This window comes from Pseudophryne corroboree, chromosome 9 (genome assembly GCF_028390025.1).
Source record: "Pseudophryne corroboree isolate aPseCor3 chromosome 9, aPseCor3.hap2, whole genome shotgun sequence".
NCBI lineage: Eukaryota > Metazoa > Chordata > Amphibia > Anura > Myobatrachidae > Pseudophryne > Pseudophryne corroboree.
The window spans coordinates 323,173,196-323,245,284 of record NC_086452.1 but is presented as its reverse complement, the minus strand read 5'-3'; the positions used below and the strand labels follow the sequence as shown (position 1 = coordinate 323,245,284).

The following is a 72,089-nucleotide window of genomic DNA, read 5'->3' as shown; positions in this document are numbered from 1 at the left end:
GTAGTGCTCCCCAGTCTCCCCCACAATTATAAGCTGTGTGAGCTGAGCAGTCAGAGAGATATATAATATATATAGATGATGCAGCACACTGGCCTGAGCCTGAGCAGTGCACACAGATATGGTATGTGACTGACTGAGTCACTGTGTGTATCGCTTTTTTCAGGCAGAGAACGGATATATTAAATAAACTGCACTGTGTGTCTGGTGGTCACTCACTATATAATATATTATGTACTCCTGGCTCCTGCTATAACCTATAACTGGCACTGCAGTAGTGCTCCCCAGTCTCCCCCACAATTATAAGCTGTGTGAGCTGAGCAGTCAGACAGATAATAAGAATTTACTTACCGATAATTCTATTTCTCGGAGTCCGTAGTGGATGCTGGGGTTCCTGAAAGGACCATGGGGAATAGCGGCTCCGCAGGAGACAGGGCACAAAAAAGTAAAGCTTTACTAGGTCAGGTGGTGTGCACTGGCTCCTCCCCCTATGACCCTCCTCCAGACTCCAGTTAGGTACTGTGCCCGGACGAGCATACACAATAAGGGAGGCATTTTGAATCCCGGGTAAGACTCATACCAGCCACACCAATCACACCGTACAACTTGTGATCTAAACCCAGTTAACAGTATGACAACAGAAAGGGCCTCTTAAAGATGGCTCCTTAACAATAACCCGAATTAGTTAACAATAACTATGTACAAGTATTGCAGATAATCCGCACTTGGGATGGGCGCCCAGCATCCACTACGGACTCCGAGAAATAGAATTATCGGTAAGTAAATTCTTATTTTCTCTATCGTCCTAAGTGGATGCTGGGGTTCCTGAAAGGACCATGGGGATTATACCAAAGCTCCCAAACGGGCGGGAGAGTGCGGATGACTCTGCAGCACCGAATGAGAGAACTCCAGGTCCTCCTTTGCCAGGGTATCAAATTTGTAAAATTTTACAAACGTGTTCTCCCCCGACCACGTAGCTGCTCGGCAGAGTTGTAATGCCGAGACCCCTCGGGCAGCCGCCCAAGATGAGCCCACCTTCCTTGTGGAGTGGGCTTTTACAGTTTTAGGCTGTGGCAGGCCTGCCACAGAATGTGCAAGTTGAATTGTGTTACAAATCCAACGAGCAATCGACTGCTTAGAAGCAGGTGCGCCCAACTTGTTGGGTGCATACAATATAAACAGCGAGTCAGATTTTCTGACTCCAGCCGTCCTTGCAATGTATATTTTTAAGGCTCTGACAACGTCCAACAACTTGGAGTCCTCCAAGTCGCTAGTGGCCGCAGGCACCACAATAGGTTGGTTCAGATGAAATGCTGATACCACTTTAGGGAGAAAATGCGGACGAGTCCGCAGTTCTGCCCTATCCGAATGGAAGATTAGATAAGGACTTTTATAAGATAAAGCCGCCAATTCAGATACTCTCCTGGCAGAGGCCAGGGCTAGTAACATAGTCACTTTCAATGTGAGATATTTCAAATCCACCTTTTTCAATGGTTCAAACCAATGGGATTTGAGGAAATCTAAAACTACATTTAGATCCCACGGTGCCACCGGAGGCACCACAGGAGGCTGTATATGCAGTACTCCCTTGACAAAAGTCTGGACCTCAGGGACAGAGGCCAATTCTTTTTGGAAGAATATTGACAGGGCCGAAATTTGAACCTTAATGGATCCCAATTTGAGACCCATAGATAATCCTGATTGCAGGAAATGTAGGAAACGACCCAGTTGGAATTCCTCCGTCGGAACCCTCCGATCCTCGCACCACGCTACATATTTTCGCCAAATGCGGTGATAATGTTTCACGGTGACTTCCTTCCGTGCCTTAATCAAGGTAGGAATGACTTCTTCTGGAATGCCTTTCCCTTTTAGGATCTGGCGTTCAACCGCCATGCCGTCAAACGCAGCCGCGGTAAGTCTTGAAAAAGACAGGGACCCTGCTGTAGCAGGTCCCTTCTCAGAGGTAGAGGCCACGGTTCGTCCGTGAGCATCTCTTGAAGTTCCGGATACCAAGTCCTTCTCGGCCAATCCGGAACCACTAGTATTGTTCTTACTCTTCTTTGCCGTATGATCTTCAATACCTTTGGTATGAGCGGCAGAGGAGGAAACACATACACTGACTGGTACACCCAAGGAGTTACCAGTGCGTCCACAGCTATTGCCTGTGGATCTCTTGACCTGGCGCAATATTTGTCCAGTTTCTTGTTGAGGCGAGACGCCATCATGTCTACAATTGGTCTTTCCCAACGGTCTATTAACATGTTAAAGACTTCTGGATGTAGACCCCACTCTCCCGGATGAAGATCGTGTCTGCTGAGGAAGTCTGCTTCCCAGTTGTCCACGCCCGGGATGAACACTGCTGACAGTGCTATCACGTGATTCTCCGCCCAGCGAAGAATCTTGGCAGCTTCTGCCATTGCACTCCTGCTTCTTGTGCCGCCCTGCCTGTTTACATGGGCGACCGCCGTGATGTTGTCCGACTGAATCAACACCGGCTTTCCTTGCAGGAGAAGTTCCGCCTGGCTTAGAGCATTGTAGATTGCTCTTAGTTCCAGAATGTTTATGTGAAGAGACTTTTCCAGACTCGTCCATACTCCCTGGAAGTTTCTTCCTTGTGTGACTGCTCCCCAGCCTCTCAGGCTGGCGTCCGTGGTCACCAGGATCCAATCCTGAATGCCGAATCTGCGGCCTTCTAATAGGTGAGCCTTCTGCAACCACCACAGAAGTGACACCCTTGTCTTTGGTGACAGGGTTATTCGCAGGTGCATCTGCAGATGCGACCCTGACCATTTGTCCAACAGATCCCTTTGGAATATTCTTGCATGGAATCTGCCGAATGGAATTGCTTCGTAAGAAGCCACCATTTTTCCCAGGACTCTTGTGCATTGATGTACTGACACTTTTCCTGGTTTTAGGAGGTTCCTGACCAGATCGGATAACTCCTTGGCTTTTTCCTCTGGAAGGAAAACCTTTTTCTGAACCGTGTCCAGAATCATTCCTAGGAACAGCAGACGAGTTGTCGGGATTAAATGGGATTTTGGAATATTCAGAATCCACCCGTGTTGTCTTAGCACCTCTTGAGATAGTGCTAAAGCTGTCTCCAGCTGTTCTCTGGACCTTGCCCTTATTAGGAGATCGTCCAAGTATGGGATAACTAATACGCCTTTTCTTCAAAGAAGAATCATCATCTCGGCCATTACCTTGGTAAAGACCCGAGGCGCCGTGGACAATCCGAACGGCAGCGTCTGAAACTGATAGTGACAGTTTTGAACAATGAACCTGAGGTACCCCTGGTGTGCGGGGTAAATCGGAACGTGTAGATACGCATCCTTGATGTCCAAGGATACCATAAAGTCCCCTTCTTCCAGGTTCGCTATCACTGCTCTGAGTGACTCCATCTTGAACTTGAACTTTTTTATGTAGAGGTTCAAGGACTTCAGATTTAGAATAGGCCTTACCGAGCCATCCGGCTTCGGTACCACAAATAGAGTGGAATAATACCCCTTTCCTTGTTGTAATAGGGGTACTTTGACTATCACCTGCTGAGCGTACAGCTTGTGAATGGCTTCCAACACCCTCTCCCTTTCGGAAGAGACGGTTGGTAAGGCAGACTTCAGGAAACGATGAGGAGGATCCGTCTCTAATTCCAACCTGTACCCCTGAGATATTATCTGCAGGATCCAGGGGTCTACCTGCGAGTGAGCCCACTGCGCGCTGTAATTTTTGAGACGGCCCCCCACTGTCCCCGAGTCCGCTTGAGAGGCCCCAGCGTCATGCTGAGGTTTTTGCAGGAGCCGGGGAGGGCTTCTGTTCCTGGGAAGGAGCTGCCTGTTGGTGTCTCCTCCCTCTTCCTCTGCCTCGTGGCAGGTACGACAAGCCCTTTGCTCTCTTATTTTTGTAGGAGCGAAAAGGCTGCGGTTGAAAGGTCGGTGCCTTTCTCTGTTGGGGAGTGACTTGAGGTAAAAAAGTGGATTTCCCGGCAGTAGCCGTGGCCACCAAGTCTGATAGACCAACTCCAAATAACTCCTCCCCTTTATACGGCAAAACCTCCATGTGACGTTTTGAATCCGCATCGCCTGTCCACTGTCGTGTCCATAAGGCTCTTCTGGCTGAAATGGACATAGCACTCACCCGAGATGCCAGTGTGCAAATATCCCTCTGTGCATCACGCATATAGATAAATGCATCCTTTATTTGTTCTAACGACAGTAAAACATTGTCCCTATCTAGGGTATCAATATTTTCAATCAGGGATTCTGACCAAACTACTCCAGCACTGCACATCCAGGCAGTTGCTATAGCTGGTCGTAGTATAACACCTGCATGTGTGTATATATTCTTTTGAATAACTTCCATCTTTCTATCTGATGGATCCTTAAGTGCGGCCGTCTCAGGAGAGGGTAACGCCACTTGTTTGGATAAGCGTGTGAGCGCCTTGTCCACCTTAGGGGGTGTTTCCCAGCGCGCCCTAACCTCTGGCGGGAAAGGGTATAATGCCAATAACTTTTTTGAAATTATCAACTTTTTATCAGGAGCAACCCACGCTTCATCACACACGTCATTTAATTCTTCTGATTCAGGAAAAACTGTTTGTAGTTTTTTCACACCATACATAATACCCTGTTTTACGGTATCTGTAGTATCAGCTAAATGTAACGTCTCCTTCATTGCCAAAATCATATAACGTGTGGCCCTACTGGAAAATACGTTTGAATTTCTACCGTCGTCACTGGAATCAGTGCCCGTGTCTGGGTCTGTGTCGACCGACTGAGGCAAAGGGCGTTTTACAGCCCCTGACGGTGTTTGAGGCGCCTGGACAGGCATTAATTGATTGTCCGGCCGCCTCATGTCCTCAACTGACTGTTTAAGGGAAGATAAACCATCACGTAATTCCACAAATAAAGGCATCCATTCTGGTGTCGACCCCCTGGGGGGTGACATCTGCATATTTGGCAATTGCTCCGCCTCCACACCAATATCGTCCTCATACATGTCGACACCACGTACCGACACACACCGCAAACTCACAGGGAATGCTCTAATGAAGACAGGACCCACTAGCCCTTTTGGGGAGACAGAGGGAGAGTCTGCCAGCACACACCACAAAGCGCTATATATACAAGGGATATCCTTATATTAAGTGCTCCCTTATAGCTGCTTTAATATATATATATATATATAGCCATTAATGTGCCCCCCCTCTCTGTTTTACCCTGTTTCTGTAGTGCAGTGCAGGGGAGAGACCTGGGAGCCGTTCTGACCAGCGGAGCTGTGACAGAAAATGGCGCCGTGTGCTGAGGAGATAGGCCCCGCCCCTTTTTCGGCGGGTTCTTCTCCCGCTATTTTTCCAGTCAGGCAGGGGTTAAATATCTCCATATAGCCCCTATGGGCTATATGTGAGGTATTTTTAGCCTTGTATAAGGTTTATATTTGCCTCTCAGAGCGCCCCCCCCCAGCGCTCTGCACCCTCAGTGACTGCCCAGTGAAGTGTGCTGAGAGGAAAATGGCGCACAGCTGCAGTGCTGTGCGCTACCTTATGAAGACTGAGGAGTCTTCAGCCGCCGGTTTCCGGACCTCTTCACGCTTCAGCATCTGCAAGGGGGTCGGCGGCGCGGCTCCGGGACCGGACTCCACGGCTGGGCCTGTGTTCGATCCCTCTGGAGCTAATGGTGTCCAGTAGCCAAGCAGCAAATCCACTCTGCATGCAGGTGAGTTTACTACTTTCCCCCTAAGTCCCACGTTGCAGTGATCCTGTTGCCAGCAGGACTCACTGTAAAGAAAAAAACCTAAACTAAACTTTCTCTAAGCAGCTCTTTAGGAGAGCCACCTAGATTGCACCCTTCTCGTTCGGGCACAAAATCTAACTGGAGTCTGGAGGAGGGTCATAGGGGGAGGAGCCAGTGCACACCACCTGACCTAGTAAAGCTTTACTTTTTTGTGCCCTGTCTCCTGCGGAGCCGCTATTCCCCATGGTCCTTTCAGGAACCCCAGCATCCACTTAGGACGATAGAGAAATATATAATATTATATATAGATAATAGATGATGCAGCACACTGGCCTGAGCCTGAGCAGTGCACACAGATATGGTATGTGACTGACTGAGTCACTGTGTGTATCGCTTTTTTCAGGCAGAGAACGGATATATTAAATAAACTGCACTGTGTGTCTGGTGGTCACTCACTATATAATATATTATGTACTCCTGGCTCCTGCTATAACCTATAACTGGCACTGCAGTAGTGCTCCCCAGTCTCCCCCACAATTATAAGCTGTGTGAGCTGAGCAGTCAGACAGATATATATAATATTATATATAGATAATAGATGATGCAGCACACTGGCCTGAGCCTGAGCAGTGCACACAGATATGGTATGTGACTGACTGAGTCACTGTGTGTATCGCTTTTTTCAGGCAGAGAACGGATATATTAAATAAACTGCACTGTGTGTCTGGTGGTCACTCACTATATAATATATTATGTACTCCTGGCTCCTGCTATAACCTATAACTGGCACTGCAGTAGTGCTCCCCAGTCTCCCCCACAATTATAAGCTGTGTGAGCTGAGCAGTCAGACAGATATATATAATATTATATATAGATAATAGATGATGCAGCACACTGGCCTGAGCCTGAGCAGTGCACACAGATATGGTATGTGACTGACTGAGTCACTGTGTGTATCGCTTTTTTCAGGCAGAGAACGGATATATTAAATAAACTGCACTGTGTGTCTGGTGGTCACTCACTATATAATATATTATGTACTCCTGGCTCCTGCTATAACCTATAACTGGCACTGCAGTAGTGCTCCCCAGTCTCCCCCACAATTATAAGCTGTGTGAGCTGAGCAGTCAGACAGATATATATAATATTATATATAGATAATAGATGATGCAGCACACTGGCCTGAGCCTGAGCAGTGCACACAGATATGGTATGTGACTGACTGAGTCACTGTGTGTATCGCTTTTTTCAGGCAGAGAACGGATATATTAAATAAACTGCACTGTGTGTCTGGTGGTCACTCACTATATAATATATTATGTACTCCTGGCTCCTGCTATAACCTATAACTGGCACTGCAGTAGTGCTCCCCAGTCTCCCCCACAATTATAAGCTGTGTGAGCTGAGCAGTCAGACAGATATATATAATATTATATATAGATAATAGATGATGCAGCACACTGGCCTGAGCCTGAGCAGTGCACACAGATATGGTATGTGACTGAGTCACTGTGTGCTGTGTATCGCTTTTTTCAGGCAGAGAACGGATTATAAAGTAAACTGCACTGTCCTCACTAGTAAACTCTCTCCACTCAGTCTCTACACTTCTACAGTAACAGTACTCCTCCTAGTCAGCTCCAGTAAATCTCTCTCAGTCTCTTATAATCTAAATGGAGAGGACGCCAGCCACGTCCTCTCCCTATCAATCTCAATGCACGTGTGAAAATGGCGGCGACGCGCGGCTCCTTATATAGAATCCGAGTCTCGCGATAGAATCCGAGCCTCGCGAGAATCCGACAGCGTCATGATGACGTTCGGGCGCGCTCGGGTTAACCGAGCAAGGCGGGAAGATCCGAGTCGCTCGGACCCGTGAAAAAAAACATGAAGTTCTGGCGGGTTCGGATTCAGAGAAACCGAACCCGCTCATCTCTAGCACCGACACCTGTTTTGGTTTTAGGAGGTCTCTGACTAGAGATGACAACTCCTAGGCCTTCTCCTCCGGGAGAAACACTTTTTTCTGTTCTGTGTCGAGAACCATCCCCAGGAACAGTAGACGCGTTGTAGGAACCAGCTGCGACTTCGGAATGTTCAGGATCCAGCCGTGCTGTTGTAGCACTGCCCGAGCTAGTGCTACTCCGATCAGCAACTGTTCCCTGGATCTCGCCTTTATAAGGAGATCGTCCAAGTACGGGATAATTATAACTCCCTTTTTTCGAAGGAGTATCATCATCTCTGCCATTACCTTAGTAAATACCCTCGGTGCCGTGGACAGACCAAACGGCAACGTCTGGAATTGGTAATGACAGTCCTGTACCACAAATCTGAGGTACTCCTGGTGAGGGGGTAAATGGGGACATGCAGGTAAGCATCCTTGATGTCCAGTGATACCATGAAATCCCCTTCGTCCAGGCTTGCAATAACCGCCCTGAGCGATTTCATTTTGAACTTGAACCTTCGTATATAAGTGTTCAAGGATTTCAAATTTAAGATGGGTCTCACCGAACCGTCCGGTTTCGGTACCACAAACATTGTGGAATAGTAACCCCGTCCCTGTTGAAGGAGGGGTACCTTGACTATTACCTGCTGCGAATACAGCTTGTGAATTGCCTCCAGCACTGCCTCCCTGTCCGAGGGAGCCGTCGGCAAGGCAGATTTGAGGAAACGGCGAGGGGGAGACGTCTCGAATTCCAGCTTGTACCCCTGAGATACTACCTGTAGAATCCAGGGATCCACCCGTGAGCGAGCCCACTGGTCGCTGAAGTTCTTGAGACGGGCCCCCACCGTACCTGGCTCCGCCTGTGGAGCCCCAGCGTCATGCGGTGGACTTAGAGGAAGCGGGGGAGGACTTTTGTTCCTGGGAACTGGCTGTATGCTGCAGCTTTTTCCCCCTACCTCTGCCTCTGGGCAGAAAGGACGCGCCTTTAACCCGCTTACCATTCTGGGGCCGAAAGGACTATACCTGATAATACGGTGCTTTCTTTGGCTTTGAGGGAACATGGGGTAAAAATGCTGATTTCCCAGCTGTAGCTGTGGAAACGAGGTCCGAGAGACCATCCCCAAACAACTCCTCACCCTAGTAAGGCAAAACTTCCATGTGCCTTTTAGAATCAGCATCACCTGTCCACTGCCGAGTCCGCAAATATCCCTCTGTGCATCTCTCATGTATAAGACTGCGTCTTTAATGTGCTCTACGGTTAGCAATATAGTGTCCCTGTCTAAGGTATCAATGTTTTCTGACAGGGAATCTGACCACGCAGCTGCAGCACTACACATCCATGCTGAAGCAATAGCTGGTCTCAGTAGAATGCCTGAGTGTGTATATACAGACTTCAGGATAGCCTCCTGCTTTCTATCTGCAGGTTCCTTTAAGGCGGCCGTGTCCGGAGACGGTAGTGCCACCTTCTTTCACAGACGTGTGAGCGCTTTATCCACCCTAGGGGATGTCTCCCAACGTGACCTGTCCTCTGGCGGGAAAGGGTACGCCATTAGTAACTTTTTAGAAATTACCAGTTTCTTATCGGGGGAAGCCCACGCTTCTTCACACACTTCATTTAATTCATCAGAAGGGGGAAAAACCACTGGTAGTTTTTTCTCCCCAAACATAATACCCTTTTTTGTGGTACCTGGGGTAATATCAGAAATATGCAACACATTTTTCATTGCCGTAATCATGTAACGGGTGGCTCTATTGGAATGTACACTAGTCTCATCATCGTCGACACTGGAGTCAGTATCCGTGTCGACATCTGTGTCTGCCATCTGAGGTAGTGGGCGTTTTAGAGCCCCTGATGGCTTTTGAGACGTCTGGGCAGGCACGGGCTGAGAAGCCGGCTGTCCCACATCTGCTATGTCGTCAAACCTTTTATGTAAGGAGTTGACACTGTCGCGTAATTCCTTCCACATATCCATCCACTCAGGTGTCGACCCCGCAGGGGGTGACATCACATTTATCGGCACCTGCTCCGCCTCCACATAAGCCTCCTCATCAAACATGTCGACACAGCCGTACCGACACACCGCACACACACAGGGAATGCTCTAATTGAGGACAGGACCCCACAAAGTCCTTTGGGGAGACAGAGAGAGAGTATGCCAGCACACACCAGAGCGCTATATATAATGTAGGGATTCACACTATACATACAGAGATTTTTCCCTTATAGCTGCTATTAATATACAGATACTGCGCCTAAATTTAGTGCCCCCCCTCTCTTTTTTACTCTATGAAGTCTGGAAACTGCAGGGGAGAGCCTTGGGAGCGTCCTTCCAGCGGAGCTGTGAGAGGAAATGGCGCCAGTGTGCTGAGGGAGATAGCCCCGCCCCTTTCTCGGCGGGCTTCTCCCGCTTTTTTATGGAATATATGGCAGGGGATTTTACACATATATAGTCTTAATGACTATATTATGCGTTATTTTGCCAGTAAGGTACTCTTATTGCAGCCCCAGGGCGCCCCCCCCCAGCGCCCTGCACCCATCAGTGACCGGAGTGTGTGGTGTGCATGGGGAGCAATGGCGCACAGCTGCAGTGCTGTGCGCTACCTTAATGAAGACCGAAGTCTTCTGCCGCCGATTTTCAGGAACATCTTCTTGCTTCTGGCTTTGCAAGGGGGACGGCGGCACGGCTCCGGGACCGGACGACCGAGGCTGGGCCTGTGTTCGATCCCTCTGGAGCTAATGGTGTCCAGTAGCCTAAGAAGCCCAAGCTAGCTGCAAGCAGGTAGGTCCGCTTCTCTCCCCTAAGTCCCTCGTAGCAGTAAGTCTGTTGCCAGCAGATCTCACTGAAAATAAAAAACCTAAATATAACTTTCTTTTCTAAGAGCTCAGGAGAGCCCCTAGTGTGCATCCAGCTCGGCCGGGCACAAAATTCTAACTGAGGTCTGGAGGAGGGTCATAGAGGGAGGAGCCAGTGCACACCAGTTAGTCCTAAAGCTTTCTTTAGTTGTGCCCAGTCTCCTGCGGAGCCGCTATTCCCCATGGTCCTTACAGAGTTCCCAGCATCCACTAGGACGTCAGAGAAAAGAATAACAAGACAAGATAATAACAAGGGATCAGGGCCGTCTTAACAGCAATGTAGGCCCCTGGGCAAAGCAATGCACAGGGGCCCCTACCCATCCACCAGCAGTAGGGATGGGGTGTTATCAGTGACAGCTTTGATGTTCTGCGGGCGATAGGGGGTGTTCTATCTTCCGCTCAGCATTTAGGACCTAGAGCAGTAATTTCTGCTAATTGCTCCTTTACTGCACGGATGGCGGGAGATGGGGCGGGAGGGAGAACACTAAACTGTAGAAGGGGTATTGGGCTGAATGATGGGGCCCCGGCACATGACTTCCAGGGTGGCAGGGGTGTTTAATACACAGGGGAGGGGTGGATAGTGGCAGGGCCGGTGCAAGGTTTCCCAGCACCCTAGGCAAATCATCAGCAACCCCCCCCCCCCCAAAAAAAATAATAATAATAATAATAATAATTATATATATATATCAGAGGCGTAATTAGGGATTTTGGAGCCCAGGGCAATATCATTAATGCCCCCCCCCCCCCCAAAAGAAGCAAAGGTTAAAATCATGCGCGCGCGCTCCGGAAGAGGGGCCGTGGCCACTAAACAGGGGGCATGTCCCTCGGTGTAGTAATACCCCTTATACTCTCTAGTACTGGTGCCCCTTTCACCTTGTAACACACTGAATGAGCAGACATTCACCTTGTAGCACACTGAATGAGCCGACATTCACCTTGTAGCACACTGAATGAGCCAAAATTCACATTGTAGCACACTGAATGAGCCGAAATTCACCTTGTAGCACACTGAATGAGCCAAAATTCACATTGTAGCACACTGAATGAGCCGAAATTCACATTGTAGCACACTGAATGAGCCGAAATTCACATTGTAGCACACTGAATGAGCCGAAATTCACATTGTAGCACACTGACTGAGCCAAAATTCACCTTGTAGCACACTGAATGAGCCGACATTCACATTGTAGCACACTGAATGAGCCGACATTCACATTATAGCACACTGAATGAGCCGAAATTCACATTGTAGCACACTGAATGAGCCGACATTCACATTGTAGCACACTGAATGAACCGAAATTCACCTTGTAGCACACTGAATGAGCCAAAATTCACCTTGTAGCACACTGAATGAGCCGACATTCACATTGTAGCACACTAAATGAGCCGAAATTCACCTTGTAGCACACTGAATGAGCCGACATTCACATTGTAGCACACTGAATGAGCCGACATTCACATTATAGCACACTGAATGAAGCGAAATTCACCTTGTAGCACACTGAATGAGCCAAAATTCACATTGTAGCACACTGAATGAGCCGAAATTCACCTTGTAGCACACTGAATGAGCCGACATTCACATTATAGCACACTGAATGAGCCGACATTCACATTATAGCACACTGAATGAGCCGAAATTCACATTGTAGCACACTGAATGAGCCGAAATTCACATTGTAGCACACTGACTGAGCCAAAATTCACCTTGTAGCACACTGAATGAGCCGACATTCACATTGTAGCACACTGAATGAGCCGACATTCACATTATAGCACACTGAATGAGCCGACATTCACATTATAGCACACTGAATGAGCCGAAATTCACATTGTAGCACACTGAATGAGCCGAAATTCACATTGTAGCACACTGACTGAGCCAAAATTCTCCTTGTAGCACACTGAATGTGCCGACATTCACATTGTAGCACACTGAATGAGCCGACATTCACATTATAGCACACTGAATGAGCCGACATTCACATTGTAGCACACTGAATGAGCCGACATTCACGTTGTAGCACACTGAATGAGCCGACATTCACATTATAGCACACTGAATGAGCCGAAATTCACATTGTAGCACACTGAATGAGCCGAAATTCACCTTGTAGCACACTGAATGAGCCGACATTCACATTGTAGCACACTGAATGAGCCGACATTCACATTATAGAACACTGAATGAGCCGAAATTCACATTGTAGCACACTGAATGAGCCGACATTCACATTATAGAACACTGAATGAGCCGAAATTCACCTTGTAGCACACTGAATGAGCCGAAATTCACATTGTAGCACACTGAATGAGCCGACATTCACATTGTAGCACACTGAATGAGCCGACATTCACATTATAGCACACTGAATGAGCCGACATTCACATTATAGCACACTGAATGAGCCGACATTCACATTATAGCACACTGAATGAGCCGACATTCACATTATAGCACACTGAATGAGCCGACATTCACATTATAGCACACTGAATGAGCCGAAATTCACATTATAGCACACTGAATGAGCCGACATTCACATTGTAGCACACTGAATGAGCCGACATTCACATTATAGAACACTGAATGAGCCGAAATTCACCTTGTAGCACACTGAATGAGCCGAAATTCACATTATAGCACACTGAATGAGCCGACATTCACATTGTAGCACACTGAATGAGCCGACATTCACATTATAGCACACTGAATGAGCCGACATTCACATTATAGCACACTGAATGAGCCGAAATTCACCTTGTAGGACACAGTGTGAACTGAAATTCACATTCTAGGCCTGAAGAGAGATGGGGCATTAAGAGGGAGAGAGGAGGGGGGCTTGGCATGAGGAGAAAGAGGCATATGGGGGGAGAGAGCGCAAGGGAGAGAGGCAATGGGGAGAGATTTCAGCAGAGGAGAGGTGCTCTGGACAGCAGTTACACATCCAGACTGTACCTTCAGGTGGGGAGGCAGCTCTGTGGTGTCACATGCTGGGCGATCCGGTATTTGCAGTGCTCAAATGCTTCTGGACCCCGCAGCCCAGCAAAACATTATGCGGCCATGGGGGGGGGGGATATAAAATAAGCGGGAGGAGACGCAGAAGGCAGGAGGCAATGCGGGAGATTAACGGGGATAGGCAGAGTTGCGCAGCGGCTGATCCAGGAGTCCAGGACAGACTCTTCAGACTTATACTGTCCTGGACTCCTGGATCAGCCGCTGTGCAACTCTGCCTATCCCCGTGAAGTGAAGAGGAGCCGAGCCCGCTTGCCTGTGTACAGCTCCGGGAGCGTGACGCTGTCACTGCGGTCACGCTCCCGGCTCCCAGCACCAGCACACACATGACGGAGGCAGCATAGTGCGCCAGCGCGGTGCGGCGCTATAGTAACGGGCGGCAATAGCGGGGGCGGGCGGTGTCGGATGTGCCTTTCCTCCCTGGGTGAATGTGCCGCCCCCGGACATCGGGGCGGGTATGATAAGGGAGGGGGAGTTAGCGACGCAGGCGCATCAGTGAAGGAGCAAGAGGAAAGACACTGGTGAGCCGGGACGCGGTGGCTTTACATTTTTTTTTTTTTAACTCAGCACCGCCCTTAAAGTGCCGGCGCCCATAGGCAGCTGCCTAAAGCTGCCTAGTGGTAGCGCCGGCCCTGGATAGTGGAGTGGGCTTAATAGTAATAATTTTTCGGTGGGAGAGCAGCTTGCTCGACTGCAGATATCTTGAGTTCCTGTAAATAGATTTCTTAACTTTCAATGGGATTAAAAAAAACTAGAGATTCTGACCTTTCAGGTACAGGGCACTTGGGGATCAGGTTCAGGAGCCAGAGAAATCCACCACCAAAAATATAAAATTGGCTACCAGGTGTGTGGAGCTGGAGCAGGGTTCAGCTGCTGGAAGGCTAATTTCTCTGGTTCTGGGCAGAGTAGAGACAAGCTCAGGGCCGGTTCTTGCCCTTTCGGCGCCCCGGGCAAAATTTAGGAGCGTGGCTTAACATGGGGGCGTGGTCAGTCACGCCCCCCATTTGTAGCGCCGCTGGGGGAAAAAAGAATATAAAAAAAAAAAAAGTATACTTACTGTACCCCGCTCCTGTTTCCAGACCCTGCAGACCGGCGCCGCTCTTCTCCTCGGATCTATGGGAGAGACGTCAGTCATGACGTCTCTCCCATAGCACAGCATAAGCGCTAGAGGTCAATTATGACCCCTAGCGTCTATGCCACAATGCTGTGCGGTGCGCGATGACGTCATCGCGCACCGCACACCAAAGGTCCTCTCCATGAAGGGAAACTAGACGCTTAGCGTCTGATTCCCTTCAGAGCGGGGGAGGACCAGCGCCACGAAGGGAAACCAGACGCTTAGCGTCTGGTTCCCTTCTCACAGCGGGAGGGGGGGCACAGCGGGGGCGCACACTGACAGTGGAGGATCTTGCCATGGTGCGGCACCCTCCGGATGGCGCCGGCGCCCTCCGGAAGGCGGCGCCCCGGGCAAAAGTCCTGCTTGCCCGTGGCAAGATCCGCCACTGGACAAGCTGCCAGTGTCCACTGAAAGGGGAGAGTCCTAGCTTTTGGAATATACAATCTAAAACTCTATGTCAGACAAAACTCAAGATACCTGGGCCAAAATTTACTAATATTCGTGTTTGTGTCGGTTTGTGTAGTGTTTAAACTCGTCTTGTATCGGGTGCATTTTCATGCAACTTTTTGAAACTATGGCCCTCATTCCGAGTTGTTCGCTCGCAAGGCGATTTTAGCAGAGTTACACACGCTAAGCCGCCGCCTACTGGGAGTGAATCTTAGCTTCTTAAAATTGCGAACGATGTATTCGCAATATTGCGATTACAAACTACTTAGCAGTTTCAGAGTAGCTTCAGACTTACTCGGCATCTGCGATCAGTTCACTGCTTGTCGTTCCTGGTTTGACGTCATAAACACACCCAGCGTTCGCCCAGACACTCCTCCGTTTTCTCCAGCCACTCCCGCGTTTTTTCCGGAAACGGTAGCGTTTTTATCCACACGCCCATAAAACGCCGTGTTTCCGCCCAGTAACACCCATTTCCTGTCAATCACACTACGATCGCCGGAGCGAACAAAAAGCCGTGAGTAAAAAAACTATCTTCATAGCAAAATTACTTGGCGCAGTCGCAGTGCGAACATTGCGCATGCGTACTAAGCAGAAAAACGCTGCGATGCGAAGAAAATTACCCAGCGAATGACTCGGAATGAGGGCCTATATACGCCAAGTTACTAAGCATTCGAGTTTATTGTTTTCGTGTTTTCCGATGTCGATGCCAGTCGTTTTTTTTTTGGCACATTTACGGCCGTCATTGTCGTTTGCGTACGTGTTTGTGTTGTTTTTGCTGGGTTTTTTTCTAAGTTAAACGCACAGGTTGTTTTTTTCCCGCTGCCGCATTTTCACTTTTAGTTTCGGTTTTCTCCCCGTTCGTGATTGGTTGTGTTTCATGTCACAACTGAGGGCCTGAGCTGACGGGAGGCAGCCTCAGTTGTAGGGGCTGAGATGTACCGGAACCTGGGAGGTTGTATCAGACCCCTGGACATGTAAGTAACATAAATAATAACTGCCCGAAGGCGTGACCACGACAACTTGGATAAAAGTCAATGATGTTTATTATGACAACTCCGCAACACAGCAGCAGTAAAAGAAAACGTAAAAGTCAGCAAAGAATAAATACAGTTCCTGGGTACTACAGGATGGCAGGAGCCACAGGGCACTGGTAGTGTGAGATAGTTCTTATGATCTTCTAGATGGAAAGTCCTTACCAGGCCCGACTGTAGCAATGGAGATAACCCAGGATTGTGCCAGCTGGTGTTCCAGGAAAAGCTGGGTTGCTGAAGATAAAACAGCTGCTGTGGATACTGGCTGGAACCAGACTGTTGTTAGCACGGAGTGGATACTGGCTGGAACCAGTTAAATAATAAATGAACTTGGGAGCGATGAAATATGAACTGAAATGTAGAACTTGAGAGTGGAGAAATAATAATACCGGTGGAGAGTGGTAAAGTGTAGAAAGGACACCGGCCCTTTAAGGGAAGCTGTACTCTGCTGGAAGCTGAGCTGGAAGCAGGTAATGTTGTAGCTGGAAACAGATGAATCCACAATGGATTGGAGAGTCAGGCTACACCGCAGGTGGAATGCTGGTGCGGGTCTCTATGGTGGAAGTCTTGAGACAGGAGCTGGAACCTGGAAGACAATCACAGGAGAGAGACAAACAGGAACTAGGTTTGACAACCAAAGCACTGACGCCTTCCTTGCTCAGGCACAACCTATTTATACCTGCAGCAAGGAAGGCATTGGCTAGGCAATTATGCAATTTAATAATACTGACAACGGATTGGTAGGAATGATCAGCTGACAGAATCCAAGATGGCTGCGCCCATGCAGACACTTGGAGGGAAGTTTGGATTGTAATCCATGTGGTCTGGAAAACAGTAATGGCGGCGCCGGCCACCGGAGACAGGAGACGCCAGGCTGACAGATGCACATCCGACCACGCGGACACAGCGGAGGCCGCGGCTGACGTAATCGCCACTCTGAATGCAGAAGCTCAGGGACGGCGGCGGAGGCCGCGGGAGACGCCATGCCAGATGTATAAGGCGTTACTGTGACTGCGTCCAGAGAGACAGGAGAGGATGCGGGAATGTGCACATCAGGATAACAGATGGGATCCGGTCCTGGAGCGCTGAGCCAGCCTTAGGAGGCATCTGATAGGTAAGAAATGGCGTCCAGATACCCGGATCGTGACAGCACCCCCCCCTTTAGGAGTGGCCCCAGGACACTTCTTTGGCTTTTGAGGAAACTTGGAATGGAATCTCCGGACCAAGGCAGGAGCATGGACATCAGAAGCATTGGTCCATGAACGTTCCTCAGGGCCATAACCCTTCCAGTCAATAAGATACTGAAGTTGACCGTAACGGTGACGTGAATCCAGGATCTTGGCTACTTCATACTCAACGCCTCGTTGAGTTTGGACTTTCGGAGTTGGAGGAAGTGAGGAATGAAACCGATTCAAGATTAGCGGTTTCAACAGGGAAACATGGAATGTCCTGGGTATCTTTAAGAAGGGAGGCAACTGGAGTCTGTAAGCAACAGGATTGATGACTTGATCAATTTTAAAAGGACCGATGTAGCGAGGTGCAAACTTCATACTGGGAACTCTTAACCTCAAATTCTTCGTGGATAACCATACCCGATCACCCACCTTGAGAGCAGGAACTGCTCGACGCTTCTTATCCGCAAACTTCTTGTACCTGAACGATGCCTTGAGCAGAGCTGATCGTACGCTCTTCCAGATATTGGCAAACTGATGCAAGGTGATATCCACTGCGGGAACAGAAGTTGCTGGAAGCGGTTGGAACTCAGGGACTTTAGGGTGGAATCCAAAGTTGGTGAAGAATGGTGTTGAAGAAGATGAAGAATGATACTGGTTGTTATGACAGAACTCGGCCCAGGGAAGTAATTGAACCCAGTCATCTTGAGAGGAGGACACATAGATGCGGAGGAAGGCCTCCAAGTCCTGATTCACCCTCTCGGTTTGACCATTGGTCTGAGGATGGTAAGCCGTGGAAAACTTTAGCTTGACTTGGAGGACTTGACATAAACTTCGCCAGAATTTGGCTGTGAATTGAACTCCTCGATCAGAGATAATTTCTTCAGGAAGACCGTGGAGTCGGAAGATCTCTTGTATGAATACTTGAGCCAACTTGGAAGCTGACGGAAGACCGTTGAGAGGAATGAAGTGTGCCATCTTGGTGAACCGGTCAACTACCACCCAGATGGTATTGAACTTGTTGCACATGGGTAAGTCTGTAATGAAATCCATCGACAAGTGGGTCCATGGTCGACGGGGAACGGACAGTGGAACCAGTTGCCCCGCAGGCGACTGGCGGGATACTTTATGTTGGGCACACTTTGGGCAAGATGCAATAAACTCCAAGACGTCCTTTTTCAGAGTTGGCCACCAATAGGACCTAGAGATAAACTCCAGGGTTTTTTGGATACCTGTATGTCCGGCAAAACGGGAAGCATGGGCCCAATGCATGAGCTTCTTCCTTAGCATCGGCTTCACAAAACTTTTCCCTGATGGGGGCGTAGAGTCCATCCCTACCGTGGAGAATGCCAACGGACTTATAATAGGATGCTTGTCTGAAGACTCTGACTCATTTTCTTGCTCCCATGAGCGGGAAAGGGCATCGGCCTTGCGATTCTGAGAGCCCGGACAGAACTGGAGTTTAAAGTCGAACCTGGAAAAGAAAAGTGCCCATCTGGCCTGACGAGGGTTGAGACATTGTGCGCCTTTCAAATATAGAAGGTTCTTGTGGTCTGTAAGGATGGTGATTGAATGAGAAGCTCCCTCCAACAGATATCTCCACTCCTCTAGAGCGAGCTTGATGGCTAGCAACTCCTGGTCGCCAATGGCATAGTTGCGCTCCGCTGGGGAGAACTTCCGTGAGAAGAAACTGCAAGGATGTAAATGGCCATCTTTAGCCCTCTGAGATAACACCGCTCCTACTCCAACGGAGGAGGCATCCACCTCTAGGATGAAAGGAGAGTCGATGTCAGGCTGTTTCAGGACAGGCGCAGAGATGAACCTCTGTTTTAAAAGATGAAAAGCTTGCATGGCTTCTTCAGACCACTTGGACGGGTTAGCACCCTTCTTGGTGAAAGCAGTAATAGGCGCCACAATGGTGGAAAAGTCTCGTATAAACTTTCGGTAATAATTGGCGAACCCTAAGAACCTCTGGACCCCTTTGAGGGTTAAGGGTACCGGCCAATTCTGAATTGCTTGTAGTTTCTCAGGATCCATCTCTAGTCCGGAACCGGACACAATGTACCCTAGAAACGGAATGGACTTGACTTCAAAGACGCATTTCTCTAATTTGCAATAGAGATGATTGACACGGAGACGGGACAGAACCTCCTTTACCCAAAAACGATGTTCCTCTAAATTGTTGGCAAAAATGAGGATATCATCTAGATAGACCACGACATGACGGTATAGAATGTCTCTGAAGATCTCATTGACGAAATGCTGGAAGACAGCTGGAGCATTGCTCAATCCGAAGGGCATGACGAGGTACTCATAATGTCCGTCACGGGTGTTAAATGCGGTCTTCCACTCGTCACCCTCACGGATCCGGATGAGATTGTATGCACCTCGCAAGTCCAGCTTTGTAAAGATGGTAGCTCCGCTAACTCTGTCAAAGAGCTCAGTAATCAGGGGTAAAGGATAACGGTTCTTGATGGTAATGTCGTTCAAACCTCTGTAGTCGATGCACGGCCGCAGACCACCATCTTTCTTTTTTACAAAAAAGAAGCCTGCGCCGGCTGGAGAAGAAGAAGGTCGAATGAACCCCTTTGCTAGGTTCTCTTTAATATATTCCTCCATAGAATGCGTCTCAGGCAGAGACAACGGATAAGTTCGGCCTCGAGGTGGAACCTTCCCTGGAACGAGATCAATCGGACAGTCCCATTCTCTATGAGGAGGAAGGATATCAGCAGAAGCTTTACTGAACACATCCGTGAAATCTTGATATGGAGGAGGTGGAACATCAGACGACCTGGGGGAGGAAGAACAGACAGGCAATACTTTAAACAAACATGTCTCAGCACAGGAGGAACCCCATGCCAGGATTTGCGTAGTCGTCCAATCAATTGTAGGATTGTGAAGACGGAGCCATGGAAGGCCCAGGACCACAGGATGTGTGGCTCTTGGAATCACTAAAAAAGAAATAAGTTCGGAATGAAGAACTCCCACTCTCAGACGAACTGGTAGAGTCCTTAAAGAAATAACTGCATCAAAAATTTTGCTGCCATCCACGGCAGTTAAAGAAATGGACGAAGGAAGTCTCTCGGTGGGTAGGGACCACCGTTTAACATAGGCTTCGGTAATAAAGTTCCCAGCTGCTCCGGAATCAAGGAGGGCAATGACGTTCCGATAACGTTGAGCAACTTGAAGCGAGACTGGGAGATTACAATCTTGAGAAGATGGAGAGGAGATCATTACTCCTAGCCGGCCCTCTCCTTGGCGAGCTAGGATTTGGAGTTTCCCGGACGTTTGGGACAGGCATTAATGGTGTGAGACGGAGCTGCACAATAGAGACAGAGAAACTCGGAGAGACGTCTTCGGCGCTCAGCAGGAGTTAAACGGGAACGGCCAAGTTGCATGGGCTCATCTTTAGATGGTGACAGTTGACGAGGAGGAGGAGCAGAAGATTTTGGAGCAGATGATCTTCCACGCTCAGTTGCTCTCTCTCTGAAACGTAAATCAACTTTCGTGCAGAGTGAGATTAGCTCATCTAACTTAGAAGGTAAGTCTCTGGTAGCTAACTCATCTTTAATATGCTCAGATAAGCCATGCCAGAATGCAGCATACAGGGCCTCGTCGTTCCATGCCAGTTCGGACGCCAGGATCTGGAACTGTATCAGATATTGTCCTACAGTACGTGACCCCTGGCGTAAACGGAGAATCTCGGATGAAGCTGAGGTTACCCGGCCTGGCTCGTCGAAGATGCGCCTGAATGTTGACACGAAGGCAGTGTAGGAAGATAGCAGGGTGTCGGACCTCTCCCATAACGGTGATGCCCAATCAAGGGCTGAGCCACTAAGAAGAGAAATAATGTAGGCAATTTTTGTACGGTCACTGGGAAAATTGCCAGGTTGTAGCTCAAACTGAATCTCACACTGGTTGAGAAATCCCCTGCAGAATCTTGGAGATCCGTCAAATTTTGCTGGCGTTGGAAAATGAAGACGTGGAGCAGAAATGGGTAAGGTGGGTGGGGTTATAGCTGGAGTCACTGTGGTTGACGCACCAGACGCGCCTGATCCACGGAGAGTTGTCTGAATCCCATCCAGCCGAGTAGAGAGATCCTGGAGACAGCGGATGATGTGGCCCTGTGCAGCCTCCTGATGTTCTAGTCGGGCTGCCAGTTCTTGCATCGGCCTGGCCGCTTGATCCTGGTCTCCGGCTGGATTCATTAGGTCAGTGCTTACTGTCACAACTGAGGGCCTGAGCTGACGGGAGGCAGCCTCAGTTGTAGGGGCTGAGATGTACCGGAACCTGGGAGGTTGTATCAGACCCCTGGACATGTAAGTAACATAAATAATAACTGCCCGAAGGCGTGACCACGACAACTTGGATAAAAGTCAATGATGTTTATTATGACAACTCCGCAACACAGCAGCAGTAAAAGAAAACGTAAAAGTCAGCAAAGAATAAATACAGTTCCTGGGTACTACAGGATGGCAGGAGCCACAGGGCACTGGTAGTGTGAGATAGTTCTTATGATCTTCTAGATGGAAAGTCCTTACCAGGCCCGACTGTAGCAATGGAGATAACCCAGGATTGTGCCAGCTGGTGTTCCAGGAAAAGCTGGGTTGCTGAAGATAAAACAGCTGCTGTGGATACTGGCTGGAACCAGACTGTTGTTAGCACGGAGTGGATACTGGCTGGAACCAGTTAAATAATAAATGAACTTGGGAGCGATGAAATATGAACTGAAATGTAGAACTTGAGAGCGGAGAAATAATAATACCGGTGGAGAGTGGTAAAGTGTAGAAAGGACACCGGCCCTTTAAGGGAAGCTGTACTCTGCTGGAAGCTGAGCTGGAAGCAGGTAATGTTGTAGCTGGAAACAGATGAATCCACAATGGATTGGAGAGTCAGGCTACACCGCAGGTGGAATGCTGGTGCGGGTCTCTATGGTGGAAGTCTTGAGACAGGAGCTGGAACCTGGAAGACAATCACAGGAGAGAGACAAACAGGAACTAGGTTTGACAACCAAAGCACTGACGCCTTCCTTGCTCAGGCACAACCTATTTATACCTGCAGCAAGGAAGGCATTGGCTAGGCAATTATGCAATTTAATAATACTGACAACGGATTGGTAGGAATGATCAGCTGACAGAATCCAAGATGGCTGCGCCCATGCAGACACTTGGAGGGAAGTTTGAATTGTAATCCATGTGGTCTGGAAAACAGTAATGGCGGCGCCGGCCACCGGAGACAGGAGACGCCAGGCTGACAGATGCACATCCGACCACGCGGACACAGCGGAGGCCGCGGCTGACGTAATCGCCACTCTGAATGCAGAAGCTCAGGGACGGCGGCGGAGGCCGCGGGAGACGCCATGCCAGATGTATAAGGCGTTACTGTGACTGCGTCCAGAGAGACAGGAGAGGATGCGGGAATGTGCACATCAGGATAACAGATGGGATCCGGTCCTGGAGCGCTGAGCCAGCCTTAGGAGGCATCTGATAGGTAAGAAATGGCGTCCAGATACCCGGATCGTGACATTTCAGATGGTAGGAGTGTCTGTGCGCAACCATATAAATACGCCCCAAACCGTCCGCACCTCGTGGGTTTAGTTAGTGGTGAGGAGAGAGGTTGTGCAGTGGAGTTTGGTGAGTAGTGTTTGTTTGGAGGAGTATTTTTGCGAGTTCTGAGTGTTGTATTGTGTTTGAAAGTAGTTTTGTCATTCTTGTTGTCTTGTATTTTTTGGTTTTGTCTCAATTTTGTCCTAGTTTTTTTTATTTATAGTCCCTTGTCAGTGTTTGTGTGTGTGTGTGTGTGTGTGTGTGTGTGTGTGTGTGTGTGTGTGTGTGTGTGTGTGTGTGTGTGATTAGTGTAGTGGTAGCGGAGGAGTGTTTTGTTTTGTCTTTTTTTTTCTGTGTTAATTGTTTAGTCACAATTATGTGTGACGCAGAGGTGGCTGAGGTGAGTGAGGTGGAGGGTGTTAGTGAGGGGGAGGAGGTCGGTCAGGTGGAGGAGGTGAGTGTTAGTGAGGTTAGTGAGGTGGAGGAGGTTGGTGAGGTTGCTGCAGCAGCCTCAAGTGACAGTGATAGTGACAGTCAGACAGCTCCGCAGCCACGCACCACTACTAAGACTGGGCGGAATGTCAAGTTTAGTTATGCAGAAAATGTGGCATTGGTGCGGGAGCTGATGAAGTATCAGCGGCAGCTATTTGGGCCTGAGTCCGCCAAGGTGCCAACACGGAAGAAGACGGTGTTGTGGGCGAAAGTAGTTGCTGCTGTAAATAGTGAGGGGGTGGTGAAGTGGACGGAGGACACGTGCTGCAAACGGTACTATGACATAAAACGACGTGTCAAGTCCAAAATGGCCAAGGAGGCGAAGTCGGCTCGCCCTTTATTGCCACATATCTGGACTATGAGGAGCCCATGTGGACTATAATCCCTCCACAAGTAGTGTCTGCAACCCATGTCCGGGATTCCGATCGCCCCAGGAAGGATGGTGAGCATGTGTATTTGCCTTAACATTCTATGACATTACTTCTGGCTTACTGTATGTTTTAAATGTGTGTCATGTGACGTTGCATATTACTCCCATCTTCAAGTGTGCGTCATCAAATACATTGTTTTGGGTCATGTTTCATACAAAAGTCAATGTAACGTCTTACTTGCTTGTATGTCATGTGGTTTTTCGACAGTACATTTTCCATGTGTAGTTTGGACTTGGTGTGTCATTGAATTGTCCAGCAATAATGTTTTACTTTTGCACATTGTACATTTTGAAAGTTGGACTATGTTTTTTTTATTCTGTTATCCATGTGCAATGTTTCCAAATCAGTGGTTGATATGTTAGAGGCTGGAGTAGTGCAAAGTGTCTTTGAAGGCAGTTACATGTATAATTTCATTAGTACTCAATGTAATATTGTTTAAGTCAAGGCCACTATTTGCTGGTTCATTTTGAGTCTGTATTTGCACACTGACACAACAACTGCAGACTTAGTTACCTTACTGGTTTTTTTTTTTACATTTTTTAATTTTTATTGGCCTCATATTGTGTTAATGTGTGTTTGGAGTGCCACATCACAGACCTATTTCTATATCGCATCTGTATTTTTTTATTTTATTTTTTCATTTTATTTGAAAATGAAGCTGTGTGTGTTTTGGCTTGTTAGTGTATGTTTTTGGAATTGTGTCCTATGTCTGTGTCCTGTATATGATTCCCTGTGTTGCACTTTCCATAGTGCATATGGCTATTGGACAATGTTTTGGGTTTGTTGTTGTGCTTTTTGTGTTTAATGTCCTTATTTTTAGATTCATAATAAAACATCCATTTTTTAAAGATGTAATGTTTATAAGCATAATGGGTGGATGTATTAACAATAGCATGAATTATTTTATTTTTTTGGGATTTACAGTGTTGAAAAAAATCAGTACTGGTCGTCCTACAGTCACTCCCATCACATCTGATGATGATGATGCTGCGGAAGCAGGTAAAGTGTCCATTGTAGTATAGGTTAGGTTTGTAAATGAATGGCCATAACAAAATGTCACTTTCAATACTAGGTCCATTCAAAGAAGTCTTAAGCAGCAGAAGGCGCACTTCTGGAACACACCACAAAAAACATCTGCCAGCAAAGAAAGCAAGGTCTGATGTCCAGGGCCAACCACAGCAGGCTACCCCGCCACGAAGATTATCTACTGTTTGTTCGGTGCCCCCACTCCAAATTTTGGATACACCTCCAAGACGACAACCACACTCCCCTCATCTTGATTGTGAGTAACAAACTGTGATAACAATTAAAAATGTCAGATCTTTAAAAAACCATTTACTTAAACTCATTAAGTCAATACCCATCAAAATCTGCTATACTTACCCAAGTCAGTAAAACATGAAATGGAAACCAAACAAAATGGCTTACACAACATCCAGTAAAGATATGTATGTCCACTTCAGCCATACAGTAGCACATTGTGTGGAAGATGCTGCAACAGAAACTCATGTGTAAGCTTTGCAAATAGTAAGGTTGTTAGAATCATTTACACATGTGTGCTTGTCCTAACATTGCCAACTGCATACAAAAACATTACTATGTTTTGGTTGGAGACACTATAAGGCAACACATTATGGATTACAATGTGTTTTTAGGTAGGAGTATGTCTGATGTACCATACAACTCATGTGTTTGCTTTCAGAATGAAGTAACCAGACACATTTGCCACAAACAGGCATATGTATGTATTTAAGTAATGAGTGATGATGTTGCTAGGCCGGATATCTGAAAGCACCAGTCCATTACATGTGTTCCATGTTTAGTGCTTTGTACCAATGTATTAAACATATGGATAAGTAACGGATAAATGTTTTTAATTTCAGCTTCTAGTCCTGGTACCAGCATCCCTCCGCAACAACAGCAACTCAGTGACATGGATGACACAATCATGTTAGAAATGCATCCAGTAAGCGAAGGAATCAGCCCCCCAGCACCTGTGAGTACTCCCCCACAGCAAAGCACACCACCACCCCAACACAGCCCAACAACACCAGTAACACAAGGCCCTGATCAAGTGTTCTGGACCATTTGGGCTAGACAGCAGGCCACTAATGAAGATTGCCTGCGTAGGCAGACCCAAATGTTTGCAAGCCTACCATCTCACCTCAGACGAATCAGCAGAAATCTGAGTAGACAAAATGAAACAAACACAAGAATTGCAAATACCATGGAAATCATACGTGCAGACATTACACATGTCATGGGCAACTTACAGCGCATAATGGAAGAACAGCACAGACAACAGCAAAGCTATATAAACATTTTAGAAAGCAATCAAATGATCAATGAACCCATGTCCAGAATTGTAGACAATCAAAATGCTGCAACACGTGAACTCAATGCCACCCTCAGTAACCTCAATGAAACACTCAGATCCCTGCAGCAACAGCAAACAAGCAGCAGTTCTGGTACGACTACTCCAAATGTAACGTCAGTGTCATCACCACCAAGGCGCTCCACCAGAGCACGCCAACATGACAGTGGTAAAGGCAAAGGCCAGGACAAGCAACCACCCAAATAAACATAAAAAAACACACCCATTTCTTTAAAGAGAAGAGAAAAAAAACACTTACCAAGTGTATGATTAACAGAATATATATAACACTTAGCTCCTTTACAATTTGTACAACATCATTAATTATAACTGGTACAAACAACAAAAGGAATTTTGTACACACATTTCTTCTTTATCATCTTTGTATTTTTTGTTAGCAGGAAACTGTTGTTTGAGCTGCACATAGATGTTAGCATGCAGAAAGCAGACCACTTGATTTTTTTCTAATCATTACTCTTTCTAGATTCTAATCATTCTTTGAGCCAGAAGAGAGACTAATTGGCAGCCCGGCAGATTGTCTTAAGCAGGCAGAAAGCAGACCACTTGATTTTTTTCTAATCATTACTCTTTCTAGATTCTAATCATTCTTTGAGCCAGCAGACAGACTAATTGGCAGCCAGGCAGATTGTCTTAAGCAGGCAGAAAGCAGACCACTTGATTTTTTTCTAATCATTACTCTTTCTAGATTCTAATCATTCTTTGAGCCAGCAGACAGACTAATTGGCAGCCAGGCAGATTCATCCATGACCAATACAATTTACAATGTGAATTGTAACTGTTTACATTTCTTCTCTAGACAAATTGACAAGAAAAACACAATTGAGTTGGCTAAAAGTGTCCTAATATGTTGGGAGTAATATTTAGACAATTCAGTCCGAAAATGACTGACATTATTGTTGTGCCATGTTTGTGTGTGTTAAAAATAAGTAATCAGATTTAAAAACATGATGCAGAAACAACATTTGAAATATTTGAAAGTTGAACACAAATGTGTGTAATAATGGATATATGTTGTTAAATGTGTATTGCCTTACAAATCTACAATTTTTGGCCAGCAAACATAAGGAAATAAATTATTTTGCATGAGAGAAGTTTGTGTCCCTTTTATAGGCATCCTAATTCAGGTTAGAATGATTTGTAAGTGTCAACACATGTAAACACGGCTGAAAAAAGCAGGTCTATTTTTTTGCTGCGTTTTTTTACGAATTGCAAACAAATCCGACCGCAATTGAGCACTCAGAGACTAACACCCAAATACGAATGAATAGTGAATTCCCGTATTGTATGAAATAACAGGCGCGTTTGACCGATGGTCTATTCATTCGTATTTGTGTACTTTGCCGTTCAAACCATCACGAATGTCCCAAACACTGCCGAGATTTGTGCAAAGTGAATTCCCGTGTTGGGACTTAGTAAAAAAAACAAATCGGCCAAACTCGGATTTTTAGTAAATACTGGCCCTGGCTGGGAAGAGCAATTAACAGGCTCGGATGGGGACCACTGCTATGAAGTCAGATATCTCCAGTTCCCCATTGCTGATTTTCAAAATCTGGTACCCCTGGAAAAAGGGGACCCACAGCTATCAGCCCTGGGTCCTTATACTGCTGGGGCTCTTGGGCAACTGCCCATTGAGCCCATATGAAAAGACGGCCCTGCAGAGGATGGGGGGAAAAATCAAAGCAGAGCAGACCAACAGCAGGATCCCGGCAGACAGAATCCTGACAGATCCCACCGGTAAGTAGTAGGGTTAAGGTTAGGCAGTAGGGGAGGATTACGGTTAGGCTGCAGGAGATGGGGAGGTTAGTCATAGGCTTCAGGAGGTGACAATTAGGGTTAAGCTGTGGGAGGGGGAGTTGATGGGTTAGGCTGTGGGAAGGGTGAGATTTAGGTTTAAAATACTTACTGGGATGTGTCAGGATTCTGTCCATCAGGATTCTGCTGTCAGTCTTCTGCATGTCGGGATCCCGACTGCCCGGATTTCATATCCAACATAATAACAGACTGACAAATAAATAAGAGGGCCCTGTGCATGAACTTACAGTCTATAGAATGAAAGATGCCCGTTATAGCCACCCAATGCACCTTTGCATTGCGTTGCATATGTATGCGCAGTTTGGATCTGATCGACCGCTGTGCGAAAACGCACAGCAGCGATCAGATCTGAATTAGGCCCAGTATCAGGTCTATGTGTGAGACTGAGGGAGATATAATAACCTTTCATTAATATACCTGATTTTAAATGGTAACCTTTTATTGGCAGCAGCAGGGGTGGAACTTTATCATAAGGGGTGTAACAGCCATAGGTTCAGGTGGTGCAGAAGACCCCAAATTACTGCTCCTAAATTGGCCAGGTCAGAGCCAGGGGTGGACCAGGCCAAATGGCAGAGGGGAATGTGCCTCTTGGGCTGGACCCTTTAGAATGGCTTGGGCAGGTATCCAGTTGATAGGTGACTGATGTGGCCATGTCCAGCCTGCCAAGCTGACAAGGGTCCAGGCAGTCGCCAGGAAGCACCAAACATCTATATTTTAAAAGGTTAATAGAAACTAAAATATGCACCAATGCGGTTTTGCTATGATCCTTGTTGGTGCAAAGGCCATATTTGCAGGCAATTTAATATGGTGGTGGGCCCCTTACCCCTCCCCCCAGTCACCAACGATGTTTCCAGAGGCACAAACAGCCTCCTCCCCCTCCCCTTCCCGCTGTCACAGGGGATGCCTTCAGCAGCACAGACAGCCTCCTGGACACCGCTAGATGCTCCTCAGGAATTTGTGATGGTTTTGAACATACAGTTTGTTCCAGTGCCTTAGTACTGTAGTTGTAATATTTTTTACAACTCTTCTAGACTCTGAGTGAAAAGGTCATGAGAGACGAAGAAGATGCACAGCTTCAGAACCACTACTCATAAATAAAGGTTATTTTGTGTGTGAATGACATGTTGCCAATTTTATGTTTTTCTGCACTACACTAGAGGTGTTTTTTTCTTTACAAGTGTATATTGTTGTTGTTGTTGTTGTTGTTTTTTACTATTTTAGAAGCCCTGACTTAAATCCTCTATGCACTTGAGCATCGGCTTTAGATGATGCTGAAGGACTAGTATCGTCGTCATGATAGCAGCAGCTGCATTGCTAGTGTTTGCTTGCTGCTCCTGTTCTTTTCTTGATTGATCGTCATGATCCATATTGATGAACACACTTAAGTTGTACAAAAACAACTACAGTTTAAAAGTATTATTTACTACTTGAACTTTTTTTTTTAAATCACCACTCATGCTCGGTGAAAGTTGGGGTTCAGACAATCGAGTTTTGGCTGAAGGGACAGCTACTTGTGAGGAGAGTAAACGAGGTGGCTGAATGTAATTCCTCCTCATGGGGTGGAAGCCAAACTAAGTGTTAACGTTGGCCAGAGGGCGTAAAGAAAAAGAGGACTTCGTAGGAAGATAACTGTAGTTTTAATAAATAATCAGGCTGTACACGAATATTGGAGAAATAGAAGAAACTGGAAGAATTAGAGTCTGTGGTTAAATGACTTGAAGAGTGAAGCTGAAGAACTCTGGTAAAGAAGAACTGAAGACTGTGTTTTATGATTGAAAGACGAGGCTGAAGTACTTGGACTTTGAAGAAATGAAGACGTGGTTTGTGATTGAAAGATGAGGCTGAAGAACTTGGACTTTGAAGAAATGAAGACTGTGGTCTGTAATTGAAAGACTAGGCTGAAGAACTTGGACTTTGAAGAAATGAAGACATCTGCGGGAACCGCCGATAGCACCTGGAGCTCCTCTACGACCTGGGACCCCGTGAGCACTTCCACGAGTGGCAACGGACTTAGACAGCAGGACTGCAGCAGTGTTTAGGTAACCGATAGATAAGAGCAACCAGGACCAGGGAACCAGAAGTAACCTGGGAGCACAGAGCTGGAGAACCTTTCACAAGGAGGTAACGTGAAGCACTGGCACTCTCCCTCTGATCCAGCCCCCTTTTGTAAGGGAAGAACATGCAGGATTGGCTAGACACAGATTGGGAACTTCATTGGTAATCCTCTGGTCTCCAACATGGCTGCCCCCAGCACAGGAGACATACTTAGCTGTTAGCACACAGCTTTAGCCAGCTTCTGTCTTTGACACACTATACTGTGTCACCACTACAGGACCTTACCGCAGTGATCCCCAATGCAGCGCCCGCTTCCCCTCGGCCCCCGGACCTTGGCAGCCGCACATCCGTCCAGGAGGACCCGTCGCCAGCAGCTCCCTCCCGCTGCAGCCGCACCAACCAGCGGGACGGTAACCCGCGGGAGCACGCGCCTGAGGTAAGGCTCCGGAGCCTGACACTGCGGAGTCACAGTACTTGTATGTTATGGATACACAGTAGTCATAGTACACGTATATTATGGGTACAAAGTAGTCACAGTACTTGTTTGTTATGGATACACAGTAGTCACAGTACTTGTATGTTATGTATACACATTAGTCACGGTACTTGTATGTCATGCATACACAGTGGGGTACGGCCGGTGAAGTCATAGTACTTGTATGTTATGCATACACAGTGGGATACGGCCTGCAAAGTCACAGTACTTGTATGTTATGGATACACAGTAGTCACAGTACTTGTATGTTATGGATACACAGTAGTCACGGTACTTGTATGTTATGGATACACAGCGGGGTACAGCCTGCAAAATTACAGTATTTGTATTTTATGGGTACACAGTAGTCACAGTATTTGTACTTTATGGATATACAGTAGTCACAGTACTTGTATGTTATGGATACACGGTAGTCACAGTACTTGTATGTTACAGATATACAGTGGGGTACAGTACAAAAGAAAAAAGTATTACTTTTTTGTACTTTTTTTTTTACTTATTTTTAATTTTCTGAACTTTTTTTAACCTTTTTTATAACTTTTGTTGTACTTCTTTTTAACACTTGAACAGATGGACACTGGACAGGTGCATTGTCAGCACCGGAGTGGATGGACACTGGACAGGTGCTTTGGAAGCACTGGTGCAGATGGACTCTGCACAGGTGTATTGTCAGCACTGTAGCTTATGGACACTGGACAGGTGCATCGGCAGCACTGGAGTAGATGGACACTGGACAGGTGCATTGTCAGCACTGGAGTGGATGGACACTGGACAGGTGCATTGCCAGCACTGTAGCAGATGGACACTGGGCAGGTGCATCAGCAGCATTGGAGTGGATGGACACTGTACAGGTGCATCAGCAGCACTGGAGCGGATGGACACTTCACAGCTGCGTTGGCAGCACTGGAGCGGATGGACACTGGACAGGTGCATCGTCAGCACTGGAGTAGATGGACACTGGACAGGTGCGTTGGCAACACTGGAGTGGATGGACACTGGACAGGTGCGTCGGCAGCACTGGGGCAGATGGTCACTGGACAGGTGTGTTGTCAGCACTGTAGCAGAAGGACACTGGACAGGTGCATCGGCAGGAAATGAAAAAAAGAGGAATAGGACCCAATTGGGGTCCTATACCACTTTTTTCATTTCTTGTAAAGTAGAAGCAAAGGTGTGGCTTCGGAATATGATCGGGCAGCAGTCCTTGGCACTTGTTATAAACAGGTTTTTGTGAATATAGGCGCATCGGCCGCACTGGAATGGTTGGACACTAGACAGGTGCGTCGACAGCACTGGAGTGGATGGACACTGGACAGGTGCATTGGCAGAACCGGAGTTTATGGACACTGGACAGATGCATTGGAGGCACTGGAGTGGATGGACAGTGGACGGGTGCGCCGGCGGCACTAGACTGGATGGACACTGGACAGACACTTAATGGATATAGCACAGTCACTTCTGGAAGGTCACAGCACAGCCACTTAATTAACACAGCAACTTTAGATGGACCCAGGCAGAACAGCGCACTGTATATGGAGTCTGTACACTGCACAGCCACTTAAAATATAGCAGAGTGCAGTATATATCAGCGTGCCTGGACTGGAGTGAAATGGCGCAGAGTTCCAGCCGCGGCCCCCTTATATTGAATCCAAAACCCGCGAGAATCCGGCGCTGGCATGATGGCGTTTTGCCTCCGTTTGGAATCTGAGTCTGGCAGGATAACCTGAGCCACGGCTCAGATTGACTCGGATACCGGAAGTTTGGGTGGTCTCGGATTCCAAGGAATCCGAACTGCTTATCTCTAATTATTATTATTAAGGTGAGGAACATTTCAAGCAATTCAGTGAAGAGGGTCACAAATAATATCCCGAATACCCTCTTATCGAGACATGGCTACATTGTTCAGACCTGAACTATAGGAAAACGAATAATGTGCACTTCTACCTGTCTACCTGATAGTCACCCAAACAAGGGGATAATGCAAGCCATTGGGCCTTAGAGACAACTACCCCCCTTATAAATGATTAAACTTCACTGCAGTCAGTAAATAGCCATCAAACCCTTTCCCTTTAAGTAACAAGGGAGGGAGGGAGGGGGGTTGGGGGGAGAATCATAGTGCAAAACAATTGTGTATCGCAAATCGTTTAATGCTCTTCTTTCTTTTCTTTTAATACATTTTTGGTCTGTTTAATTTAAATATAGTAATTATCAGTTGAAACACACACAATTGTTATATATTAATATACTGTAATATATATTAATATACTGTAACTAACTTCCACTTGCATATCACTTATACTCCTTTCAGACCACATTCCGCAGGCCACACCCGGGAGCCGTACACGGGTGCTTCCTGGATGCGACCGGCTCAGGCCCCTTTCACACTGGCATCCGGCATTCCCAGCCCGGATTATTGCCGGGTTGGTGACGTCAGCGGTAACATTGCGGACATGGCGCTTGGAGATCAGATGATTTCCAAGCGCCGCCTGTCCTTGCTATGTTAATGGGAAACGGGTTGCATCGACTCGGAAGCCTGTTCACACCGCACAGCGACCCGGGTTGAAGTCGTATTCCACCTGGAATATTTCTCCTGGCATCTTTCAGACAGCACAGCAACCTGGGTTACTGTGCGCTCATGTGCCATAACCCAGGTTACAAGCTGGCGGTCTGAAAGGGGTATTACTGAACCTAATACTTTAGGTTGGAAGGGTAGGATAACCTCCTTGTGCCTGGAAAGGGGTAGACAAGCATGTTCTATTTTCCTCTTCATCAACTGCTGAAGGTAAATGACAGTCATTTCTCTACCCTTATATCAGATATATAATATAGCTGCCCTTTAGCTTCCAATGCTGGGATATAGACAAGTCCTACAATATTAGCATACAAATTACAGGTAAGAATTTGTCCTTCTGGCTCCTAAACCTGAAAAACTTCCCTTGCACCAAGGTGCTTGCTAACTCTTCTATGTTACTTTTACAGTATGTTATACAATACTACACTGAACTTTTCCCCTCAAATTGTGGTGTTTATTTGGTGAAGAACAATTGAGTTTCTAAAATGATTATGGGGGTCATTCTGAGTTGATAGCTCGCTAGCAACTTTTTGGAGCGCTGCGATCAGATAGTCGCCGCCTATGGGGGGAGTGTATTTTAGCTTTGCAGGTATGCGAACGCTTTTGCAGCCGGCACTAAAAAGTTTTTTTGCAGTGTCTGAGTAGCTCTGGAATTACTCAGCCGCTGTGATCACTTCAGTCTTTTTGGTCCTGGAACTGACGTCAGACACCCACCCTGCAAACGCTTGGACACGCCTGCGTTTTTCCAAACACTCCCAGAAAACTGTCAGTTGACACCCATAAACGCCCTCTTTCTGTCAATCACTTTGCGATCGGCTGTGCGAATGGATTCTTCGTTAAATCCATCGCCCATCACCGATCCTCTTTGTACCCATACGACGCGCCTGCGCAATGCGATACATACGCATGCGCAGTTTTGTCGAGACTTAACCTGATCGCAGCACTGCAAAAAGTTGCTAGCGAGCGATCAACTCGGAATGACCCCCAGTGTACTGTTGCTATTTCGCTAATCAAATGGCAGACATCAGGATACACTATGGGGTTGATCCTATTAGCGGCAATTATATCGCGGGTGCGAATCTTCGCAGCAGCGGGCGCACTTTATGGTGGCCCGAATTCGCCCAAAAGTGCTTGCTGCCTCATAGGGCTCCGAGCACCTTGGTTCAAATTCAGCCCGAAATTAGCCCGCGAAGGGTGCGAGATCAGGTGTCGTTGTCAGTGTTTAAACGCTGCGTCAATGGCACATCGCACCCTTCGTGGGTAATAAGATCGACCCCTATATGGGAACAGGCATTTCTTCTATCACAGGGGGTAATTCCAAGTTGATCACAGCAGGAAATTTTTTAGCAGTTGGGCAAAACCATGTGCACTGCAGGGGAGGCAGATATAACATGTGTAGAGAGAGTTAGATTTGGGTGTGGTGTGTTCAATCTGCAATCTCAATTGCAGTGTAAAAATAAAGCAGACAGTATTTACCCTGCACAGAAACAAAATAACCCACCCAAATCTAACTCTCTCTGCACATGTTATATTTGCCTCCCCTGCAGTGCACATGGTTTTGCCCAACTGCTAAAAAAATTCCTGCTGCGATCAACTTGGAATTACCCCCACAGAATCAGGAAGCATGGGCCCTCATTCCGAGTTGTTCGCTCGGTATTTTTCATCGCATCGCAATGAAAATCCGCTTAGTACGCATGCGCAATGTTCGCACTGCGACTGCGCCAAGTAACTTTGCTATGTAGAAAGTATTTTTACTCACGGCTTTTTCATCGCTCCGGCGAACGTAATGTGATTGACAGGAAATGGGTGTTACTGGGCGGAAACACGGCGTTTTATGGGCGTGTGGCTGAAAACGCTACCGTTTCCGGAAAAAACGCAGGAGTGGCTGGAGAAACGGTGGGAGTGCCTGGGCGAACGCTGGGTGTGTTTGTGACGTCAACCAGGAACGACAAGCACTGAACTGATCGCACAGGCAGAGTAAGTCTGGAGCTACTCTGAAACTGCTAAGTAGTTAGTAATCGCAATATTGCGAATACATCGGTCGCAATTTTAAGAAGCTAAGATTCACTCCCAGTAGGCGGCGGCTTAGCGTGTGTAACTCTGCTAAATTCGCCTTGCGACCGATCAACTCGGAATGAGGGCCTTGGTACTCTTTATAGCATGGGTTTTCAACCTGTAGCCCTCCAGCTACTGTGGAACTAAACATCCCAGCATGCCCTGCCACAGTTTTGCTATTAAGGCATGCTAAAACTGAGGCAGGGCATGCTAGGATGTGTAGTTTCACAGCAGCTGGAGTTCCACAGGTTGAAGACCTGATAGTGATTGCTGAGTAGATATTAAGATAGGTATGAATTATCAAGATGAATGGCACTAATCGTCAAGTGATGGGTCCATTATACATGCAGATACAGAAGTTTCCACGTTTTACTTTCAAGTAAAGCACCCTTCTTCACCACTGCTGTAATGTTGTTAATGTCACCTATATCTCCTGTGTACAGCACAGTCACAATGTGGAACGCCATCTCCGTATACTAGTAGGGGGACTTAAATTCATAAACCTCAAAAAACTGAAAGTTTCCAGAGTTGACTGCTGGTACTAATGCTATCTGAGCCCCGCTCCTACTTATCAGAAAGAGATCTAGAATGTGCAGAGGGATCCATCAAGATCACACCTTCTCCTCCGGCCCTGCAGTGCGCATGCATGTACTAAAGTTACCTATTTACGTGGCACTTTTGTAATTATTAGTAAATAGGCCTCTATGGGTCGAATTGCAATCCACCAGATCTCATTCTGATCAGTCCAATTCACATTGTGGATTGTGTGCATTTACTTATACCCCTTTCACACCTAAATACTAAGGCCCTCATTCCGAGTTGTTCGCTCGTTGCCGAGTTTTGCTATATTGCGATTAGTCGCTTACTGCACATGCGCGAGGGTCGCAGAGCGCATGTGCTTAGTTATTTTACTCAAAAGTTAGGTATTTTACTCACGGCATAACAAGGATTTTTCATCGTTCTGGTGATCGGAGTGTGATTGACAGGAAGTGGGTGTTTCTGGGCGGAAACTGGCCGTTTTATGGGAGTGTGCGAAAAAACGCTGGCGTTTCTGGGAAAAACGCGGGAGTGTCTGAAGAAACGGGGGAGTGTCTGGGCGAACGCTGGGTGTGTTTGTGACGTCAAACCAGGAACGAAACTGACTGAACTGATCGCAATGGCTGAGTAAGTCTGGAGCTACTCAGAAACTGCTAAGAAATTTCTATTCGCAAATCTGCTAATCTTTCGTTCGCAATTCTGCTAAGCTAAGATACACTCCCAGAGGGTGGCGGCCTAGCATGTGCAATGCTGCTAAAAGCAGCTAGCGAGCGGACAACTCGGAATGAGGGCCTAAATCCAATCCGGGATCATCAAAATGGTTTCAAGCTGTATTGATACCTGTTTCAGGCCCTTTCACACCAAAGAAAGGACCCAAGATTTATGTATGATATTGCCCGGGCAACCCGGGTCATGTGTCGGTGTGAATTGGGTCGACCCAGGTTAAATTTACATATGTATTTATGAAACCTGGGTATAGTAACCTGGGACCCCCTTTCACGCCGTAGCCTATCTGGGTCAGTCCTGGGTTCAACCCTGTTTGTGACCAAGGTCAAGGACCTGGGACACAACCTGGGTTGACCCTTTCACATACGCACACGAAATCCTGGATCCATGGTGTGATGTGAAAGGGATATAAGCAGGGGCATTTTAACAGAGACGGGGACCCATGTGCAGACTCACAGGAGGACTCCATCCTCTCTACGGCACAGTAGACTCTTGCACTGTGCCAGAGTCTAGTGTGCATGTGCAGGTCTCCAGAAACATGGCACCATGTTCCGGCAACTAATCACTACTGTGAATGCGTGGAAGCCATTTTGCAGGTGATTTTTGCCAACGGCTGCAGCTCCGACGTGGGACTCCAGAAAGGTAAGTAATAAAACATGGGTGCCGTGCGTGCGGTGTGAGTCCACCTGAACCCAGAGGCCCGTGTGCACAGATACACAAATGGGTAAAGTCTATAACAGTTTTAATTTCAAACATGCTTGCTCATCCTTGCCTATAATATCTACACCAACCCATTCAAATCTGTATGTTTGTAAAAGAGCAATGCATGCAGTTTTGACACTTTCAGGGCCGTAACTAGGGTAGGGCAGATGATGCCTTGCGCATAGCGCAGTTTTACTGAGGGCGCACAGTCTGCTCTTACCCCGAGTTGGTGGCTGACGGTGTTCGCTGGCTATGTGATAGTAGGCAGCTCTTTTTCGGTGTACGGTGTGATCCCCCCACACCCTGGCATGTATTTTGTGCTTCTCCTCCTCCCAGCATCTGTGGTACGCTCCCCTACATCCTGGCATGTATGGTACGCTCCCCTCTCCTTCCGGCATCTGTGTGCATTCCCGACGTATGTGTGGGTTGAAACGGTGACCCAGCGTGCTGCAGCGCTGCCTGTGGAGGAAGATGCTGTAAGTCAGACAGACAAACACACACAAAGTCCCCCCCCCCCCCCTCTCAGAATGATATACCTGGCGTAATGTGTACAAGGGGCTCTACCTAGTGTAATGTGTTTTAGGGGCTCTACCTGGTGTAATGTGAATAACAGGCACTACTGTGTTGTGTAGTGTGAATAGGTACTATTCTGTGGCCACGTCCCTTACCCATGAAGCCATGCCCCTATATTTTTGTTGCGCACCTTCGCCGAGCACTGTCCCTATTTTAAATATGGGGGGGGCACCAATTCTCTTATTGGCACAGCGCACCAAAATATCTAGTTATGGCTCTGCTTTCACTTAATATACATGCATAATTGTCATAAGGATATATGTAAAAGAACATCCCAGTCTGAAATTTCATTACCTTGCAGAAAACTATTTATTTAATTTTTACTGGAAGCTGTGCTCAGATAACACACTTTTTGAAAGAAACTCTATGAGGAAGTGTGTTGTGAAATACACAATTTCATCACAACCAGTGGAAAATAAGCCTATTAAGTTCTCAGTCGTCTTTTTGAATGCTGCAAAAACACATAAGATGTCCTATTTCCACCGAATCATTATAATGTGAACCACAAATTTGCTGTGAACATCAGTCATTATGTTACTCATCTGCTTGTTTATTCATTATTTATACTGACAATGTCATTTATTTACTTATTAATTAGAAAAGAATTGGGGGTCATTCCGAGTTGATCGTAGCTGTGCTAAATTTAGCACAGCTACGATCGTAAACTCAGACATGCGGGGGGACGCCCAGCACAGGGCTAGCCCGCCCCGCATGTTAGTGGCGCCTCCCCCCCGAACAAATACAAAAGCATTGCACAGATGATGCCTTTGTATTTGAGGAGTAACTCCCGGCCACCGCTGCTCCTGCGGCTGGCCAGGAGTTGCTCGTCGTTCCCGCTGGCCGCAGCGGCTGCGTGAGATATCACGCAGCCGCCGCAGCCTGCCCCCCCAATGGTCCAGCCATGCCTGCGTTGGCCGGACTGCTCCCCCTAAACGGCGGCTTAACACTGCCGTTCAGCCCCCTCCCGCCTAGCGATCGCCTCTGTCTCAGAGGCGATCGCTAGGTAACGAAAGCTGCCATGCGCCGGTGCAAAGCGGCACCGGCGCATGCGCAGTTCCAACCCGATCGCTGCACTGCGACAAACTGCAGCGAGCGATCGGGTTGGAATGACCCCCATTGTGTACAGCGCTGAAAGAAATACCGCAGCACATCTACTTGTTTCTCTGTTTGCATCTAACGGATAACCTGAATCCTGAAATGTGAGATATTTATGTGATTCAAATTTTAGTGCCTGAGGATAGACTCAATCTCCCATTCTTGTACACATCATTTACTTCTTACACTGAAACACTGAGCTTTCAGTGATATGAAATTCTGGTTTCATAATGCTCTGTGCCTGTAAAGTGTTAAAGCAAAGTAACACATAGTAGAGGTAGGGTCCTAAAATTCTAAGTGAGGTTTAGCGCCATGACATCTGTCAAGGCCATTGCAGCTAATCCGTGCAAAGTAGCTCTCAAGACGAAAATGTGCAATGAATTTGTAATCTGAAATTCTTGCTGAGATTCTTTCACTGATAAGTGTAACATAAGGAAGGGGCAACTGGCGCAGCTCAGATCATATTAGACTGTCTTTAAGAAATACAAAATACTTCTCAAACATGTCATTTTCTCTGCAATCCATTAAAGCTACTGAATGCGCCCAAGAGGCAATGCACCCTTACCGGCTACCTAAATGATGATACTATCCAGATAGACAGTTTATTTCTGTATAAAATACCAAATTGGAAACAGCCAGCCACCTACCCTATTTCTGCAAGGTTGGAATGAGGTAAGCCAGCATGTGGGGTTACAGACAGTGCAGTGCATTCTGGGTAAGGAATGAAGGTACACTGGTACACATAATACCAGATGTTGACTATAAAACATATTTTCATGCAAACATTTCTCAACAGCTAATAAATCAGAGAAACAGTGCACATCCATGTTTTTTGGGAGAGTGTGAGAGAAAGAGAGAAAAAGAGAACCCTGAAGGAAACTGAACATATATATTTTATTGAATGTAGCCTGAGGATGGTAGATTTTTGTTACAACATGTTTGGTGAAATGTGTGTACAACTGTATTGTAATATTATGCGCGGAACATGCCAACTTTTCAAGCCTAGTATAACCCAGTGAAATGAGTGGGTGAAAATCTCATTAAACATGTTTTCTGTATCTTGGCAAGACTATACGTAGTGAGGGGTGTGGATTATTATATCTACACTAAAAGGTCTACAGTCAATAGGTCAAACACTAATGGTAGACATGCATTAGGTCGATAGGGTCAAAAGGTTGACATAGCATAAGTAGACAGCAGAAAAGGTCAATAGGGTCAAAAGGTCGACATGGAAATGGTCGACACAAAAAAGGTAGACAAAATTTGGTGGGTTTTTTTTTTTTTTTTGGGGGGGGGGGGGGGGTTTGTCACAAATGAGCCCCATTAGTGTACTGCGTCCCCTCGCATGGCTCGCTTAGCTTGCCATGCTTCAGGCAAGGTGCCTCACTCTGTGACTGCTTCACTCAGAATAGGTTACTATTCCCAATTGTAGTGCACGTAGTTGGTAGAGTATGAAAAAGTTGAACAAAATGGAAAAAGAAATAAAAACAGTGAGTTGGCCATATGTGTGTCGACCATTAGCATGTTGACATTTTGACCCTGTCGACCTTTTGAACTGTCTACCTTTTACATGTTGACCTTTTGAACCTGTCAACCTAATGCATGTCGACCATTAGTGGTCGACCTATTGACTGTAGACCTTTTTAGTGTAGATAGCAAACTGTAACTGAAGCTGAATAAGGTCCATTGTCAGTTTCTGAAATCAGAGCCAGGATTGAAAGATTTCTCTCCTGCTTCACTTTTCAGAGTTAGGGTTCAGATCGTAGTTCCTATTAACAATAATGGGGACCGCGATCTGCAGCACTAATTAGCATTCTGCAGGGGTTTCAGTGAAATCTCTTGCATTCGGCTATTAGTACATAGCAACAAACTGTTAAATTATACATAAACTGCAAATTCTACATAATTTTATGGAAAAAAATTTGATAAATAGGCCTCATAATCTCATATGCCTCCTTCTACTATATAGGAGCACAGGAAATTTTATGGGCATATTACTATATAAAAAATATGGGATATGTGCTATTTTGGCCATATGGGTAACTTGCTTATATACTAGGGTGCAGTGCCGTAACTAGACATTTTAGTGCTGTGTGCAAGAAACAGCATCGGCGGGCTTGACCACACTGATCGGGAGAGAGCAAGCCAGGTAGAGTGGAAGAGGGCGGGCTGAGGAGAAGAAGGGGGTGGGCCTGGTCAGACGGACAGGAGGGAGCTATGTAGAGGGGTAGAAGGAGGCGGGCTAATGGAGTGAAGGGTGTGGGATTCGTCCTATGGACGGGAGTTGAGAGGAAGCAGCATAGGCGGAAACAAGGCGTGACTGGTAGGTGATGGTAATGCAGTAGCTGGCCTGGAGACACGGCAGTGGAGAGTGGTGAGGGAGCATCCAATGCCTGTATCAAAGCCGCTCGCCTCCCCTGCCCGCCGCGCTGACTTGTGGTGTGCGCTCAGCACCTCTGCTGCTGAGCGGTGTGCTCAGCAGCAGAGGAGCTGAGCGCACACCACAAGTCAGCGCAGCGGCGGGCTGGGGAGGTGGGCGGCTTTGATGCGCTCACACCACAAGTCAGCGCTGCAGCGGCGGGCAGGGGAGGCGGGCGGCTTTGATGCGCTCAGCAGCAGAGGTGTGAGCGCACACCACAAGTCAGCGCAGCAGCGGCGGCGGGCAGGGGAGGCGGGCAGGGGAGGCGGGCGGCTTTGAGAGAAAGTGGCCATGCGGGTGGTGCTGCCAGATGGTGCGCCCACAGTGCATTTGCGCTGTGAGCAAGCCACCTCTGGCACACACCTAGTTACGGCCCTGCTAGGGTGTGAGGCTATATGGTGGTATTTTGGCATTGTGGCAGTGGTTCCCAAACTTTTTTGAATCATGGTGCCCTAGAGTATCAGAATTTATTTCATGGCATCCCTACACTAAATGTTTCATATTTATAAATTCAGGAAAAAAATAAGCATTTAAGTAAATTGTGTTTGTATATCATTTGTAGGTTCAATTATTTGATGAGGGACATGATTCACTTCTGTTTGACAACATAATTCATGATTGGAAGCCACAAGCACTGGTTTTGCCAGAAACATTGACCATAACTAATCTGAATTGGTCTTGGACAATTAACCCTGGGAACCCCTGCTAGTGCCCTGAGTCACCCTAGGGTGCCACAGCATCCAATTCGGGAACCACTGCTTTATGGGGTATATTGGTTATCTGGTTACATATGGCTAGAGGTAAGATATAGCAAGGGCCATATTAATGTATAGGCACACTGGGCAGTTTTTCTACCTGCGTCCCAGGCTGCAGCAAGACACCAAATGGCTGTCAGCTTGTTGACTGGTGGATGGCTGGAGCTATCCACCAATCAGAGTGCAGCATCCTCTATCTGCCTCCAGCCTGCAGCTAGACAGTGAATGGCTGACAGCTTGCTGATTGGTGGATGGTTACAGCGTTTTATTTTATTTATTCCCGTGAATGGGTGGGTAGGGGCCACAGTGCATTACTTTGCCCTGGGCTTTTAATGCTGTTAAGACAGCACTGGATATGGTAAGTGAGATCTTTGTGTTTTTAATACCAAATATATGTTAGAACTAGTTGCCTAGTTACCTAAATAATTACCAGTCAGGATTCACTTGTCAGTTGCACTGATTAGTGCAGCTGAGGAAATAAGTGCCGGAGTGTGTTTTGTTGAGTTTCTTCACTTTAAAAGGCAGGAAGTCGATGAGGTCACTGCCAGTGATAGAAGAAGCTGCTGTGAATCTTTCCTAATCTCAGATAAGTTTATTTTTTTGTTGTATTGTGTTTGGAAATTGTCACATATGGAAGGTTCCAACTTCTCCACATTATTGACAGGGACTATACAGTCTACCCATACCCACACTGGCGTTACTCAAGAACAGATTATTATTAGCTACAATCATCTCAAGATGCCAATTTACTCATGGAGAGGACAAATAACTAGCCTTGTTCAATTCACCTCCTGGACAATGGACATGGAGGCTCAATAGTGAGATCTTGCATGATGTTTATTGTTAAGGCGTGTACACATGGTGAGATTCGGGCTATGCCCGATTCTCACTATGCGATAGGGACTGTGGTCGGTATTGTAAGCATAGATGACTGTGCTTGCGATACTGGCTCTGTGCGATTTTGGCTGTCAATTATGACTATACTTTTATACTAGATAGTCAAAATTGACTTGCCTACACAGTCTATCTAGGCTTGCGATACCAACCTCGCGGAGCCGCGCATCAGGATCGCAAGGTGACTTTCACCTTGCGATCTGCACTAACTGTCCTTGCGATTTTGACTATATAGTAAAAATCGCAAGTAAAAATCTCACCGTGTGTACACACCTTTAGACTCACTTGTAGGCAGCTATGGATAAATATGTTTCCCTCAATGTGCATGTTCAGAAGCTTCCATTGTGTGATACATGTGATAATGCTCGGTAGTGCTGGATGGCTTGGGTATAGGTGACAGGCGGTTGGGATACTGCCGGCCCGGTCACCATACTGATGCCGGGATCCCAGTGTTTAGACTGCTGCCAGGGGGAGGGGGGCAAGTGCAACAAAGCCCCTTGCTGGCTTGGTGGCTCGCTACGCTCGCCACAGGTTCTATTCACACTCTATGGGTTTCATGGACCCCCACGAGTGGGAATAGTTCTTTCGTCAGTCGGCATGCCGACTGTTGGGCTTTCCACCAGGCGGGATTACGGCCTCAGTATAGTGACTGGCAGTCTCCCGACCGTCGGTCCCATAACCACATCCCGTTTGGGCATTCTAGCATGCCCTGCAACAGTTTTGGTATTCCCTATTAGCAAAATGGTGGCAGAGCATGCTGGGATATGTAATTCCACAACAGATGGAGGGCTGTTGGTTGAGCACACCTGGAATAAAGCAGTGACCTGCGGTGGGGTGAGACAGAGCCTTTCTGGACTCGCCCACATAACCTTCAATGACTCCCTATCTAATTATTTGCTCTCTGTAGAGTCCACACATAATCTCACATACAGTGCCGGGCCGCCGCATATGCCAGCCTGTAGAGGGCACTGCTGCAGAGAGTGAGTCACCATCACTCACTCTCTACAGCGCTGCGGCCACCTGCCCTGGACACACTCCTCTCAGCTGTGTGACCGCCCGGCTCCCGGCCCTCCCCTGATTGCCTGGAAACAGAGAAGGAAAGCTTGTTCTGATGAGGGGGAGCTGGTTCTGCCCTATGACAAAGATTAAAAGGTATGTGCCTCTGCATGGCTGCCAGCCCTGTAAAATGTGTGTGTGTGTGTGTGTGTGTGTGTGTGTGTGTGTGTGTGTGTGTGTGTGTGTACAATGTCCCTTGTCACTATCTGTCACCCTTGCGTCAGTCAACCCACTAGCTCCCTATCACCCCAGCTCAGTCACCCACTATCTCCCTATCACCCCTGCCTCAGTCACCCACTATCTCCCTATCACCCATAGCACAATCACTATCTCCCTATCACCCCTGCCTCAGTCACCTACTATCTACCAGTCACTCCTGTCTCAGTCACCCACTATCTCTCAGTCACCCCTGTGTCCCCAGTTACCTACTATTTCCCTGTCACCCACTATCACCCTGTACCCTTGCGGGCAAAATGTGTGGCAATGCCCCTTTCTTGTGAGATCACACCCCTTTTTGTGGAGCACGCTTAAAAGTTTATCCCATCAAGGGGTGCCAAAAGTTATTTTTGCTTACCCAAAAAAAATAAGCTTGGGATGGCCCTGCTTCCATATTTTGTCTTTCTTCACTTTCACACCCTCCTGACCTTGGCCAACATTGCTGGGTGACCATATCATACAACCCATTAAGAACCTCTGCAATCTGGTGGACCATTATGCTATAGGTAGCATTTATCCTTGTGTATCAATGCCCAATTTCCTATAGATTGTAAGCTGGCGAGTTAGGCCTTCCTACCTCTATGTCTGTCTGCTTTTACCCAGTGTTGTTCTATTACTGTTGTTCCAATTGTAAAGTACAGCGGAATATGCTGCGCTATATAAGAAACTGGTAATAAAAATAGTCCAGTATACGCCAGAGTTTTGACTATGTAAAGTATATGAAAAGAAAACAAAGACTATGGCCCTCATTCCGAGTTGATCGCTCGCTGGCTGCTTTTAGCAGCCGTGCAAACGCTAAGCCGCCGCCTTCTGGGAGTATATCTTAGCTTAGCAGTTTCTGAGCAGCTCCAGACGACCTACTCCTATCTTGCGATCACTTCAGACTGTTTAGTTCCTGTTTTGACGTCACGAACACACCCTGCGTTCGGCAAGCCACGCCTGCGTTTCCTCAGGCACGCCTGCGTTTGTATCTGACATGCCTGCGTTTTTCCACACACTCCCCGAAAACCAGGGGCGTCGGAACGAGGGAGCGCAGGCAGAGGCGGCGCTGCTCGCTCAGCAAGGGTATACAAAGCAGGGAGGCGCTCTCCCCGCTTTGCTACCCTGCTGCTGCCGCTGCGTCTGTCAAATTGGATGACAGGTAGCGGCGGAGCTGGCAGCGTGTAGAGCCGGTCTCTCCCTCCCATCCACCTACCCACACAGCCCCGCCTAGTGTGCGGCCTCCCCTCAGCACACACACAGCTACACGCTGCTGCCGAGCAGTTTTGGAGGCGTGGCCTAATCGCGGGAGGCGTGGCCACGCCCCCTTATGGAAAAAGTTGGGGAAATCTGCAGTGCCTGGTCCTTTACTGAGTCCCCAGCCCTGGCTCAGCTCCTCAGCCAGGGTCAATTCGAGGGGGGGGGGATTGTGGTCAGTGTGTTCTCTGCCTCACTGCAGCACAGCACTAGGGAGGCCAATCCCGGGATCGGCGGGATCCCGGGAATTGGGCCCAAAAATGCCGGGATTTGAATCCCGGGATTGGAGCATCCAATCCCGGGATTCACGGGATTATACTGCGCATGCGCGGCGGCGGGAGGGTGGGTGTGTAAGTAATAGTACTTACTAATAGTAGGCGGGCGGCAGCCATGAACAAGTTGATTGCGGCGGCACTTCAAATGTAGCGCCGGCCGCCAGCCTATCAGAGCTGGCGGACCAGCAGCCAATCAGGGAAGCTGAAGGCCGCTTCCCTGATTGGCTGCCGGTCCGCCAGCTCTGGTTGGCTGGCGGTCGGCGCTTCATTTGAAATGCCGCTGCGTTCAGTGTGTTAATGGTTGCCGCCGTCTAATAGTAAGTAATATTACTTACACCACCCTTTCTCCCTCCGTGCAGTCAGTGGTGCTCCCTACAGCCTTCCTCCCTCCCGCACCGCTACCAACCCTCCCTGCCGCGACCTACACCCTCCCTCCTGAGTCCCGCACCGCTACCTACACCCTCCCTACCTCCCGCACCGCTACCTACACCCTCCCTACCTCCCGCACCGCCACCTACACACTCCCTACCTCCCGCACCACTACCTACACACTCCCTACCTTCCGCACCGCTACCTACACCCTCCCTCCAGCACTGCTCCCTACAACTTTCTCTGATCCCCACTGCAATCCCGGGATCCCAGCGCCGGCTGCCAGCAAATCAGAAACCACTGTCTGGCAGCCAGGGCCGTAACTAGTTGTGTGCCGATGGTGCCTTGCCCACAGCGCAAATGCATTGAAGGAGCACCATCTGGCATCACATCTCCTGTACGGCCGTTTTCGCCAGTCAGTCACTACTACTTGAAGTCCTGCCTCCGCAAGGAGTGGGAGCGCTGTTGTAGACACCATCTGTCAGCACACACCTTCCTCCACCCTCCCCTCTACCTCTGCCGGCTTAATGTGTAAAAAGGGGGACTCTGTTACTATAATGTGTAAAAAAGGGGGACTCTTACTGTAATGTGTAAAAAAGGGGGAGTATGCTTGCTTAATGTGTAAAAAGGGGGACTCTGCTACTGTAATGTGTAAAAAAGGGGGACTCTACTGCCATAATGTGTAAAAAAGGGGGACTCTGCCTGCCTAATGTGTAAAAAAGGGAGACTCTACCTCTACCTGCCTAATGTGTAAAAAAGGGGATTCTGTTGATGTAATGTGTAAAAAAAGGTGAACTCTGCTTGCTTAATGTGTAAAAATGGGGACTCTGCTACTGCAATGTGTAAAAAGGGGGACTCTGCCTGACTAATGTTTAAAAAAGGGGGACTCTGCCTGCCTAATGTGTTAAAAAGGGGGACTCTGCTGCCGTAATGTCTATAAATGGGGACTCTGCTGCCGTAATGTGTAAAAGGGGACTATACCTGCCATACTGTGTAAAAAAGAGCTCTGCCTAACGTAATGTGTTAAAGGGAGCTCTATGGCCACGCCCCTTCCCCATGAAGCTACACCCCTATATTTTTGGCACGCGCATTGACCCTGATTTGTATATGGGGAGGGGGGCGCCGATGCTGTTTCCTGCACAAATGTCTAATTAAGGCACTGCTGGCAGCCAATCAGGAGCCGCCACTCCCGATTGGCTGGCAACTGGCGCTGCATTTTAAATGCTGCTGGTGAGCCTGTCACTTTTGCTATGTACTACCCGCCAATGTAGTCCATTGCCAGTCAGGTCCGCTTGTCTGCTAGTGTCCTGGCTGGTCAGCCATGAGTGTGGGGGGTGTTGTCAGCGTCCGGAGTCTTACCGGTAGGCTGGGGCTGTGGGGCTGGCTTCTCTGGCGGTGTGCGGGCAGCGGCGGAGGTGGGCTGCTGCGCCGGGTCCGTGGGCAGCAGTGGCGGCGGTGAGGGGGTCCGCTCGTGGCGGCGGGACGCTGCTACAGTGGGTCGCTCTTGCTGAGCCGTTGCTAGGAGACCAGAGGCAGTGAGCAATGTGGCTTTGCAGAAAGGTCTGCATTACTGGGCGCCGCCATGTTGGAGACCAAGTTTTAAGCATAGTTCCTGTTTCCTGTTTCTTCCAGCCAATCCAGGGGAAGTTCTCCCTATAAAAGGGGGCTGGTTTAGGACAAGGACACCAGTGCTTCAAGTTACAACCCTGTTGTAGGTGCTTTAGCCTGTGCTCCCAGGATCCTTGTCGTATTCTGGTTACTCCTGCTCCTGCTTGGTCGGTTCTCTGTTGCTGCTGCAGTCCTGCCGTTCCTAACCTGCTACTGCCTGTGGAAGCGCTCCTGGAAAACCCGGTCCAGTAAGACCCTTTGGGCACAGTCGGACCCGGGTCTTCTGCCTCGTCTTTCAAGCCACACTCCACAGATCTACTTCACCAGCCACGTCTTTGTACCACCGACCACAACCTGCAGATAGTTATCTTCAGCCTCATCCTCCAAACCACAGTCCACAGGTCAAGCTAGGAGAATTCTCAGAATTACATACCAAGAAAGAGTCTGTCCTGTTAACCCAATTGGAGCTCCCTTCTTCTTCTCTTCTCATCCCTACACTACTCGACTCCGTAGCCGCCGAAAGCTTCATTACATCAGCTCTGGTCAAACGATCTGGAATACAAACGGTTCCTTTGGATCGTACCATTTCTGTTACTGCGGTGGATGGAAGTTATATCCCTGAGGGTAATATATCCTTTCGTACCATTCCTCTCAAGATGAAGGTCGGAGTTCTTCATTCAGAAAAAATCTCTTTCCTTGTAATTCCTAAAGCCTCTCATGAACTGATCCTAGGGTTTCCATGGTTAATCAGACACAATCCCCACAAAGACTGGCAAACTATGGATGTTCTCTCTTGGGGACAAGACTGCTTCCAGAACTGTTTACCTTCAGTAAGACCTCTCTGTTCTTCCAGTCCTTCCAGCCTTCCTGTGGAATACCAAGCCTTTCAAGATGTTTTCAGTAAGCATGGGGCGGACACTTTGCCCCCGCATCGTACTTGGGATTGCCCCATTGAGTTAGTACCTGGTAAGACTCCTCCCCGAGGTCGAATTTACCCTCTCTCACTTCCCGAGACACAGGCCATGTCGGAGTATATCCGGGAGAACTTGGATAAAGGGTTCATCAGGTCTTCCACATCTCCGGCCGGGGCGGGGTTTTTCTTCGTCAAAAAGAAGGATGGGGGTTTGCGGCCCTGTATTGACTATAGAGGTCTCAATGACATAACAATTAAGAACAGATATCCGTTACCCCTGATTCCAGAACTGTTCGACCGTGTTAAAGGAGCTACTGTATTTACTAAGCTGGACTTACGGGGGGCCTACAATCTTATACGTATTCGTCCAGGTGACGAATGGAAGACGACATTTAATACCCGCGACGGCCATTACGAATACCTGGTAATGCCTTTTGGCCTATGTAACGCCCCAGCCGTCTTTCAAGAGTTTGTTAACGAAATCTTCAGAGACCTCCTCTATGACTGCTTGGTAGTGTATCTGGATGACATCCTCATTTTTTCTAGGGATCTGAAGACCCATCGGGAACAAGTCAGAGAAGTGCTAAACCATTTACGAAGGAATCAATTATTCTGTAAATTAGAGAAGTGCACCTTCGAAGTACCCATGATTCCATTCCTCGGTTACATTCTTTCAGGGCAGAGGTTACAGATGGACCCTGCTAAAGTCCAGGCGATTCAAGATTGGGCACTTCCAGCTACCCTTAAAGGAGTTCAACATTTCCTGGGGTTCCCTAACTTCTACTGAAGATTCATTCAAAATTATTCTTCTGTCATAGCTCCCATAACCGCATTAACTAGGAAAGGAGACGATCCTGCCAAGTGGTCTCCGGAGGCTTTGGAAGCTTTTTCGTCTTTAAAGAAGGCCTTCATGACCGCTCCTGTTCTTCAACAACCTGATCTCAGCCGTCCGTTCTTGGTGGAGGTTGATGCCTCTACTGTAGCAGTAGGAGCAGTATTATTACTGGCAATGGGAGAGAGAGAAAGCTCTTGTGTGGGCGCACTCTTGGAAAAAAAGGGAAGAATTCTTCAATTGGAAAAAGATTATGTTAAAACATATATTTATTTATTAATTAATTATGAATTAAAACAAATACCCTTCTACGATCCAAAAAATGCAAAAAGAATTAAATATACAAAAAAGTATTAAGAATGTTCTGGTCTATAAATCATGAGAGAAAGATTAGAAAGGTTGCAGACACTGGATAGTCTGACACCCGTTTCTCCTGACCAGTACAGATGTTCTGTATTAATGGGACCCAAGGAGGAGGTCAGTGTACATATTTTGGCATAGAAAGACCACTTAAATTAGGTCAATACTATACACTTTACTGATTACCCATAACGCCATATGGCATAGATTCAGAATGTATGTCAAAATGTCCTTATAGAAAGAAAGATAGAAAAGAAAAGGCAGAAATAGATACAATTAGTGGTGATACTGCTGTTGGTGTCCACCCTTCAGAGGAAGGGGAATAGTTCCTGCCCTACAACACCGGGTATTCCCAGGGAGTCTCCTCTCAAGGTACTGACCCAGCCCGACGCTGTTTACCTTCCAAGATCGGAGGAGATCGGGCATGAGCAGCGTGGTATGATAGTAGGGAGGATATCTACCAATGAGAGTGCACCTATATATGAAAATAAAGAATTACAGAAAAGATAGAATGTGTAGTACGTGGATCTACTTTCCACGTTAGGCAGGGTAGAACAACTGTCACTCAGTGGCGCCGTGTACCCTGGATCGGGGATGAGAGTCCACTAGATAGTAGTCAGTTAAGAAAAAGAATGGATATAAAGATTAGAACTTATAGAGTTGAATGACCATTTTAATATTAAAGGAACAAATGTCCAATAAAAGGGTAAAAGGTCAGATAAGTTCATGAGCAAGAGGCAAACTGACTGTACATTCTTTGCATACAGACAATCTGAATATATGGCAGAAAAAAAGAACCCTTACGTAATTGTAGGTGGAAATAAGTGCGTCTGATAGAAAATACTGTATACAGCAGATATGGGTCAAATTCAGAGGGTAGGTGATAACAGATGGCCGAATAAGCACGTATAATAAGGCATACTGCCTAAAGCAGATATGATCATGCAATGTACAGGAAGTGAAATCACCCTCTAGTCACTCAAATAAATGAACTAGGTTATGCACAAAAAACTTTTTTTGTGTGTGTGACTGCCTCCTCTGACATATATTGTTCATGCAGCAAGAAAAATATATAAGTGTCTATGACAAAGAATTAACACAGTGGTAACTTATGTTGGAAGTAGGAACCCATATACACATAGAGTCAAATACAATGGTTACTTATGTTAAAATAAGTGCCAATATACTCAAAGAGTCGAATGCAGCAGGTGGGTGGTAACCAGTGAAGCCTCCATGGGAAGGTCCCGCTGTAGAGTCCGTAGAAAACGCGTTTCGCCCGTGGGCTTGTTCACTTTCGGGATCTCACAGCATGTTGTGCATAAGCGGTTTAAAAACCTTGTTGGTACAGATAGCAGCCAATCGGCTTGGAAATTCAATTGGGCATGTGGACGGGAGTAAGATGACTGACGGCGCCAGTAACCAATCGAAAGGTGTATGTGGCGCGTCAGAGTAAACGAGGTGCACCTATCAGGTAGGCGGGTTACAGAGCGTGATGACGCTCCGGGGGTGTGTGCACTACACACGGACAGGAGACGGCGCATCAGCTGGGAAGATAGTGTGGCGCCATATTGAAAAGGGGGAAATGCCAGGTTTATATGCAGTACGGCATATGAATAGAAAAATACAAAATAAAATAGAGATTGGTGGTGGCCAATAGGGACGTGTAAGCGGCGCGTCTGGGCCAATCAGGGCCTGGGGGCGCCTGATTGATTTGCTTATTGCAGAGCGTATTGAGGCTAAAGTGTGTGTGTATGATGCACAGTAACCACATAGGGGTGGGGAATGACGCGTGACATAGAGGAATATGGAGGTGCCATGTTCAAAAAGGGGGAATGCCCAGTTTAAGTGTTCTATGGCAGTAGAAGAAAAGTAACAATATTTATTGCATAGACTGGGTGTGATATAACTAATGGGTATGAGGGTAACTGGGGGGAAAAAATGGGGGGGGAAATGATGGGAGGGGGTGGGGCAGGAGAATTGTAGAGGTTGTTGTGACTGTGGGGAATAGGCTGAAGAAACATGAAGGAAAAAGCTGGGAGTGTTGGTGCATGGGGAAAATAAATATAAAGAATATTAAAAATATATAAAAAAAATACATAAAAATAATTAAAAATAATTAATGCTAAAACTGTATATATTTTATAATTAATGACTGTATAAACAATAATAGAGAGGGGGAGGGGGGTTATTTTTTGGGGGTATGGGGGACAGGGATAGGACTAATTGTACATTATAATATTGCCTTCCCTTGTGTGATGATGGACACGATGGTGAATGGTACTGTAGTGGGTGACTATCAATAGAAAAGGGGAAAGGGAAGGAAAAGGGGAGGAGTAGTGAGATTAAAGGTGAGAGTGAAAAAGAGTGTAGCTGATGTGGAGTGAGAAGGAGGGTTGGAATTAAGATGTGGAAACTTGTTAATGTGTAACATTGGTGACATATACCCGAGAGAAGTGCTGAATGAGAATTAGGGCAGTAGAGGAAATCCTCACCGCAGATGGAAAGGGTGTGAGTGAACACTCTGGTGAGTGTTGGGATTACAATAGGAACCAAAAACATGGTTTGGAAAATTGTGGGTGAAAAAGACAATGGGAGTAGCGGAGGGAAGAATTAGAGTTGATTGAATGGGGAGGGGATAAGTGGTGTGGGAAAAAGGGGGGGGTTTTACTGATGGGGATGGGAGGTGGGTTGACATGATTGAGGGAGGGAGGGAAGGAATGGAGAGGCTGTTGGCATGGTTAAGGGAAAAGGCTGGTAGGAATGACAATGAAAAATAGAAGGATGAGAATCTTTCTATATATTATGAATTATAAAAAAGCACCGTAGTTGATGTTTTCATTGAGTCCATGGGGTCGAAGACTCCCGAGCCGAAAAATCCATTCGCTCTCTTTCTTATATAGTTCTTTAGTCAAGTCCCCTCCACGTATGCCCAAGTGGATGCGGTCTAGACCAAAGACTTTTAATTCTTTGGTAGAACCTTTGTGCTGAATGTGAAAATGTTTGGCGACTGTGGTGAGTTGTTTCATACGTGTTAGATCTTTGGACGCGTTCCGAATGTTCCCCAAGTGTTCCAGGGTCCTTTCTTTTAATTTGCGAGAGGTCACGGGATATGTATATTACTGAGGCGCAACGACAACTTAATAACACCTCCTGTTACAAGAAACTCCTCAATAATCCAACCACGAGATTTTTGAATGCTTACAATTCTCTAACACAGAACGCAGCAACCCAGGGCACCATTACCAAATCAGAATTCAAATATTTGACAGTTCAGAACCCCAAAACACCTACTTTTTACTTACTTCCCAAGGTACATAAAAATGTTTCTGTACCCCCTGGAAGACCCATTATGTCCGGAAATGGTGGTTTATTAGAACAACCAAGTCGGTTCCTCGATCTTCATCTCCGGGATTTTGTCTTATCATTACCTTCCTACTTACAGGATACGTCAGATCTAATACGTAAGATACACAATATATATTGCGAAGATAATTTTCTACTGGTAACACTAGATGTAGAATCACTCTACACGAGTATTAATCACCACCACGGAATCCAAGCTGTCAAATATTTCCTGGACCAAGGAGGGATGAGTGCCTTCTTGGAGTTTCTTTTGATGCTACTGGACTTCGTTTTGTCCAAGAATTACTTCGTTTTTCAGGATAATTTTCTACAAATAAGGGGAACAGCAATGGGCGCTGCCTGCGCCCCCACCTACGCCAATTTATTCTTGGGGTGGTGGGAACACTTTCAGGTTTTCAGTCCAATCAACGAGAGGTATACCAACCATGTGGAATTATGGTTACGATACATCGATGATGTTTTCATTATCTGGAACGGAGAAAGGGACCTCCTAATAGAATTTATTGGAGTACTTAACAACAACCATTTGAACATCAAGCTGACTCACACAGTCAGCACAGAGAGGGTTCCCTTTCTTGACCTCAATATTTACAGATCACACACGGGCTATTTAGAAACAGAGCTGTATCGGAAGGAGACTGCTACTAACAGTCTCCTTTTCCAAACCAGTTTGCATTTTCCACCTACTATTGAAAATATACCCAAAGGGGAATATCTCAGACTCAGACGCAACTGCTCGGAGGACCATATTTTCAAAAGTAAGAGTTGGGAACTTACCAATCGCCTTTTGGCCAGGGGCTATAGCAAACGGTCACTCAAACGAGCCTACCAAGCCACCACATTGGTGAAGAGGGAACGTCTAATTTTGGGACTGACAAAAAAATCCCAGAAAAAGATGACACTATCAGATTTATAGGAACCTTTTGTCCCGAATGGAAAATGCTGAAAGAGGCCATCACTAAACATCTTCCCATACTTCGGATGGACCCTGTTCTGTCTCCTATTGTTGGCCCCACGGTACAGATGAGCTGGCGAAGATCCAGAAACATCAAGGATCAATTAGTTCAGAGTCACCTACTGACATCGACACGCAAGAAACCAGCCACATCGGGCTCTTTCCCCTGTGGCCAATGCAAGGCGTGTACACACATACTACAAACCAACATGGTTACTGATAAGTATGGACAAACAACAAAGATACGGCACTTCTTCAACTGCAATACCCAAGCAATAATTTATTGCATTACTTGCAGTTGCAACATCAAATATGTTGGTATGACCTCTCGCAAATTAAAAGAAAGGACCCTGGAACACTTAGGGAACATTCGGAACGCGTCCAAAGATCTAACACGTATGAAACAACTCACCACAGTCGCAAAACATTTTCACCTTCAGCACAAAGGTTCTACCAAAGAATTAAAAGTCTTTGGTCTAGACCGCATCCACTTGGGCATACGTGGAGGGGACTTGACTAAAGAACTATATAAGAAAGAGAGCGAATGGATTTTTCGGCTCGGGAGTCTTCGACCCCATGGACTCAATGGAAACATCAACTACGGTGCTTTTTTATAATTCATAATATATAGAAAGATTCTCATCCTTCTATTTTTCATTGTCATTCCTACCAGCCTTTTCCCTTAACCATGCCAACAGCCTCTCCATTCCTTCCCTCCCTCCCTCAATCATGTCAACCCACTTCCCATCCCCATCAGTAAAAAAAAACCCTTTTTCCCACACCACTTATCCCCTCCCCATTCAATCAACTCTAATTCTTCCCTCCGCTACTCCCATTGTCTTTTTCACCCACAATTTTCCAAACCATGTTTTTGGTTCCTATTGTAATCCCAACACTCACCAGAGTGTTCACTCACACCCTTTCCATCTGCGGTGAGGATTTCCTCTACTGCCCTAATTCTCATTCAGCACTTCTCTCGGGTATATGTCACCAATGTTACACATTAACAAGTTTCCACGTCTTAATTCCAACCCTCCTTCTCACTCCACATCAGCTACACTCTTTTTTACTCTCACCTTTAATCTCACTACTCCTCCCCTTTTCCTTCCCTTTCCCCTTTTCTATTGATAGTCACCCACTACAGTACCATTCACCATCGTGTCCATCATCACACAAGGGAAGGCAATATTATAATGTACAATTAGTCCTATCCCTGTCCCCCATACCCCCAAAAAATAACCCCCCTCCCCCTCTCTATTATTGTTTATACAGTCATTAATTATAAAATATATACAGTTTTAGCATTAATTATTTTTAATTATTTTTATATATTTTTTTTATATTCTTTATATTTATTTTCCCCATGCACCAACACTCCCAGCTTTTTCCTTCATGTTTCTTCAGCCTATTCCCCAGTCACAACAACCTCTACAATTCTCCTGCCCCACCCCCTCCCATCATTTTTTTACCCCATTTTTCCCCCGTTACCCTCATACCCATTAGTTATATCACACCCAGTCTATGCAATAAATATTGTTACTTTTCTTCTACTGCCATAGAACACTTAAACTGGGCATCCCCCCTTTTTGAACATGGCACCTCCATATTCCTCTATGTCACGCGTCATTCCCCGCCCCTATGTGGTTACTGTATATCATACACACACTTTAGCCTCAATACGCTCTGCAATAAGCAAATCAATCAGGCGCCCCCAGGCCCTGATTGGCCCAGATGCGTCGCTTACACGTCCCTATTGGCCACCACCAATCTCTATTTTATTTAGTATTTTTCTATTCATATGCCGTACTGCATATAAACCTGGCATTTCCCCTTTTTCAATATGGCGCCACACTATCTTCCCAGCTGATGCGCCACCTCCTGTCCGTGTGTAGCGCACACACCCCCGGAGCGTCATCACGCTCTGTAACCCGCCCACCTGACAGGCGCACCTCGTTTACTCTGACGCGCCACATACACCTTTCGATTGGTTACTGGCGCCGTCAGTCATCTTACTCCCGTCCACATGCCCAATTGAATTTCCAAGCCGATTGGCTGCTATCTGTACCAACAAGGTTTTTAAACCGCTTATGCACAACATGCTGTGAGATCCCGGAAGTGAACAAGCCCACGGGCGAAACGCGTTTTCTACGGACTCTACAGCGGGACCTTCCCAGGGAGGCTTCACTGGTTACCACCCACCTGCTGCATTCGACTCTGAGTATATTGGCACTTATTTTAACATAAGTAACCATTGTATTTGACTCTATGTGTATATGGGTTCCTACTTCCAACATAAGTTACCACTGTGTTAATTCTTTGTCATAGACACTTATATATTTTTCTTGCTGCATGAACAATATATGTCAGAGGAGGCAGTCACACACACAAAAAAAGTTTTTTGTGCATAACCTAGTTCATTTATTTGAGTGACTAGAGGGTGATTTCACTTCCTGTACATTGCATGATCATATCTGCTTTAGGCAGTATGACTTATTATACGTGCTTATTCGGCCATCTGTCATCACCTACCCTCTGAATTCGACCCATATCTGCTGTATACAGTATTTTCTATCGGACGCACTTATTTCCACCTACAATTACGTAAGGGTTCTTTTTTCTGCCATATATTCAGATTGTCTGTATGCAAAGAATGTACAGTCAGTTTGCCTCTTGCTCATGAACTTATCTGACCTTTTACCCTTTTATTGGACATTTGTTCCTTAAATATTAAAATGGTCATTCAACTCTATAAGTTCTAATCTTTATATCCATTATTTTTCTTAACTGACTACTATCTAGTGGACTCTCATCCCCGATCCAGGGTACACGGCGCCACTGAGTGACAGTTGTTCTACCCTGCCTAACGTGGAAAGTAGATCCACGTACTACACGTTCTATCTTTTCTGTAATTCTTTATTTTCATATATAGGTGCACTCTCATTGGTAGATATCCTCCCTACTATCATACCACGCTGCTCATGCCCGATCTCGTCCGATCTTGGAAGCTAAACAGCGTCGGGCTGGGTCAGTACCTTGAGAGGAGACTCCCTGGGAATACCCAGTGTTGTAGGGCAGGAACTATTCCCCTTCCTCTGAAGGGTGGACACCAACAGCAGTATCACCACTAATTGTATCTATTTCTGCCTTTTCTTTTCTATCTTTCTTTCTATAAGGACATTTTGACATACATTCTGAATCTATGCCATATGGCGTTATGGGTAATCAGTAAAGTGTATAGTATTGACCTAATTTAAGTGGTCTTTCTATGCCAAAATATGTACACTGACCTCCTCCTTGGGTCCCATTAATACAGAACATCTGTACTGGTCAGGAGAAACGGGTGTCAGACTATCCTGTGTCTGCAACCTTTCTAATCTTTCTCTCATGATTTATAGACCAGAACATTCTTAATACTTTTTTGTATATTTAATTCTTTTTGCATTTTTTGGATCGTAGAAGGGTATTTGTTTTAATTCATAATTAATTAATAAATATATGTTTTAACATAATCTTTTTCCAATTGAAGAATTCTTCCCTTTTTTTCCAAGAGTGCGCCAACACAAGAGCTTTCTCTCTCTCCCATTGCCAGTACTTGTACTCTCTAGCTCTGGGCGCACCACCAATAAGGACTACTATCGAAAGATTGTATCTCCCTTTCTTATAGTTTAATTGTCCGCCTTTGGTTTTTTCAATATTATCAACAACCTATTACACACCAGTGCCCAGTCGCTCTTTTTTCTGTATACAGGAGCAGTATTATCCCAGCTCTTCGAGTACAAGAAGGTCCATCCTTGTGCGTTCTTCTCGCGAAGATTTTCCCCCGCTGAACAGAATTACGCTATTGGGGAACAGGAATTATTGGTGATTAAGTTGGCCTTTGAGGAGTGGAGGTATTTGTTGGAGGGAGCTCAGAATCCAATCTCGCTAACCACGGATCACAAAAACCTCCTGTATCTACAGTCAGCCCGATGTCTGAACCCATGCATAGCAAGATGGGCACTCTTCTTTACCCGTTTTAACTTTAAACTCAGCTACCAACCAGGTTATGTTCCCTCACCAAAAAGGCAGACGCATTATCTCGCTCCCTATGTTCAGAAGAACCCTCTGACCGTTCAAAAGAGCAATTCATCCTGGAATCCACCTCTTTTTCAGCAACTAATACCTCTCCACTTCCTCCTCCAGGAAAGATCTTCGTTGCACCAAATCTTCGCAAGAAACTTCTTAGATGGGCTCACTCCTCCTCCTTCATGGGCCATGCAGGCGGTCTTAAAACACTCAAATTCATTCAGCGTTCCTACTGGTGGCCTCATCTCAGGACTGATGTTCAGGAATTCGTGGCTGCCTTTCCAAAATGTGCCCAGCATAAGAGTCCCAAAGGTCCTCCAGCCGGGTTACTCCATCCGTTACCTGTGCCACTAAGACCATGGACGCATATTTCTATTGACTTTATTACTGATTTACCTACGTCTGGTGGACGGAACACCATATGGGTCATAGTTGACCGATTCTCTAAAATGGCACACTTCGTTCCTCTGGCTAATCTTCCATCAGCATCCCAGTTGGCAAAATTATTTATAGCAGAGATCTTTCGACTTCATGGTCTACCGCAGGAAATCGTGTCTGATAGAGGTCCTCAGTTTGTGGCCAAGTTTTGGAGATCCTTATGTTCTGCTCTTGGTGTGAAATTGAACTTCTCCTCAGGATATCATCCCCAAACGGATGGTCAAACAGAGAGAGTGAACCAGGATCTGGAGACTTTTCTGCGTTTTTTCATGTCCTCCTCACAGGACGACTGGCTGGACTTCCTCCCGTTCGCAGAGTTTGCCCATAACAATCTCTATCACTCAGCCACAAAATCTTCCCCATTCTTCATTAATTATGGTTACCATCCGAGAGTTCCTGACTTCCAACTTCTGCCTACGCTCGATGTTCCTGCCGCAGAGTCAACACTTGGACAATTTACTGAAAACTGGTAACAAATTCACAAGGCCTTGCTCAAGACATCCAAGAGGTATAAGACCTATGCAGATCTGAAGCGAAAAGCTGTACCAAGCCTTAAGGTAGGAGATCGGGTTTGGGTTTCAACATGTAACCTAAGATTAAAGGTTCCTACAAAAAAGTTTGCTCCCAGATTTATTGGGCCCTACCCAATTGAAAAGTTTTGAATCCTGTGGCTTTTAAAGTGAAATTACCTCCGCAGTTAAGAATCCCTAATGCATTTCATATTTCTCTCTTAAAACCTTTGGTACTGTCAAAGTCAGAAAAATATCATGCTACACGTTGCCATATATTCACCTCATGCGCGTGCCTGCTGCACGTGCACATTCTCTCCCGTGCGTGCGGATATACGCAGCCGCGTGATGGCGCCTCGGCCATGTGCCTCGAGCGCGTGGTATGTGCATTTACGGTAGAGTTTGTGTGCGTCTAGCGGGCGACTTAATCGTTTAATAATAGAACCAAATAGTATGTTTTATAGATAATGTTCCCCTTAATAATGACTGTAAGTTTGTTTAATGTAAATGGTCGCTGGACAGAGGAATTCCTCTTTGTATGGTACGAAGGGTCAGACAGGGTTTGAACAGCTGTGTCTGGTACCTAACTAAAGAACATTTTAATAGCAACAATCCGGTGTTGGTTAGGTAAAGATTAATCGCTCCTGCGTATAGTTATGGCCATTAGTAGATTCTGGACATTTCATATATTTGCGATTCATTACCCATGCGGCGGGAATCTTCAGATTCCCACCCACCTGAGCAGTTTGATATAGTCACAGCCCACCTGTTCAAACTAACCTATGACCTTTTGTTATGATGCGAGGAGACATTCCTGTGTCCAATGAACAATGAGATTATAGGTCCCTTTGTAGTATACTGTACTCAGTGTATATAAGATCAGCCAGCCTGGGCAGCTCGCTCTCACTCCACAAACGGTTTTCATATTGACTAACTCGGAGCTGGTACCAGGCTGCGCAGCGATCATTCCCAGTGTGTGTAAGTAATTCTCTGTAATCATCTCGCTCTTTGTTTGTATTGGCCACATTCTCTCTCTCTCTCTGTTTAGTATAAGATTGTAACGTTATTGTATATTTTCTGTCTAGATAACCTGTTAGAATTATATGTTAGTCTGTAGTGTATGACTTGTGAACTGTTTACCTTTTTTCGATATAACTTAAAAGCTTGTTAGTAAAGGTGTTGGAACCTTAGCACGGTATCGTGTGTTCGTTACATTGCAGTGGGTAATAGGAGCGTCTCGATCGCTCAAACAGCTTTAGTGATAATCAGTTTAAGCAGTGTTATATCGCTACAGTGTTTCAGTACAAGGTTTACAGTATAAGAGTATCCATTCTGTGTGTTGCATTCAAGGTTTACTGATTATCATCTTGTGAGCGTCTGCGCCGCACGTGATCTCCTCGTGGTCCCGAGCGTCCGCTACGCTGGTTGCGTAGCATTACGGTAGTCGCTCGCCTATAGCGTGCTCGACACCACGCATTAAGCTGTGAGCGAGCGTGCCGCATGTGCGTCTCGATCACGGCCAAGCGTATGCTACGCTAAGTGCGTACCCTTACGGTACCCCATACGCCAATTGCATACTGTGTCTCTTACCCATTATTGTGAAGGTTATAAGGTAATCAAAATCAGCATTATCATTAACTGATTCAGATCTGCTTTGCCTAAATCACCCAAGATTCAATCAGGACAAGGAGACGAATTTGAAATTTGCAAGATCCTCGATTCTCGCAGACGTTATGGTCTCCTCCAGTACCTTGTTGATTGGAAGGGATATGGACCAGAGGAGAGATCTTGGGTAGAAGCAGAGGATGTCCATGCTCCAAGACTTCTTCGGACATTTCATGCCAAGTTCCCAACTAAACCATATAGGTGTCCACCCACAAAGGGGGGGGGGGGGGTACTGTCAGCGTCCGGAGTCTTACCGGTACGCTGGGGCCGCGGGGCTGGCTTCTCTGGCGGTGTGCGGGCAGCTGCAGAGGTGGGCTGCTGCGCCGGGTCCATGGGCAGCAGTGGCGGCGGTGAGGGGGTCCGCTCGTGGCGGCGGGACGCCGCTACGGCGGGTCGCTTTTGCTGAGCCATTGCTAGGAAACCAGAGGCAGTGAGCAATGTGGCTTTGCAGAAAGGTCTGCATTACTGGGCGCCGCCATGTTGGAGACCAAGTTTTAAGCATAGTTCCAGTTTCCTGTTTCTTCCAGCCAATCGAGGGGAAGTTCTCCCTATAAAAGGGGTCTGGTTTAGGACAAGGACGCCAGTGCTTCAAGTTACAACCCTGTTGTAGGTGCTTTAGCCTGTGCTCCCAGGATCCATGTCGTATTCTGGTTACTCCTGCTCCTGCTTGGTCGGTTCTCTGTTGCTGCTGCAGTCCTGCCGTTCCTAACCTGCTACTGCCTGTGGAAGCGCTCCTGGAAAACCCGGTCCAGTAAGACCCTTTGGGCACAGTCGGACCCCGGGTCTTCTGCCTCGTCTTTCAAGCCACACTCCACAGATCTACTTCACCAGCCACGTCTTTGTACCACCGACCACAACCTGCAGATTGTTATCTTCAGCCTCATCCTCCAAACCACAGTCCACAGTTCTTGTCTCCAGCCACGTCTTCAGCTACCATCCAAAGTTCCACAGTTCATTATCTACAGTCTCGTCTTTCAAATCACAGTCCACAGTTCCTACCTCCAGCCATGTCTTTTAATCACCATCCACAGTTCCGAGGCTCATTATTCACAACCTTGTCTTTCAAGCCACAACCTGCAGTGCTTTATCCGCAACTACGTTCTTTAACCAACGTGCTCCAGCCACAGTTCTCTACCTCAGCCCTGTACAAAATAAATACTATTCTTTGACTTTCAACCCCGCATACGTTCTTCATTGTTCCGTGTCCCATGCAAAGGAACTATATCCAACCCCCTCATCTTGCTCACCCACAGCCATCTCCCTCCTCGGGCAAGTCTCAGCTGCCGGATCCTCAAACTTTGCTAGACTTGACAGGTGTAGTATGAGTAGCCGGTGGCCAGCATCCCGGCGCCAGGATCCCGACCACCGGCATACCGACCGCTGGGCGAGCAACACACGCCACGTTATTTATTCTCCCTCCAGGGGGGTCATGGGAGAACATGTGTCGGCATCCCGGCGGCCGGGATCCCGGTGCTGGTATGCTGGTCACCGGGATCCCGGCCAGCGACATACTGAAGACCACCCCACATTAGGCATGCCTATGTGGGGCCCACAAATTACTAGTTATGCCCCTGTCTGGACTATTGGATGAAACTAAAATCGAGTAAATTAATATACTTTTATGCCTGTATATAGTAAAGATAAGCGGTTTTGGTTCCCTGAGAACCGAACCCTACTGGACTTCGCTACCCAAACCTGGATCTGAGTCAGGCTCTGGTTTTTCCGCCTGACTCGGAAACCAGAATGAGGCAAAACGTCATCATCCCGCTGTCAGATTATCGCGGCATTGGAGAGTGTAGAGAGAGGATGTGTCTCCATCCTTAGTGTCCTGCATCAGTTCAGTGGTAGTGTCTTGTGCTGCATCAGTCCAGTCACAGTGGTTGTGTCCTCTGCTGCCATATGTCCAGTGCTGCTGTATAAGTCCAGTCTAGTAGTGTTGTCTTGTGCTGCATCAGTTCAGTGGTTGTGTCTTGTGCTGCATCAGTCCAGTCACAGTGGTGGTGTCCTCTGATGCCATATGTCCAGTGCTGCTGTATAAGTCCAGTCCAGTGGCGCTGTGTTGTGCTGCATCAGTTCAGTGGTGGTGTATTGTGCTGCATCAGTTTAGTCACAATGGTGGTGTCCTCTGCTGCTATATGCCCAGTGCTGCTGTCCATTGCAGTGGTGCTGTGTTGTCCTGCATCAGTTCAGTGGTAGTGTCTTGTGCTGCATCAGTCCAGTCACAGTGATCGTGTCCTCTGCTGCCATATATCCAGTGCTGCTGTATAAGTCCTGTCCATTGCAGTGGTGCGGTGTTATCCTGCATCAGTCCAGTGGTGGTGTCCCTGTGCTTCTGTATATATCCAGTGGTACTGCCGTATATGTCCAGTGATACTGCCGTATATGTCCAGCGGTATTGCCGTATAAATCCAGCGGTACTGCCGTATAAATCCAGTGATACTGCCGTATAATTCCAGCGTTATTGGCGTATAAATCAAGTCCAGTGGTACTGCCGTATAATTCCAGTGGTACTGCCATATAATTCCAGTGATACTGCCGTATAATTCCAGTGGTACTGGTGTATCATTCCAGTAGTACTGGCGTATAAATCCAGTCCAGTGATACTGCCGTATATGTCCAGTGGTACTGCCATATAATCCCAGTGATACTGCCATATATGTCCAGTTGTCATGCCGTATAAATCCAGTGGTACTGGCGTATAAATCCAGTCCAGTGATACTGCCGTATAATTCCAGTGGTACTGCCGTATAATTCCAGTGATACTGCCATATAATTCCAGTGGTACTGGCGTATAAATCAAGTCCAGTGGTACTGCCGTATAAATCCAGTGGTCATGCTGTATAAATCCAGTGGTACTATAAGTCCAGTGATACTGCCATATAATTCCAGTGGTACTGCCGTATAAGTCCAGTCCAGTGGTGTTGCCATATAAATTCAGTGGTGCTGTCCTGTGCTGTATATTATTTACTCCAAATAAAGGGGTAATTAATATTTAGTCCAAATAATTTTCACAGGGTTTGCCCTGTGTGGCGTAGAGGTACGCTCTCCTGTTATATAACACCAGAAAAATAATGGAGAACACAAATTTGGAGGATAAAATAGGGAAAGATCAAGAACCACTTCCTCCTAGTGCTGAAGCTGCTGCCATTAGTCATGACATAGACGATGAAATGCCATCAATGTCGTCTGCCAAGGCCGATGCCCGGTGTGATAGTAGAGGGCATGTAAAATCCCAAAAAATTAATTGAAATGGTCTGAGGAGAAACATAAACTTGCCAATATGCCATTTACAACATGGAGTGGCAAGGAACGGCTAAGGCCCTGGCCTATGTTCATGACTAGTGGTTCAACTTCACAAGACGATGGAAGTCCACATCCTCCCGCTAGAAAAATGATAAGAGTTAAGCTGGCAAAAGCACAGCAAAGAACTGTGCGCACTAAGATGGTATCACAAATCCCCAAGGAGAGTCCATGTGTGTTGGCGGTTGCGATGCCTGACCTTCCCAACACTGGATGGGAAGAGGTGGCTCCTTCCACCATGTGCACGCCCTCTGCAGGTGCTGGAAGTGGTACCCGCAGTCCAGTTGCTGATATTCAAATTGAAGATGTCACTGTTGAAGTACACCAGGATGAGGATATGGGTGTTGCTGGTGCTGAGGAGGTAGTTGATGATGAGGATTCTGATGATGATGTGGTTTGTTTAAATCAGGCAATGGGGGAGACACCAGTTGTCCGTGGGATGAATAAGCCCATGTGATGCCTGGGAAAAATACCAAGAAAGCCACCTCTTCGGTGTGGAATTATTACTCCACAAATCCAGACAACAGGTGTCAAGCCATGTGTTGCCTCTGTCAATCTGTAATAAGTAGGAGTAAGGACATTAACCACCTAGGATAATCCTCCCTTATACGTCACCTGCTGCGCATTCATCAGAAGTCAGTGTCAAGTTGTGAAACTTTGGGTAAGAGCGTAAGCAGTCCAATGACACCTAAATTCCTCTTCCTCTTGTACCAAAGCTCCTGCAAGCCACACCACCAACTCTATCAACGTCAACTTCCTCCTCAGTCAGGAATGTCACTAGTCCTGCAGGCAATGTCACTAACCGGGATTCCTCCGGAGGATCCTTGAGTGGTACGCCTACTGCTGCTGTTGCTGCCGCTGCTGTTGTTGCTGCTGGGAGTCGATCGTCATCCCAGAGTGGAAGTCGGAAGACCACTTGTACTACTTCCACAGTAAGCAACTGACTGTCCAACAGTCCTTTGTGAGGAAGATGAAATATGGCAGAAACATCCTGTTGCAAAGCGGATAACTGAGGCCTTGACAGCTATGTTGGTGTTAGATGTGCGTCCGGTATCCGCCATTAGTTCAGTGGGACTTAGAGAATTGATGGAGGAAGTGTCCACCCAGTTCCAAATCCCATGTACTGTAGGTTCTACTTCACTAGGCAGGCGATACCAAGAATGTACAGAGATGTCAGACCCCTTTACTTTATATTCTTCCTATGATCCACAAGTCGTTACCTAAACCACCAGGGAGGCCTATAATTTCTTCCAGAGGGTCTCTTTGCCAAAATCTCTCCCAATATGTTGATTTTTTTTCCTGCAGGCTACAGTTCTTAACACCCCCACTATTTTGAAAGATACCACAGATTTTTTTAATAAAATTTAGGAATTACGGGAATCCTCCTCCTGGATGTCTTTTAGTAACATGATATCACCAGTTTATATACCAATATAGGACATGATGAAGGAATTGAGGCAATAAAAAAAATCTATCACTACCAGTCCTTATTATAAGGGTCCAACAATTAAAATTTTTTATGAATGATTAATATTTTATGTAAAAATCATTTTTTGTACGAAAATTTGTTGTATTTACAACTATGCGGGACCACAATGGGGTCGAATATGGCCCCTGCTTATGTAAATTTATTTATGCACGAATATGAAATGATTAATTTTTTGAACAATGCTTTATATTCATCTTATATAGCATTTTATACTCGTTTCATTGACAACATTTTCATGATTTGGACTGGGGATGTGAAAAACCTCAATAACTTCATAGAGTCCTTAAATAGTCTTACAAGCACCACTAGACTAACCTACACAAGTAGCCCCTCGAATATAAATTTTCTTGATGTTTCTATTTCTGTTAAGGATGGTAAGTTTGACACGACTATCTTTAAGAAAGACACTGATAAAAATACTGTCTTATTAGCTGAGAGATTTCATCCAAAACCACTGAAACAGTGGTACCCTTCAGTGGTACCCTTCTCTCAATTATTAAGGGTGGCAAGAATCACCTCCAATAATGCATATTTGGAAGAATCCCTACATAAAATGAGTAATGACTTTGTCCAAAGAGGTTATGACACAAGGGACATAGATGAGGCGATACTTAAATGGTTGACAATGAACCGAGAAACATTACTGATGGGCGACAGACGGGAAAAGGAACTTGATCGTTTAATCTTCGAGTACTTTCTCAATTACCTCACTATTTTAAGAGATTCGTTCCTGAGACATTGGCATATTTTGGAGTCGGATACGATCATGGGCAGCTTCTGTAAAAACAAACCTTTGCATATAAGAGAAGCAGGAATTTGAAAGATCAATTAACATTCTCTGATATTAGCCCAACAGCTAATAAACAAAATTGGCTATCACTCAAGAATGGATCGTATCATTGTAGTGGATGTGTAAACTGTCACCATTTGATGACTGATGATGTCTTCATACACCCGGTGACAGGAGTAAGACATATATTAAAGCAACATATGACAATTGGGGGGCATGGCTTAGACGAGGACCGGAGCGGCTGTCTCTCCTTGGAGCTCCGGCTTCAGGCACACTACCCTGACTAATTGGACGCCAGCACCTGGTCTCGCCTGCCTTTGGACCATCTGTGAAACCCCCCCAGCCACCGCTGACACTGACCGGAGATTGCCGGGGGCACCCGCCGCAGAGGAGACGCACTCTGAGGCCCACACAGAGCACCAGACTGCGGGCTGGAGTTTGGCGCCGCTGCACCCGCGATCCTCCAGCTCACTGCCTACCTGCTCCGGGTGAAGCTGGTCTCTCCCAGACGCAGGACCTGTGGTTACCTCCTGACTCCCAGGACAGGGAGTCCGTATGAAGCGGTGGCATTTGGATTCTGCCTATACTTAGCCTGCTAAAGGTACTGTACAGCACTGTGGGTGCCATCTTGTCTGCCTTAGTGCAGCTATACACCATACAGCAGCCTGCTTTTTCTCCTGCAGTGTTGCCAGTGTAGCATGCATGATGGAAGCCCAGAGTCCTACTATGTGATATAATACATGGATTCCCAGCCTTCATTACCTCAAGATTGTCAATATCACCTCTGGCTATATTGTGCTATATAACAACATGTAGTGACCAACAATCATTTGATTCTCTTTTTCATACCATCTACGTCTGACCTGATACAGTATATATAATTTATAGAAGCGTTCTCTGACCTCCATTTTGGCTGTAATTTACTATTAGAGGATTGAGTGTGGAATATATACATAACAATTGTTTATTACTTTTTCAGGACTACTCCGCTGAGGTATCAAAAGCCCGTAAAGAGATGTCCCCAGTCTGCTCCCGCCTAGTACAACTGCAACGCATGTTCGCTTTACTCTTTCTTGCTTGGTTACGAATCTTTACGGGATCGGACTTTAGAGACTTTAAAGATTTCTTGGAACCGTCGGACGCCATGGAATACCTGAATGAAGATGCGACATCTGCTCCTTCCGAGTCCGCCTCCTGTTGAATAACCTGCTTGTCTCCACCGTTTTGAGATCCTATGTTTCTAAAGTGGACTGTTTTTGGTTTACTGACCCGAACAATATTTGGAGATTCGACCCACTGATAATATTTCTGTGTTATTGTTATTTACCTTTAGCAGTGGTTTTCAGGATAATGTTTATTGCTTGTAGGTCAGAACATGTATCCTTTGTGATTTTGAATATTTTTACTGCATTGATTGTTTTGGAGGCTGGGATTGCCTTCCCTGGCCAGGAATCTGGGTGATTCCATCTTTGTTGTTATGCAGTACGCTGTTACCGTTCTTATTCTGTTTTTGAGTCTGTTCTTATACTACTCTTACTGGCATGAGATTACCCTATGGCAGTGCTTTTTCTCCTTTTTTTTCTTTCTTCCTATTCTTTATATCTACCTTTTTCCTTCTTCTAACCCTCATGTGTTTCCCCCCTCCCCCATTTACGTCTATGCTGGACTATATGTGCAGGTCATTTGTTTTTCTTGCTTGATTTTAAGTATTTCTGGATTGTGTTTTTTGTAACGGTTATTTGGGATCCGATCTCAGCATCTTGGCATCAACCTTCATTTAATAATGGCGGATATTAAAATTTGCTCTTGGAATGTGCAAGGCATTCACTCCCCAGCAAAGAGATGTAAAATGATTACCTACTTAAACCTACATAAAATTGATATTGCTTTATTGCAAGAGACGCATCTAACCGAGGTGGAACATCAAAAATTAGCTATGCTGGGATTTAAAGTGGCGGCCTCTGCCTCCTATAATTTGAAATCCAAGGGTGTTGCCATTTTAGTTCAGAAAGGTATACCCTTTAATGGCTCCTGCTGGGATCGGACCCGAATGGGCGCTATGTATTAATGAAAGCTGAAATCCATGGTTTGCATTATATATTTTTTTATTTATATGCCCCTACTTCATATGATAAGATATTTTTTACTAACATAGTAAACCTGTTATACCCTCATTTGGATACCCCTATTATACTTGGGGGTGATCTAAATATTGTTATTGACCCCTTTATGGACAGACAGTCTCATGCTTCTCATCCTTCCCCGGCTCGTAAGTTTGGTATTTCATATCTTATACGTAAACTACATTTGGTAGATATTTGGAGGGTGCAACATCCTCTTGATAAGGAGTATACATATTATTCAGCTCCACATGATATGTATTCTAGGTTAGATTATCTGTTACCATCCTCAGAGCTGGCGGTTAGAACGACCACTTCACATATAGAAACTCTGGGTTTGACGGACCACGCTCTTATTTGGTTCACGCTGTCCCCTTTGACTCCATCAGGCAATTAAAAACTTTGGCGTTTTCCCTCCTCCCTAGCATCTTTTAACTCATTTAAAGATATGCTACAGGCTGCCTGGAACGATTTTGCGCCGACAAACTCGGAGCATACCTCCGACCCAGCTCTGTATTGGCAATCTGCCAAGGCTGTCCTCGAAGGCCAGATTCTGGCCTTTGCCTCTCATCATAAAAAACATAGACAATCCTCGATTATAGAGGCCCAAGAGGCTTTAACACGAGCTTACCGTGAATTACGGCAAGACCCATCCCCCACTCATAAAACATGATATATGGAATCCAAATTGGTGTTTGACAACTTAGTGCAGCAGCTGGGGATACAAAAATTCGAACCAATAGATTCCTATTTCATCAATATGGAAACAAAAATAGTAAACTTCTTTCTAATCTGCTGAGGAGCAAGAGGAATAGTTCTGTTATCTTAGCGATGAAGGATGCAGAGGGTGTGACACACACAAAGGGACAGTCTATTATTTCTGTTTTACATTCTTTTTATTCAGATTTGTATTCCCAGGGCCCTATTGATAATGAATGTAAAGCACAATTTTGGAGTAATATTTCTCTCCCTATTTTAATGGAACTACAAGCTGCGGCATTGATTAAACTGATAACAGAGGAGGAGGTGCTTTTAGCTTTAAGGAATCTTAAACTTGGCAAATCTCCGGGCCCAGATGGATATACTGGTGAATTCTACAGAATTCTTCAAACATCCATTACTCTTCCTCTTACTAATCTTTTTAACTCTTTTCTTACAGATAATGTTCTCCCCTCTTATTTTAACGACGCCATTATTAAAGTTCTACCGAAGCCGGGCAGGGATCCCACCCTCCTCGGCTCATATCGCCCCATTTCCTTGTTGAATATCGATTACAAACTTTTTACTAAAATAACTGCGGAGAGACTTAAGGGGGTGATTCCCGACTTGGTACACCAAGACCAGACGGGATGTATATGGGGCCGTAATGCGGTCACTAACATCCGGAAATTACTGTCAGTCCTCCAACATATGGATGATATTTATATTAATGATCTCCATATATTATTATCACTAGACGCTGAGAAGGCGTTCGACCTTGTGGTCTGGAATCACCTCTATGAAACCCTTCGCAATTTTGGCTTTCCACCCTATCCCTATCTCCTCCTACGCAGCAAGTGTGAATCAGATCAGTATTTTTCATTTTTAATATTAGCAGAAGCAGGGTAGCATGTGGCGGCCTTTAGTGGCCGACTAGCCACAGCGCATGACTCATGCCATACCTCTTGTGCAGACCACATGCTCACAGTACTCATTGGCGTTTCTATAATGGGAGCAGTGTGTGCGGTGCACACGGGCCCCTGGGTCCAGGGGGGCCCACACCGCACACACTGCACCCATACATTATACTTACCCTCCGGAGTCCCGCAACGGTGTCACTGCTGTGCGGGCACAAATCACTCGGAAAATGGCCGCCGCGGCCATTTCCGAGTGATTTGCGCATGCATACTGTAGGTGTCCCTGGGAACGAGGCGCGACCGCCATGTTCCCGGAGACCTGCGCATGCGCAGTAGACTCTGGCATTATGCCAGAGTCTACTGCTGCCGGAGAGGAGGGGGCCCGCGACGGAGGCTGCACGCGGGTCCCCTCCTCTCTTAAAGCGCCCCTGACAGTACTGGTCATGCCCTCCACATAACTAGTCACACCCCCACAGCACTGGACACACCCTCTGCAGCAGCACACAATAGGCCCTTAAAAAATTTCAGCTCCAGGCCCATGTGGACTTTAATCTGGCACTAGGTCGGGAGAGAGACAAGGGGCGGGAGAGAAACCAGGGGCCAGGGTATCAGAAGGGGGCTGGAGAGACTGGTCCCCCATCAGCTCCTGCAACAAGCCTATTAGATAATTAGTTACACTCCCCCTCCCTCTTTGCACCCGTTTGTTTCCCTTCTGCTTGTAAAGACAAATAGAGGGGCTTTACAGTGAGGGCATGCACAAGCAAGGCAACATGTTTCATTTATCTTCAACTTATCTAATACTCATTTCAGATGCACCTGTATATATGTATCATACTCCAGATACATGTGACTTGAGTAATATTGCTAAATATAAGCATTTATGTTTCTGTGTTTCACTTCTTAGTTGTGTCTGTTCTTGTAGTTTCCCAAAGATGCTTCTTACATTGATCTGTTAAGGGGGTCATTCCGACCTAATCGGTGCTGTGCGTTTTCGCACAGCAGCCGATCAGGTCGGAACTGCGCATGTGCGCCGGCACCGCAGTGCACCGACGCATGCCAGATGTCCGACGGCCGTCGGACCGCTACGATCGCCTCTGCCTGATTGCGGCAGTGACATGCGGGGAGGGATAGCCCTGTGCTGGGCGTCCCCACGCATGTCTATGTTCACAATCGTAGCTGTGCTAAATTTAGCACAGCTACGATCAACTCGTCTGGCTCATCTCCATCTATGGCCACCAGCCCCTAGTAGTACGATGATCACTCCCTCACTACTTACATCTTAGCTGTATTATGTCTTGAGAATGTGTGGTGCTCTGTTACCTGTACTCTATTTCTGTTATTTATTTACTGTAATGCTATGTTTTGTCTCCCTGTACTGTCCTTTGTACGGCGCTGCGAAACACATGTGGAGCCTTATAAATAAAATTTAATAATAATAATAATAATGACCCCCTTAATGCATAGCAGGTTGCAAATTCGGCATTGCAAAAAAACACACTTTGGGGGTCTTTCCGACTTGATCGTAGCTGTGCTAAATTTACCACAGCTATGATCAGAAACACAGACATGCGGGGTGACGCCCAGCACAGGGCTAGCCTGCCCCGCATGTCAGTCCCTGCACCGTCACAGAAGTGTAAAAGCACTTCAGGAGTAGCTCCTGGCAAGCACAGCTTTTGCGTGCGGGCCGGGAGCTACTCGTCGCTGCCCGAGTCACAGCGGCTGCATGACGTCACGCAGCCGCTGGGGCCTTCTCCCCGCAATGCTGGCATGGCCGGACCGTGCCCACAAGACGGCGGCCAAATGCCGCCATGCCGCCCCCTCCCGCCTGCCTCTGCCTGTCAATCAGGCAGAGGTGATCGCTAGGCAACGACAGCCGTCGGCTGTCAGCTATGCGCCAGCGCACTGCGGCGCCGGCGCAGATCTGACCTGATCGCTGCGCTGCGAAGAACTGCAGTGAGTGATCAGGTCAGAAAGACCCCCTTTGACGTTTCCCAGCCTAGGTTGCAGGATGTTGTGAGAGGGATTGGTAAAGTAGTAGGTCTTTATCATAAAGTTCAATTAAGTAG

General features: G+C 46.6%; 1 protein-coding gene and 2 pseudogenes across 1 annotated transcript; 2 read left to right on the top strand and 1 right to left on the bottom strand.

Annotated features, from left to right (window-relative positions):
* Positions 1 to 24,696: 24,696 nt before the first annotated feature.
* LOC134956995 (uncharacterized) lies at positions 24,697 to 27,243 on the top strand. The gene is made up of 3 exons (XM_063938793.1): positions 24,697 to 24,764; positions 24,838 to 25,047; positions 25,649 to 27,243. The coding sequence occupies exon 3, from the start codon at positions 25,699 to 25,701 to the stop codon at positions 26,344 to 26,346; it is 648 nt and encodes a 215-aa protein (XP_063794863.1). The 5' UTR covers positions 24,697 to 24,764; positions 24,838 to 25,047; positions 25,649 to 25,698; the 3' UTR covers positions 26,347 to 27,243.
* A 22,801-nt stretch (positions 27,244 to 50,044) lies between these two features.
* On the bottom strand, positions 50,045 to 50,163 carry LOC134962988 (5S ribosomal RNA; annotated as a pseudogene).
* A 6,822-nt stretch (positions 50,164 to 56,985) lies between these two features.
* Positions 56,986 to 57,104, top strand: LOC134961041 (5S ribosomal RNA; annotated as a pseudogene).
* Positions 57,105 to 72,089: the final 14,985 nt, after the last annotated feature.

Coding starts and splice junctions, on each gene's coding strand:
- LOC134956995 (XM_063938793.1), top strand. CDS start 25,699: ATGGATGACACAATCATGTTAGAAATGCATCCAGTAAGCGAAGGAATC.